Below are 72,089 nucleotides of genomic sequence, written 5' to 3'. Positions count from 1 at the left end.
TGATTCTTGCTTACTCATTACATGTCGTTAGAAGTTTTAAGGAGTAGGAGTTGGTATACATATTCAGGGTAGCGCAAGGACGGGTGGTATTTGTGATCTTTGTGGGCCGGTCTGGGCCAAAATGCCAGGGCCGATTTTTGGTCCCAGTCCACCCCTGGACCCACAGGAGCGTTTTCTGTCCTCATATCTAAACCAGAGAATGCAACGCTCGCGGTTTTAACATTCGTCAGTCACGTCGTTTAACATTGTCAAACAGTCGCAGTTTGGTTATGTTTAGGCACTAAAACTACTAAGTTAAGTTTAAAAAAACATTGTGGGTTAAAATCAGACTTTACTTCCAGTTACGCACGTGACTCCGTTTGTTCAATAAAGGGAACGGGACACAAACCCCGGTCTCCTGGGTGAAGTCCAGTGTTTGTTTGACCCATCCCCAAAGTACCCCCATATTAGCACAGTGGACCCAAAAGCAGACTCAGAGCAGAGGTTAAAAGGTAATAGAACTTTATTGTACAGAGTACAATCACAGGCAAAGGTAACAAAATCGGCATGCAAAAGACGTGGTCAAAATACAAGCTAGAGATCTACGACAACACTGGGAAGGTAACATGAGGGATAACGCTGGAGAGTGAAACACACAAGGTACTACAACAATCTGGCAAATGACAAAGGACACAAGGTGAGTATATATATCCTATGCCACTATAAACGTACAGATAAGTTGACAAAGAAAATAGGGGCCCACTCATAAAAAAACTACTCTATGGTGCTACTTGAGGACAACAATCCCCACAGGGTACAAAATATTGATTAGTGCAGCTTTAAGGTCTTCAATTTGAAGACCACTGGGCCTCTCTACAAGACAGGGTCACAAGATTATTTAGCAATGTGTGACCCACTTTACTTAGTATTGTACTTGAGTGGAGCAAATTCCCTTACAAATTATAAAAACCAATTGACATGCAATAAGATTTTAAGGGGCACTTAGTTATACTTTAATGGTCAACCGTTACATCAATTGATTGCAAAAAAAAAAAAAAAAGAAAAGAAAACAGATTTTAGAGTTGTAACTTTTAGGAACTGCATATTGTTCTGTATTTGTTTTTGAGTGACAGAACATAATGACTGAACTATAATAACTCAAACTTTATTCATACAGCACAAACAAAAACAAGCCCTTAGTGGCCTCACCAGTGATGATCTGCTACATTCAACACTTCATTCCTCACAATCCCTCTGGAATCCATTATGTTGGCTTCTATTGTTCTGTCAAGTTTGTGGGTAGAGAATTGAAAGGCTTCTTGCCCAGGCTAACAATAGAAAACACAAAAAAGTAATTAATTTGCTGTTCTGTATGCAGGTGAAAAACTCTGACAGCTGTGCTGTGGAAAAATATTGATTTGTTGTTGACAGGGTGCATTAATCAGGAGATGTTTACCAATGACCACCAAGATTTAAACTAGACCCAGAAATACACAGATACACACATTAGAATTGCTCAGATAAAATATAATGTACATCTCCTAGATTGTTTTAATAATAACACAGCCTAAAGTTCTGCAATGTTCCAATCAACAAACGCAATAACAAATCAGCACTTGCTTATCAGACATCACCTAATCATGGCTAATCGGCAGCGAGATTTAACTACACTGATTCCCCCGTAGCAGACGGTGTGTCATTGTACCAGTTAAGCTAATCTTCCCTCCTTATCAGAATCTTTTCATGCTGAATAGAGACATTTAATTTCCCTTGTTGTAAAAGATTAATTGCATATTAGTCTCATTTTATTTGAATTAAAACACATCTTTCTATGTCTCCACAGCAGACAGATTCTGTTTGAGCAGTGAACTGACCGCTGTCTGACAATATGGGCCGGATAACTGTTGGAACATAATAATACTCTTTGCATAAACAAACTAGGCAACAAACTAAACAGAAAAGCAATAAACAAAGAAGGGGGCACATTTGTTCAGACGTTGGAATAATCTGAGCGTCTGGTTCTGTGTGATATGGGGTGATCCAAGAGACTAGCATATTTGTTTGTGTTTGTCTTCTCATTTGCATGGAAATATGTGTTTTTGTCTCCCTAAAGAACATCTGAGGACATCATTAAATGTTGAAAGGCAGAAGCATGAATTAAACATTACCGTTTCATGTTGCCTCAGTTTGTTAACTTTCTGAGAGATTTCTTATCATATCCGCACATCTTAATTATACCCATGTACAAGCCACTCGGGTATGTCTTTTCTCCATGAGGACTGAACACAGAGAGGATGGAAGTGAAAGTCACACAAACGTTTGCCAAAACGTCATTTGATAACATTATGTGTGCACTGATAATGGAAAATGTATCAAGCGGCCTGATAACTTATTTATTGTTGATGGTGAAAAACAATCATCCTTGCATGCTTCTTCACTGCAAATCATGATGCTCACTCCATTCCAGGACATATTTTGTGGGAAAGTGCTGTTTTTTTTTGTCTTTAACCACTTTGCTCAGCAAGTTCACTGCATTGTTCATAATGGCTTTTAACAACAACCTCAAAAGAGAGACGTAGTGAACCAAGGTAAATAGAAAGTTGTTTTCTATTTCCCTTGTAGTGAAGCAGGGACTTAACAGGTTCTGTTCCAGAAGTAAGAAAACCTTATCAAAATCACATTTGTAATAATGCAAAAAAGACTCCAAGTGCATCCTTGAAACATAACCTTATCCAACAGTATGTTGGCCGGTCATTATTGCAAATTAGAACCCCGACAGGGTGATTTTTGTGTGAAATTTCAGACATTTCTCTCTCAGGGGGAGAGAACCGAACATATAGAAATGTTTTGGACAGCAGAGATTACAGCTAATACAGAAATTAAGTTACCATGACATAAGTACCTGGACTGCCTAGGTTGGTTTTTATGGTAGCTGCAGTTAATTGTTGTTTAGCTCTGTTAAAATCTCAAAGGATTCAACATTTAATGTCAAGTGTTGGTTTAAAGAAATGCCAATAATCCAGAGCCCGTTTTTCTCCCATCCCGGAATGCTGCGTGGAGTAGCCAGATCCTCCTCCGCTCCGCAGGGTGTGGATGATCTGGCAAAGCGAGACTACCGTTATGGTAGTCTATATCGACGACGTTTCATTTCCGGGATTGGTCCGGTGCCGCCGGAAATTCTGCCGGATGTCCCTCATTTCAGCCGGTTGTCCCTGACTTTCCGCTTTCTGGATTTATGAGGACTATGGTTAACTGCTCCTCAGATCTCTGAGAGCACGTTTTTCTCCCATCCCGTAATGCTGTGTGGACTAGCCAGACCTTCCTCCGCAGCGCTGTGGAGGAAGGTCTACCTTTATCGCAATCCAACCTGTGAAGTTCTGGTTACAGGATAATTGTTGCAAAAAATACTGTGTCCATGTGTGGGCTCTAGGGGCCTCCAGGGCTACTTGAGGCTGTTCCAGGAAGTTCCCAGAATAGTTCAGTTTATTAGAAGAAACCATGATGGGTAGAAAGTATAAAATGACAACTAATTCACAGCTGGAGTTCCTGTGGACAAATCTTATTCATATTTGTAAATAACGTTCTGCTGTTGCCATTTGAATACGTGAGAATCACTGAGGTGCCCAATTAGATATCCATCAAACTCACGGCTCTATTTATATCTATAATTTATACACTGTTGAAGGCCATATGCATAATACTATACCATCATCATGTGTTATCTTTTTCCTTATAGTGCAATGATCGTTGATCTCATCATTAGTAGATTGAGTTCACATTGCCAGGAAATAATCGCCAGGGGGTAATGTGTTAGTTTAGAAAATCACAAACATAAAGGGAAGGTGGGCTTCGGTGGAGTCAATGTTAATTTCTGCTTGTGCTCCGTTTTGACGTACCTTTATTCAGATGGTGCTGGTAAATGAGGAATCACATCTAATCCACTTGTTGGAATATTAACATAAAAAATCCCTTGGGAGATGACACAAAATCCAATTTCTTGTGCATGGCTCATCTGAATATAAATCAAAGGAAGGCATGTTTGTGTCTCCCTTCTTACGCATCATCCATTGTGCCATGGCAGTTGTTTAACCAAAATTCAACAAATCAATTTATTTGCCTAATGAGAATAATATATGGTCACAAACTCAACAACGCTCAACCCAAAACTGCCACAATTTGTCAATCAAAGCATTTACAGAAACCTTCGAAAATGCAAACCAGATGCACCTCACACATATTAACTATAATTTCCTTCCGGAAAATGTCAGGCTAGTTCATTGTCAGTGAAGGGCCAGTTATAGGGCTGAGGCGCAGACAGAGTATGACACCAACTCTGCAGCTCACAGTGTTTTTTCCACAGAGCTTTCCTGCCTGTTAGCCGCATGTCTGCTGGAGTCCTGACGCTGTGAGGACTTGACAGGCCCGCTGCAGAACCTCAAATTAACTTAATTTGGGCTTGGATGTCAATCCTCCACAAAACCGCCCCGGTTGTTGTTAGTCCTAACCTCTGACTACTTCTCTTGATGCCCGCTCGGTCTAGGAACATATAGCCTTTCTCCGAGCCTGGGAGGACTGCCGGCTTTAATGAGGGGGAGGATCGACCCAAGCAGTGGCTTTTTAATTAGCAGCAAGGCCAGTTTCCTGCTCAGTGATCTCCTCTATTTCTAAAGCAAGAAATTATTTACGGATGCTTTTGCTCTCTAATGTTAGGCTGCCCATTACTGTTTGGATGGCTCAAATGACGGGGCATAGTAATTGGCATGGTGCAATATTACCACAGAGGTCTAGAGTAATGGTGTGTTTGAGTACCATTTTTTGCCGCTACGGTCCTTCCTTTTTTAACACAATTTGAGATATTTTGCACAATGAGTGTATTCATACTTAGGCTCCGTTTTTAATGTCAGCAGGGAGTAACCATTTTAAAGGCACAGCAAAAAAGAACACAAATCTTCATTTTGCTCATTTAAGAAGAAAATAAGCTTCCCAGGAATATAGTGGTGCTTTGCATTCAATGTCAAAGTTTTACCTGACCACAGATGTAAATGAGCTGTATAGCTAACTCTGGTACAGGGCTTGAACTGTGCATGGTCCCTGACAAATAAACTAGCTTTATCTGATGGATTCTTTGTTTCTAAAATCAGCCCCACTGTGGGCTGATAATGAAAGACTTGTCTATATGTTCCACTGCCAGCATCAAGGGGCGAACCACTTCAGCCCCTTAGCATCTCCTGTATGAAAGTGACATTCCCTGTGTACAAAAACATTTGTGTGCAGGGACCAATTACACGCCAGAGCCAGGAGTCATTCTTTGACATTCACACACAAACATATGGATCATGAATACTTAAAGTGCTAATATAATGCTCATTTTCAGGTTCATAATTGTATTTAGAGGTTATATCAGAATAGGTTTACAAGGTTTAATTTTCAAAAAAACACCGTATTTTTGTCCCTCTTTTCACCCTGTGTGTTGAGCTCTCTGTTTTAGCTACAGAGTGAGGCATCTCACTTCTGTTCCATCTTTGTTGGGAGTCGCACATGCTCAGTACCTAGGTAAGGACTACTAGCTAATCAGAAGCAGTGCCACGCTAGCAGCTAGGCGAGCATTATAACGTGTGTTACAAAGTGACCACGTTTGTCTCTGAAGTAAAGGCTGGACTACAATAGAGCTGTTTGGAGCAGTTTGTGAACAGTGTTTTCTGTTGGAGATGGTAAGTCCCTTTGGGGTGTACTTTGGGCTTTTTCACTTTGGAAGCATATAACGTGCCAAAAAAGATATATAACACAATAAAGGAAAGCGAAAACGCAAAAAAGCATAATATGAGCACTTTAACAGAAAATTATAAGAATGGATTATCTTACACTTTTTTGTACACAGAGAACAATCTTGAGCAACAAAAAAGGCTTTAGCTTCAAGTGAACCTCTTTAAAATGTAAATCCAAAGGCAGTCTTTTATTGTGTCATAGGGGTATACAGTATATCCTCAAGTCTAAATACACCAGAATACTCACAGAGAGTGACCCCACCCTTAGGACTGGGTTTCTTTGAACATTTTCACATAATGGAGCTCATATTGATTTTTGTTTTGAGCTAGAGGGAAGAGTTTGAATAGGTAGTGCTAATATTTTAATCCTGCATTCCCAAGACGAAGAGACACTCAGCGAAGAGAAAAACACAAACAAACAGGATTTTGTTTCTTTCATGAGAAAAAAAAGTTGCAGAAAAGTTTTTCATACAAAATAGCAGATATATTTCCACAGAGAAAACGTGTTCATCTGCAGTGCAAGGAGTATAGTGGAGTAATTCTCTTGCACTTTATCCTGGAAATGCTCTCTCGCTCTGTTCAAGTCTTAATAGGTTGTTCTTGACTCTGACAAGTGATCAATTGTTCCACTCAGAGAAGTTTATGGAAAAGTCTGCCAAAAAAATCACCATCTTGTGATGAACCAGAAATTGAATGGAAGTTTGCAAACATGGACTCATATTGACTTTCACATGAAGAGTGAATTTATTTCTCCCGCATCTCGTGTAGTGTAGTGTAGTAATTTGATATGAAGTCATTTTCTTTCTGCACTCTAATTCATACAAGCAGCCAGAAACCCCTTTCTTATACAGAGAGCGATACCCTTTGCCACGGGCCACTCAAACTGTAATGCATTCTTTTAGATTAGCCTGTCAGGTACAATGTAATTGACTGGGGAGATTAAAAAGAAGATATCACAGTGCATTATTGATTCGCATGTGAAGAGGGTCACATGTACCTCAGTTTATCAGCAACTCGGCAGACAGCCTGGGAATGGGAGACTTTTTTTATAAAAACCCTCTGGGGACAAGGGGGATGGATTAAAGGGTTGCACGCAGTCAATTGTTTTCAAGTTGGCGACTTTGGCCTATTGCCATTCTCATACCTGATCCTGTTTTGAAAAAAGGATGTCTAACATAATACATCAGGCACTTCTCGACATAAATTTCAGCAGAGAGAAGATGCATTGGCCGTGGCCTCAAATTTACATAAGAGGGTTTGTGGGTGAAAGGTTACCAGCTCGAATGCTACTATCTATTATGATTTTAGTCAGCAAGGCACTCAGAGAAAAACTCTACTACAGCGATGCTAGCAGCTCTGATGGACTACTTAGGCACAGAAGTGCTTTGAGCCTTAATGATGTTAGCATATGCTCACAATGACATTACTAACATAGAAGAACTGAAGAACCGGCAGCGTCAAATGGCCACCCACCAAGAGTCAGGGTCTGTCCAATTTTTCTGCCTGTTAAAAGGAAGTTTATTTTCGCCTCTGTCGCACCAAATGCTTGCTCTTGGGGGGAATTGTTGGGTCTCTGTCAATTATAGATTGTGGTCTAGACTACCTGTAAAGTGTCCCGATATAAATTAAGCTTAGCGTTAGTTCATGTAGGACAAGGAAGTCTTACGCCCACTGATTGAATTATCATTCCTATCAGACACACACCAATCACAGACTGTGTTCACTCGGAAGGAATCACTTCACATGGGTAGGCACATGTAATGACATTTCGAACATGTTAAGAGGCTAGAAGCACGTTTAAAACTTGCCCGGTTTCAGCCTCCTGGGTGCTAAAGCTAGCAGGAGGATAACGCGATTGTTTTCATTTTTCTCGCTACTGACAGCACTCCAAATTTAAAAACAACAGAGCTACGTGTTGAAATCGACCGGAATTCTCCTTTAATACCCAGGGGATTTCTGCATGGTGCTCCCTGTTTCAGCTTAGCATGCTGCTTGGCTGGTCCATTATCAAGAGCATTATCAAGAGCGGAGCCATCAGCGCCAAACACTGTATTTCCATTTGTTGCAATAAACAGTTAAATCTATGACGAGAGTGTTCCTGACTGAACTTCTTTTATAATTTGACACTATAAATAAAATTGATTTGGAAATTGTTTTACAGGTAGAAGGACTTAGCATGCCAACATTTCCTAATTAGTACTAAACACATAGTGCAGCTGATGCTGATGGGAACATCACTAGTTTTGCAGGTATTAGTATTGGACAAATATGTATTTGACCTGATGATGATGCTAGTTTTTGAGGTTAAGGGATCAATAAGGTTAGTACACTTCATCCTCAGGGGGACATCAAATTGCATGGCCATCTGTCTAATAGTTGCCGAGACGGTGGCGCTATCGGTGAAGTCACAGGATAACCAAAATCATTAGGCTTCATGAATGTCGTTACAAAATTCCATAGCAATCTTTTCAGTAGTTGCTGAGATATTTCAGCCTGGACAAAAGTGGTGGACCGACCGACTAACCGTTTAACGGATCGACCGATGTTGCTATGCCTAGAGCCACGCAGCTAGCATGGCTAAAAAAAAGTACACCTTTAGGTCTTCTAATGTGAGGCATCATCAATCTGTGATCTTCACTGTTTCCCAGGAGGTATTTTTGGATGAGCTGCTTCAGTCTTACTTCTGTTCCAGTTAGCCATTTCCTATAGCCTAGAAATCTAGACGCACCCTAGTGGCAGCAAATTTAATTTACAGCCAGGGACGGTCTAGGCACTCTCCGTTGGCTTGCGAGCTGGAAAAACCAAACTCTAGTCAGGCCAATCACATCGTGTATAGAGTCGGTAGGCGGGCTTATGGCTGCTGCTGCTGGGAACAGCGGTCTTGAGGAAGACTTGGAGTTAAGCTTTTCTTTGAGAAAAGGACAAAGAACGGCACTGAAGTCATTCTTGAAAAAGGAAGATGGGTTCGGAGTTTTTCCGACCAGATACGGCAAAAGTTTAATCTATCAACTAGCTCTGCTACCTTCTTCGTTGCTCTGCCTGGTTGTAGCGCTATCCTATTGCGTGCAGAGGGAATTTGAGAAGACAATCGTTTATCCCGCCCCTCGGATTGAGCTCCGTCAATGGTGAGTTCCCAGACCCGACATCTTGATGTGGATCTGGCTTGTCAGGCTACATTTCCTAGACTACCTTTCAACAAATCTCAGGTATGTGGTGTGAAGTTGTGAAGGCAGTGGGAGATACCAGACCCAGAATCTTTTCCCAGTAAACAACACACAAGAGTCACTCAAAATAAATGTTAAATGCTTATAAGGGCTATTGAAGCAACTATTAGTCCTGCGAACTCCTTCAATATGATGAGTTTCTCCTTGTATGATGATTGAATGTCATTCAGAAAGGCGGATTCTTACTCCGGATTTCCACTGGATGCGGAACTTCTGCGTGCTCCGCCGTCCGTCAATACCCACTAGGTCCGGATTTGTTGCGGCACTGCTGCGGCCATGACTGACAGCTGTAGTCACGAGGACCCACAATATCTCGCGAATTCACGTAGAATAGAACCACAAAACCAACAACAGTTTGTTTCCATCCAGAGGAGTAGAGGGGAAAATACTCTGTGCTGTGCTTTCAAGGTGTAGTGCAGGGAAATATGATCCGCCGTGAGCACGGTGTATTTTATTTTGAAAATTAACCAGATTTTTATTTTGTTTCTGTGCTCGACTTCCTGTCCCGCACTAACTGCCGTGTGCTGAATTGCTGCGGAGCTCTCCGGCGTCCGGCAAAAATAGGAAATCTGCGTATCTGCTCACATTGATTTTTATGGAAACCTAATGACTCCGCCGACGTTCCGGAGCGGATCCGCAGCCGTTACGCATCCAGTGGAAATTGCCGGTTAGAAATCTGATGTTTACCTTACCATTTTCTGCAATTACCCTACATTTACCTGCTGGAAATATCTTATATTTTTGTTGTATGTGATTGGTCAGAGATCAGAATCATACACCACCAAACAATTAAATGAAATGTGCATCACCAGTATCTGTTTTGGTATGTTGAAATGATTTTGTGTGGATTTTTTTTTTCGTGCTGATCCTGGTGCCCATCGGCCAACAGTAGAAGACTTTGGCTGCACCAGTCATCTCTCAGGTGTGAATTTTGTATAAACGCAGAGCTTGTGGATCTGGAAAAAAAAACAGTGGACAGCATGCTGAGAGAAGCCTTCCATGGATAAATAGAGGTTCTGAGATGTGTGTGAAAGGTCACACACATCTCAGGGGAGAGCAAAGGAGTGTTTCATTCATTCTCTGAAGGTTATGGATGAATGCACATAGGAGTGGGTTAAAGGTGAACTTGGTATAAATAGCCAATGTGGGAAGGTACGAAGCATAACCTTGTCAAGATTTGTATGCTACTAAAAATAATTAAACTGCTCTGACCCAGGTTCAGATATTGCCAGTATTGCTAACATTTTATAATAACCATCGTTAATAAATAAATAAGGTAAATTGATATTAATTAAACTTAAGTTTAACTTATAGTTAAATAGTTATTTTGCTGTTAACTAACAACAAATTATAATAAATAATGTTTACAAATTATTAGTTATGCTATAACTTATGTTTTATTGTTGCTCACATCATAACATTTTATATATTTTATAAGGATGTGTTAATGATTAAGCAATTGTTAATTTCTTAATCATTAATACTCGTTCTAAACTCTGAGGACTATGGTTAACTGCTCCTCAGATCTCTGCAGGGTAAATCCAGACAGCTAGCTAGACTATCTGTCCAATCTGAGTTTTCTGTTGCATGACTAAAACTACTTTTGAACGAACACATGTTCCACTAAAACAAGTTCCTTCCCGAGGCTATTTTGCAGAGGCCCCGTGGCTCCTTAGCGCTTAGCCCATGACTATTGTGATTGGTTTAAATAAATGCCAATAAACCAGAGCACGTTTTTCTCCCATCCCGGAATGCTGTGTAGACTAGCCAGACTCTCCTCCGCAGCGCTGTGGAGGAAGGTCTAGCAATGCGAGACTAATAAGCCGTCAATAAACATTATTTGGATGGCTATTATAAAGGTGCATCTGATGAATACAATACCTTGTCAATAGTTATTTTAGACTTTGTAAAGCATCTATAAACGTTACTTAGATAGCTATTATCAATGCACAAATAATCAAATGATCATCTCTTTTATAGATCACCAAAAAAAAAGATTTAATAGGGCCAAATGAATGTTACATGATGCTTTATAAACCACTTCTTAATAACTGACTTTGACTTATAATATTATAAGCATTAGTTGCAACTTAATAATAGCCATCCAAAGAATGTTTATGGTTTACAAAACAATTATTAACCATTGACAAAGTATTAACTATCTATCTAAATTAATGAAGTAATTATTTTACATTACATTAAACTAATGATAAAATAATAAACATTACAATATTACTAATAATTACTAAACAGTATAAATCATTTTATTGTTAACAGTAAAATAACTATTAACTAATGTTGAATAAATTATCAATTAACCATTTATTAGTGATGGTTATTATAAAGTGTTACCACAGTAGTTTATCAGATGATTCCCACTGTTCAATGGCTTTCAGTAAACATCTCAGAAGATGTTTTGGTATACAGCTACAAGAAATGATGAAGGAATTACAACAAAATTCACAACTTCCTTTTCTGTGCAAAGAAAAAACTACGATGAGAGTTGTTTGTATTTCAATCTTCGCTCTCTAAAACTGTCAGACATTTCTCATCCCTCATTCACCTTTGCAGCGCAGACAGACCTGTTCACTCAAGCTGGTTTCCAACAAAAAACGGCAGCAAAAAAAACTCATGTGGCTGTCACCGAGCGATAAATGCGTCTTTGGAAAAGGTCACGCTGGTTGTTTTTTTAAGCATCAGCCCCCCTGACAGTACCTGGTTCTTTCAAAGGCTCCTTTTAAAACGCAAGTAAAAGCTGAGTTTGACGCTTAAGGTATGTGACAGCATTACTCAGCGTTTAGACTGAAGAGCTAACCCCATTTGTCTGCTTTGTCTTCTTAATCATTCACCTTTATTTGTGGCAGCAGAAACCTTTCTATAATGGCAGCAAATGTTTCTGGAGTAGAAAGTATAAAAGAATGATTGCTGCCACGCTTGTGCATAATGCATAAGCATACAGTGGAAAGATTACCACCTGGGTGGAAAATCAAACAGTACAGGGCAGAAACATCATGTTTTCTATGAGGTCAGTATCCCCATAGAGCAGTGATTCTCAACCTAGTTTCTGGGGGTCGGCAGATGGTTGGGGAGACAAAAATTAAACAACATATTTTAGATAGGGCAATGGTTTTTACATTACTGTGTGAGTTTGGTACATTTCATTTCACACCGTTAAAATCTAGTTTTTTTTGTCATACTAATGACACATACATTTGTTTGTGTGGAAAGCCCGATTTTATTAAGCAACTGTAGGAAGGCATTCGGAAATGTCAACAGATGAGCGCATCAGCGCACACGGGGCAACAAGCTCACGTTAACATAGGCGCGCACCTACATAAGAAGCTTTTTTAAATTTAAAATGTTCAATGCCTTATCGCACTGATGTGACCAAGCCCGACCCGAACCCGAACATCATTTCTAAACATCTGTCCGAGCCTGGCCCGTCCGAGCCTGGCCTGTCGGATCCCGACGGGCTCGGTTCGGGTATCCATCCTTTAGTCTGAAGGTGGGTCAGGGGGAGAGAAAAAGTCACAAACGCAGCAGAAATCCACAGAGCCTGGTGCACATTGGACAATGCTAGGGGCTAGCTGCTAAAACTAAACTAAGCTGAACTAAACTGTTTACATGTATTGATCAGAGAATTCAGAAACATCACTCAAAATCAGCAGGGAGAGGTGTGTAGAAACAACTGTTTACACCGGTTTGCAGCTCTTTCTCTCGTCATCGAGGGGTTTGGGGGGGTGGGGGGGGGGGGGGGGGGGGCCAAGACCCGAAAAGGTTGAGAACCACTGGTATAGAGCACCTACGTGACCTCAAAACAGTGCTTAAGCTTATCATCTCCCTCCTTTTGGTTTCCCATCCATGTTAAAGCTCAAAAAATACTTCCCATGTCCATGATATCTGCATACGAACTGTGCCGACGTTCGCATTTAGCTCACAAGTTGGACCGGACATTAAACAAACTTTACCCTGCCAGCTCTCTAGTAAAAAGTTTGTGTAATGTCCGATTGAGCGAATAGAGCAGCTCATTGTCCCGAGAAATCACAGCAAGTGAGTGGGCGTATTAATGACCTTTTATCATGTGGCTGGCTTAAAACAGGAAGAAAACAAACATATCAGGGTGAAGAAGAAGAGCCATTTAAACAAAGACGCCAATGGAAATGTCTAACTGGCGAAACGACGAGATTTGGGAACTTCTGTAGGTAAGGGCCGACGGCTATATCGCCAGATATATTCAAGGAACTGCAAGATAGACTTTATTATTAATCCCACACTGGGGAAATTCCTGTGCTACAGCGGCTCAAAAGAAAAGGATGTACACACATCAGAATAACACAAATACACATTAAGTAGACGTAGGAGAAAAAATATACATAAAGTATAAGAAATGGAAAAATAGAATTAGTTATAATAATAATAGTAATAAAACAAACATATTTACACAATAAAAACCCTTATATAAACAGACAGTATATAAACACAGATATACAGATGAGTAAGGTGCGGATCAGTATGACATATTGTACAGTTGGAGGTAGCAAAGAGTGATAAATAAATAAAAATGCATGGTGCAGAATATTGTCCAGTGATGGCTCATATTGCAGAAACATTATGATGTTGTATTAAAGAGTTTGACTGCTGCTGGAATGAAGGACCTGCGGCAGCGCCCCTTCTTGCACTGAGGGTGCAGCAGTCTGCTGCTGAAGGAGCTGCTCAGGGAACTCACAGACTCGTTTATGACCAAATTACGAAACGGCTACATGGCCGCGATGTAATCCACGCCATGCCCTGCCTCATGCATGCTCTACCCAGGCTCCACCCTTCGCCTAAACCAAACAGAGTATATCTAGTAGGTAAGAATGTGTCTGACACGGACAATCTCTTGTTGTGTGATTTGATGAAGTCTTAGAGCACCAACGTAGGACTTACTGCTCACCTTGGTTAACAAGTGTCATTTTGGACCGCAATTTCACTATTTTCTATTTGTTCAGTTGTCTAACAACTGAAACAGAAAACTATGTAAAAGCAAAGCTAAATCAATAAGTTTAGCTATATTAAAATGCTGCATAGGTGGTGATGGGGAGCGGGGACAGAGAGGATAAAGAGTGTATCAAGTGTTGTAGTACTCAAGATCGGTCTTGAGGTTACTTTTTGAAGGTCTCGGTCTTGCCTCGAAACTGGCCGCATTTTTACTCTGTCTTGTCTCGGTCTCAGATAAAGAGGACTCTGGATTTTATTTCAAGACCACACAAGTCCACAACTGCAGTGATACAGTGATTAACAGGATTACAGTGACATCATTACTGCGATTGGATGTCAGCCAAATCGTCTGCAATAAAATTGGCTCCCTAAACCATAAGGAGTTTTTGTTTTCTGTGGGTGTTTTTTAGGGGGAATGTGGCTCTTTCAGATCCATTTGAGGAGTGCCTATGGTTAGCATTTTCCACATGTTATCATGTCACGCATGCAGGACTCACACTGGTCTGGTCTTGGTCTTGGTCTGGACTCTCAACCCTCAAAGTCTTGGTCTTGTCTCAGTCTCGATACACTCTGGTCTCGGTGATGACTTGGTTTCGGTTTAGGTTGACTTCAACACTGATGAAGAGATTTAGCAGTTTTCCTATTGATGGGTGTTCCAGTGTGGACAGTGATTTTTATGACCTGAAAGTGTGGGTGTAGTCTCAGATAACTTGAGCCCCACCATTGTTTCATTTCCCCTGCAAGTTATCATCACAAAGCCGAGGCTTCTATCTCCAAACACTGCACACATATCAGTATAGATATAAAGGCAAGGTCCTCAGCTAATTAAATCTGTAATCACTTTGTACTATGAAAACATAAAAGGAAGGGGGTGGAGGCTGGTGCGAGGGGTTGGCTGGTGGTTTTATGAGGGCCAGTGGACTGTTATTTAATAAACACAGCTAACTGGGTCAGACATCTTTATCTTCATAAGGCAATAAGAAGGGTTACTGCAGACCTGCAAGATCAAAGTTTTCCTGAAGGAAGTCTGAAGAACAACAATGAAGAGAGAGAGATAAAAAGAGGTTAGCGAGAACAACATGATAGTGTTGTCAAGGGTACAGCACACATGTGTTTTATTTAGTCAGTGGGGGTTTAAAGTCAGTGGTTATGATATGTAATAGGATTCAGGAGAGATCCGGTCTGAGAGTGCATCCTAATGGAGGACGGAGCAACAGAGCAGCAGAAGTCTTCTGATGTCTTCCATCTCAGCTGGAGGGCTCATCCTGCCCTCTAGTGGAATATTAAATGAACTACGTACAATTCTCATTTCTGTCTCACACATCCCTGTCCTGCTATTTACTACTAGCAGGGGCGGATTGGCCATCTGGCAGCTCTGGCAAATGCCAGAGGGGCCGGACCATTTTTTTTTAATGTGGGTCATATTATTTTTTTTTTTTTTTATATACAAATAAATTGTCTTTACAGGCTGACAGCGCAGAGGACCTGTTTTTAATCGCTTGCACGATTTCAAGCATTTGGCCAGTCGGCAACGGCCGGCCTGGTCTCGAGATGGGCTGACCGACCCAATCAGAAGTTACTCAAATTGGGACATTCAGTCAAAATCAAGCACATCACCTTCAAACAGGATCTCCGTTTGCAGGGTTCAGGCTGCAGCGGACTCTCCCGGTGGTCATGCTGCTCTGGGGGATCGGCTGCAGCAGCGAGAAGCTGACGGGCAGAGAGCTTCTCCGGAGCTCTGACTGCTGTCTGTCCGCGTGGCCGTTTGACGGCATCAGTTTTAAATTGAGACAGTTTCGTTACCGGTTAAAAATGTCTCATTGTTGCGTTAAATAGTAGACTAATTCTGTGTTTTGGTACAGTTGGTTTTAACGCCTGATGCGAAGTGTAGGCCTATAGGAGTACACATGACAACCCTGAACAAGCAGCGTCGCTCTGCTCCGTCTTTCTGCTGTGCCCCATTCACGTAGTGTTTAGTTCTACACTATATAGGTTAAACTCTGCAATTAATCCGCAGTTCACATGTATGCATGAACTGTGGTGGTCCATTACACTGTAGTCTCAACATCACTGATCATTTTTGATCAATAGAATATAGAAAACATTGCATTACTTCACAATGTTTTGTATACATAACATGATTGTGTTATTGTACAATTTAGCAGTAAAAGCAGTAGCCTATGTAGGTCAATCCTACATTTTTCAACTTGGGAGCAAAACGTGCTCCTTGGGGGAAAAAAGTGACCATAAAGCCCTGTTCATGCTAATTAAACAACTGGACTTTGGGGTCAAGTGTTGTCATATCCGGCCCATGTTCCGGATGTGAAAGCCCACTTACTGGACTACTGAATATAATAATATTCCATTATATTTTGTATTTGAAATTGTTACCTGCCACCAGAATTTTGTGATTTCCTTGCCATAAATATAGACTTTTTACTATAAATTGGTGCCCAAAAATGGATCAGAATGCAGGAATTGAAGTCTTTTACCCTCAAAATTTCTTTGGGGAGACCATACCCCCCCTGCTTTATCTGTTTCCCCCAAAGGCCAATTCTGAGCAAGGAAAAACCCTGAAGTATAATCACAGACAGCCATAAAAACATTAAAATTGCAGAGTTAGGGACTGTTTATTATTATTATTTATTTAAGGGGCCACCGGAGGAGTTTTGAGACCTTTAGCCAAAAAAGACATGACCCTCCCCCAACAATTTATCAATACATTCTGTACTGGTCTGCTTTTGGCAAATATATACAGATTTCCATTGTTTGTTTTTTTTGACAGTTATGACACACAAGACTAAACCTCTACATTCTGATCTGACACATCACACTCCTCCACAATTCCTGCATTACTGCATTACTTCAAATACTAAGTTACTCCTCTAGTAAACTAGTATTCACATGAAATAAAACAATAAAATATTGAGACCATTCAGCAAGGCACTCTGGGTAATATTCAACACACAAACTGGTTGCTATGGACTCGTCACTAGGCTTTCTCCACTTCGCCGTTTAAACAAAGTGGAATAAACGTATAAAAGTCCAAATCTACACAAAACCCGCAATTAATTAATAAGCTGACATCAAATGTGGCATTTAGGAAACCTTTATTGCAACCTTGGCACGGTAAGATGTCCAGACATAGTACAACAGTCATTTTCGTTTTTTGCGTCCTGCTGCTCCCATCGTCAGCCAGGTAATTTTTTTTACCTAAGCAGTATATGAAATCTGATGTATTACCTACCACCATTTAGTTGTTTTGTGTTATTTAAGATATTTATAAAATATCTGATCATGCCAGAATTATTCCACTCATTTTTTAAACAATGCAATTATCCGTTTCAGCCACCAGGGGGGCAGCTCCTCCTGCCATATATGTCTATGCCCCGCCCCACAGCAAACTCATGGGTCAGACCCATCTGGTAGCAAAGGAGGGCAGAGACTGAGAGAGCTACATGGAGCTACATGGAAAAATATGCACCAAACAAGCCACTTTGAAATTTTGCTGTTTCATGAATACAAAAGTTGGGTGCCCCCCCTCTGGACTGAAAAATGTTGGATGACCCTCTACCTCAGCAAAGAATAAAAAGACACGACCCTCCCCTATTTTCCTCCGGTGGTCCATCCCATAAATACCGAACGGTCCCTTAGAGAGTTCAAACAGATGAAAAGATGGAGAACCAGACGGATGATATGTACAGTGTCAACAGAGAGAAACACGGACAATCAAACAGACAGACAGTGATAACAAAGACCAACATACTGTAGAGAATGACAGCAACAGCATACAAACGGCATAAACAGACAGACAGTATGTGTATATTTGTTATAAACGTGTGCGCTTTAAAAAGTAGTAAGCATCGTTTGCCAGTTACTTACATCAAATGTTTAAAAATCTGTTACATAAGGTACTACTTATATTATTTCACCATCTGTACGCAAATGTAATTAGTGAATGCACGTGTCCGTGGGTGGGGCTGCATGGGCGTGGTAATGTGGGCTGGTGTGACTACAGTGCCAGGGCTGAATTTTGGTCCCAGTCCGCCCCTGACTACTTGTACAGTTCTAAGCAAATTATGATCTATTGTATCCATTTATCTACATATATATGTAGAAATGAATATATGTATATACACACACGTGTGTGTGTGTGTGTGTGTGTGTGTGTGTGTGTGTGTGTGTGTGTGTGTGTGTGTGTGTAGGTTGTTTCCCCGCTGTCATTCTGGTTTTTCTTGTATGGTCTACCTGTTCCAAGGCAAAAGGCCTAGGCAGGTTGGGAAGCCGTGTGCATACTGTACCTGCAAGCACTGTATGATTTGTTGATTTTACAAACATTATGTTACAATTGAGTGCCACTACAGTTCTGGTATTCTGTCTGCATTCTTTTTTTTTTGTCACTGCCTATTGTAAATATTGTTATTGCTGTGTTTGGTCGCCCCACTTGTCCACTGTCACAAGTCACCTTTCTTTCACTCATGTTTTGCCATTACCTTCATCTCAGCATATTTGTTTTAGTGTTTTTCTCTCTCCACCCTTCCAGAACATAACTGCAGGGTTTCTTTCAAGCAATATGTTCCACCATCAGCTTATTTACACCAGCTTGTTTCACCTTGAACAAGAAGTGTGGGCGGGGCTGAAATCAGCTGCTGTAGGCCTACTGTTAAGTCAGAAGTGAAAACCTGCATACGCTCTTACACATAGGCATAGTGGGCATTAAGAGACAGCTATAGATTAGTAAGACGCCGATTAGTAGTAATATTTCATTTACATGTCAGCACAACACCACCTGCTGATTCAACTGATTCGTAGTGAAAGTAGCTGACGGAGCTTTTGGTACGCATATGAAATCCAGCGATTGTGTTTAATCAAATTTGCATTTAAATGGAATTTCCAAATAACTCACTACAGTGCTACACATGAAAAATATCTTCGAAGATTTTACACTAAATGACAGATAATTAAATTTCCAAGGATTAAAAATTACATTTTTATATATATATACTTTATTGCAATGTTCTTTCACCTCCTTCCAGACAACTGTTAACACTTCTGAGTCCATTGCACATTTCCCTTTCATACATTGTACAAAGAAATGAATAACTAATAAATAATAACCGCAAAACGCCAAAACAAAACCAGAATAAAAATAAATAATAAATAACAAAAGAAGGTAGGATAGAGTAGGAGAGTGGGTATTGGGGAGTACCTTATTACAAGTCTTGTATATTTTATTTTACAGATTTTTTCTTTGGGGTAGATCTTATTCCATTCATATGTGTGATCTCTGATTGTAAACGTTCATTCTTCCATGTCTAAAGTTTGCTCTATTGTTGACAGCCATGAATTTAATTTTGGTGGGTTTGACTGTTTCCATGTCCTTGTCACCTGCTTCATGGCAGTCACACGTAGTATGGTAAAAAGATGCAGGGTTTCTTAAAGTATAATTAGGAGGTTAATACCCAAAAGATTTTTCAATTTCCAGAGGTCCTTTTAAATCAAAAATATACTTTATATATATATAATAATAATAATAGGGTTTTCTCGACCTCTTCCCAAAAGGGTATTAATATTGGACATGTGAAGAATGTGTGTGTATAGTTTGCTACTTGTTCCCCACATCCTCTCCAGCAACAAGTCCCATGTAAGGGCTAACATTTCCCATACTTATGTGGCGTAATGAAGTATCTCATGCTCACTTTCCATGCAAACACCCTCCAGTATTTTGATTGTGATGTCTGAAAGTTTCTAGTTAGTGACTCTTTCCATTCTTCTGCTGATATGATCATTTCCAATTCTTTTTCCCATTTTTCTTTTACATTATTTTCTACAATAAGTAAGTAAGTCAAGTTTATTTGTATAGCACCTTTCACAGATAAAAATCACAAAGTGCTTCACAATAAAATGTAATACAAAACAAATTAAAATACAAGAACATTTAAATACAAATAGAAAACATAATAAACCATTAAACCCCTCGACTAACTAAAAGCCTGCTTGAATAACAGAGTCTTTGTCACGATTGAAGACTGGAGAGGAGGCTTTTCAAGTGCTCAAACCAATGTCACGATTGAAGACTGGAGAGGAGGCTTTTAAAATTCAAACTTTGTGTCTTTATTAACAAAAAAAATGACACCAAAATATACTCAAACCAAAATACAAAATGACAATATTAAACTGAGCCAAAATAACAACAAACAAACCGGCAACCTCACAGCAAGCTGCCAAGATTCCTCAAGCCTTCGTCTCCTGAAGCCCTTTTTAACTCAGCCGCCCCTAATTAGAACCTACCACCTGCACAGGTGATTATAGGGTGAGCTATTCTGAGCAAGCAACAGTAACACTTGAGTTTCTCAAAACATCATTACTATTGGATAGATCAGTTACTGCCGACAATACTATTTATACATATTGGTGCACCCACTACAATAGGCACCCCAACTATTATAAAAATGTCAGTTACTGCAGAACTATCTTACCTATTGTTCTTCACCTTAGGATTGCCCAGCCCCTCCCTACAGAAAGGACCTAATGAGGCAAACCTGCCTGGAGAGCAGCTGAGCTACCCCCCCTCCACATCACAGGAGAACCACAACAAAACTCTATGAACCCATAAAACCTGCCGAACAGGCATATGTCAAATAATAAAGTAACAAATACACTAAAACAATAACCTACAACATTAGTGATATTAAGAATTAAGCAGACACAAACAGTATTAATTTTGGGAACAGGGCCTAGTGAAAATGGAGAAAGGCAGCCTTTTCACAGTCTTCATTTGCTTTTTAAAAGAGTCGACAGAATTCACACAACGTAGAGAGGGAGCCAAGTCATTCCACAGCCTATAGGAGCCACTGCTTGGACTGATCAATCCCCTCTAGTTTTAAAACGAGTACGGGGAACCACCTAAGCCTCTGACTCAATGACCTCAGACTACGGGTGGGAGTAGGAAGCTGTATCAAGTCAGAGATGTAGGGAGGAACTTGACAATAGAGAGTCTTTGTAATATTTTGTAGATATTTGAAAGCTTTTCTTTCACTTTTCTATCAAATATTATATTAAGTAATTTTTTGGATTTATACTCTTCTAGATATTTCATTAGGTAACTTCTTACCTGTAAATACTTTGAAAAATGTGTTTGTTCTAAATGATATGGGGAGGCTATCATTTCATATGCATTTATTGAGTATTTTGTGAGTAGTTGAGAGTATGTTACTAGCCCTTTACTAGCCCAGTAATCTAAGATTTTATCAGTTCTGTTTGGAATAAAATCTGGGTCATGCACCATTTCTCTGAGGAGTATACATTCACTATTTATTTTTAGGCTTTTGCATATAACTTTCCAGTTTGTTACAGTATTTATGATACATTGGCTCTGTCCTAGTTTTTTCCATACTGCTTTTCCTATAAATGGTAATGTCCCAATTGATATCGTAGCCATTTCTATTTCTATATTGATCCATTTAGCTTCTGTATTCCCTTTCATTCCCTTCATTATTGTGTGAATTTGTGTTGCATGGAAATAATTCTGTAGATTTGGAACACCTCTTCTTTCGATTGTTGTCAGATTTTAAATTTGATTCTTAATAAAGTTATTCCAAATAAAGTTAGAAATCATTTTATTCCATATATCAATTTGCCATCCTGGTACTATTGGTAATGCTTGGAATAGGAATAAAAAATTATGGGAGGACCATCATTTTTATTGTTTCTACCCTGCTTAATATTTTGTCTGGTATTATTCTCCATCTGTTCAGATCCGGTCTTATACTTTCCAAGACACGGTAGATATTCTCATATAATTCATCTAGAGTCTTACTAATATTGATACCCAGATATTTTATTTCATTTGTATCCCATTTAAGTTTGTAGTCGTCTTTCAATGCGTGGCTAACTTGTTTTCCTATTGTTAAGGCTTCACATTTGTTGTTATTTAATTTGTATCCTGAGACATTTCCATATTCTTCATTTGTTTTCATCAGTTTATGCACCGATTCGAAATTTAGTATTGTGTTCCGATGATTCCACAAAAAAACATTTTATTTCTTGCTTCTTGTCCTTTTGTGGGAGCGGATGTTTTCTTGGCAACAGTGGAGCAGGAAAGATGAGGAGGTGGAGGGTTGATTAGCTGGTGCGAGGGGGCGTTTTGGGGTGCCTACGGTGATGGAGGTCCCCGATTATTTCCTTGGCTGCATGGAGAAGAGGAGGTCATGACCCATGCCCGCCTAGGCAGAATGAGTGATGTGCTGCACTTGCTCTTGGCCTAGACGGATGCAGCCCCAAACCTGGCAGTTGTGGATAAAATAAAAATAAAGTTGGTTATAACTGTCCAAGACTGGAGAGATTTTTCTTCAGCAGTTACGCCGACCCAGAGGTGGACGAGCTCCTAAACAGAAGGTCATGTGTTCAAGCTGCCTGATGACTGCTGCATCCATCAGAAATCATAAGCCCATTCGTAAGGAATTTGAATGTGTGTACTTTGATGTAAAAAAAGAAAAAAAAAGAAAAAGAAAATAAATTGCCTCAATGTGGCAACCTGAAACCTGAAACATACTTAATCTCTTTCTTCACATGATGTACTTGTATGCCATTTATTGATTTCTCGGAATTAAACATGAAATACGTTTAGGCCAATGTTTTTCTTTATGTGAATTAAAATCTACACCAGGGGTGAGATCATTTCGTATGTCCACGTTTCAAGAATTTTCACTAACATTTTTGTGATGCAATAATCTGTTCACTCATTTCCTGAAGATTCCTAAAAACAAGGGGAAATTGGGACCGGGAACAAGGAAAACGTGCATGACAAAAAAAAGAAGGATTTTGCAGCATACTCTAATCTGCTGCCCTGTAACAGACGAAAATGCATATGTTGTCTTCTGGAAGCATGAAGATATGGTAGACATTATGTTACTCACACAGTCTTTGTGTGGTTAACTATATTTTACTACCAATACTTCCTGCTCTAGACAAATAAAATATAAACTTTCCACCAAAGTTACTATGACCAACTCCAGTTGCCTTTTCTGAACTGATCTCTGCCCGAGCATGAACCCAAACACCAACAGTGATAAGCAATAGACTGATTTTTAACGTCACTTATTAACTTTATCCAAAAAGAACAGTCAGAGTGTGTTCTCCATACAGATGTGAAGTGAAATGCCTCTGTGCTATGACCAAATAAAGTATATACTGTGAACAAACAGGACTGACTGTCTTACCATTATTGAAACTTTTTGTCCTCCATGGCTTAAGTCTGTTATACTGTATCCTGTACTGTACAAAGTTGTTCCCCGGATGCTGTATGTATAGCTGTCCACTGCTTCTAATACTTGGATGGGTACTCGGATGGGTTAAAATGCAGTAATTGAATTTCACTACTTGTACTGTCAATTGTATGTGACAAATAACAATAAGAAAATCCTAAAATAACGAGACAATCAGATAATATGACGCAAACAACTGCTAAAGACAAAGGTAGTTATTAAATGGTATGTAATGCTTATTTTTATAGGTTTTATTTGCGACCCCTACAATGCATTTTTCCTAAAACAACTTAATGTCCTATGATAAATATAAGCAAGGATGTTTTTCTTTACATCCTCAATTCATTGTTATCCATTGTTCACACTTCTTCATTTAAAATGTGTCTATTATTTTAATAATTTGAAGAAACAAAATATATTGTACTTAGTAGTCATTTAATTACTTTATCTTACCTAATTTGAGGAAATAACCAATATTTTTTCTAGCCCTGCAGATTTTAAATTGTATGTCAATCAAATAAAAGAGGCGGCCTCTTTTGTTTCTCTTAGAAACAAAAGAGGCCTCTCATTGGATGAAATATGTTACTGAAACGCCTTAAAAACATATCTTTCTTGTGATTGGCCAGGATTGACATGGCAACAAAATACGTGACCAATGCAAATTGGTTACTCTTCTATCCCCATAAGGCAGCAGCAAGCTCTTGAGCTCTCTACCAGCTAGTAGCGGATTGATGTGTGTGCTTGTGCGGTCATTTTTCTGCTTTTAGCTCTTCTGAAATCCGTTGCATACCCCGTTTTTCCTTAACAACTGTATTGTTTCTTCTTTGGTAGTCCCACAACAATATAAAACTGAAGTTGCTTTTGTAAAGGTAAGGCAGATTTTTTCCCCCTTGCAAAACCTCAAAGCTCATCCAAAATGGCTTCTGCTAGCTAGAAGGCTAAGATACTAATGTCTACCCAGTGTCTTGTTCAAGCTAACCATAGAATATTAACGTTCGCTTACAAACCGGCAGATAGCCTAGCTTACCGATGGCTCAGCTGATTCAAGTAGAAAATGGCGTCGTCGCCTAGCTACTCAAACTAGCATTTACAGGAAAATAAACGTAGTAATGCATATTTTAAATGTCATGTAATATGACGAGTGTCCCATTAATTCACACGGGATTCAGACCCGGATCGCTTCAAAACTAGCCTTAAATCCTATGTTAAATCTCAGCCATGATGGAATGATGCAGTCGACTGGAAACATTAGCGGCTAACCACGCTGCCCTGCCCCAATTCACTGCATAATGGTGAAACGTTAGGTTTGCAGTCTATTCCTGTTTTCGATCTAAATAGCAAAACAACATGGGGCATCTCGGATTAGACCGTAACAACACAGGGCATGTCGGATTAAACAGTAACACTATTCCAATGTAACTGCAAACTATTATCTTCACTTAAGGTTACACACCCGACGAAACCATTTGCAAATTGCTTAAAAACAATTGTAATCAGACGTGGTAAACATCTGACCAATGTCGTAACGTAGGTTTTACCAAACCTAGCAAGCTAATTAGCTGTTAGCTGACGCACCTTTTGATTTGTTGCAGCACAGCAAAGAGGAGCACAGAAATACGTTTTGGGTTTTTTAAAACGCTTATAATTTAGGACAGATAAAAGTACAATAATAAAATGTGTATACATACACAAAACCGCAAAACGTAGGCCTTGAAAATATACATGTCTAATAATAAACTCCCATGTAAATAAAGTGCCGTGTGATGAACGTCAATTGTTGTCATTGTGCCAAGCACAGTCATCAATGCTCAACAACACTAATTTGTAGTGTGTGATGTATCTGTTTATAATTTACTTAAGTACGTGTGTTGCTTTGATAATTTGATTTGTCATGTGAGTGGCAAGGCCTATAACAAAGAACTGGCTACTGAACTGTTTATCAAGCTAAGTTGGCTAAATGACATCATGTTGGACAACTCATCCTGCCCTATTTAATAACGTAGCCTATGAATATGCGTTGTTTTCCCCAAGCAGTTACTAATTGTACTCCCCTTTTCTCTTCCTCAGCACCGTTTTCCCCATCCCCTCCTATTATTATTATTCTTTTGAGTATTCTTCATTGTCAAGCCGCCAAAGTGGAGAGTGCGATTGCAGAAGGGGGTGCTTCTCGTTTCAGGTAATAAACCAAAGCTTGAGCAGAAAATAACAACAATGACATATTTTTCTTTTTTCCCATGGTTAGCCCTTTGCTAGCTCTGCCTGTTGGGCAGGAAGTTCCGGCCTTTAGAACAAAACAGGATGTTGGAAAGCTCAAAATGGCTGTCAGACACTTATAATTGTGAGACCTTTTGAAAAGAGGGGCTGGGTAGACATACTGTACATGGGAGAATTTCTGTCCTGTTGGTTAAATATTGGTGGTGGCAGCACTGTCAACGGGATGTCTCGCACCCTGGATTAAGTCTTGAGATGTCCAGATTGAGGCTTCAAATGATTTGAGATACTGGATGTTAAATGTATAAATCAGCGGGGGAGATTTAAGGTTGCCATTTTATCGTGCACCTTCTAGTTTCACATGCTATTTGGCGGTTGGCAAATTGGTTGATCATTCAAATGAAATAAAATTTCGCTAGGCTTGCAGACACCCTGAATATACAAATCAGTCCCAGTCACCAGCCTATATGCTACATTGACTTGCAGTTCAACACACTGTCGTGGAAATGTGAGTATTAATAGACCATGATGTCTATAATCTAACAGCAGCAGCAGAGCAGTCAGTGTAAAGAACAACCTGTTCTGCTTTTCAACTGCACCTGAAACCATGCATGTCACCGTAGCTTTTGTGCATCACATAGTGTTTTGGTCATTGAAGTGACGTTATGTTTCATCCAATCCATTATCTAGAATCATGACAAATCTAATGATGATTTTCAATACTGATCACTGTTAGTTCATCTTCTGATAATTTAGGTTTACAGTGCATGCTTTCTGCTGATTGAAATTGACAATAGATGTATGTGTAAGCATTAAATCAGTAACTCTCAAACCAGGCAACATGTAGACTCTCCTCGGCTTTGCCCCACTCAGTTGACTGACTCGTGCATTAATGCACACGCCATCACCTTAGATGGGCTGCATTTGGCGTTGCTGTATGACTGTGTGCATTGCATCTCTGGCTCTCCCAACAGCTGATTGTGACAGTCACTTGAAAATGCATCATTCAATGTTTATTTATGAAGGTATTAGCCAGGCCAAGCAGTTATTCCTACATTCAATTTAAGTCAATGGTGTATTGGTTTTCTAACATCAGTTATAAAACCTAAAATATCTTCCTCAATACAAGTGCAAGGATACACCCAGTTAATAGTTCAGTCTATATACAACACATCTGAAGAAAAATAAATGTTATGTCTTTATGGCTGATTGGTATTGTATTCTTACAGAACAGTTTTCTAATTGTGTATTTTGGGCGGTTTTGAATTGTAAATTCAACTCATTTGTAAGCAGAGGCTGTTTTTCCTTAGTCTTTTGGGTGTGAATAATGGCTAAATGAATGCATAAGCAGAACAATTAATCTTCGAGCTTGTGCAGTGTTGCGTGTATCTAAAGTGTTCCCCTCCTTGTGTTTGCTTCTACAGTGCTTCTTCGGGGGGAGGAGGTGGTAGGGGCGCACCTCAGCACTATCCCAAGACTGTCGGCAACAGGTTTGTCATTTGGAATTTTTCTGGCGCATACTCTATGTATAGGGATTTAATTATTAGCACTACGGCACTAGTAGTGTCCCCCACCGCAAAAAAAGTGGACTGGACAACTCTGTTGATTAAAGGGCTCGAATTCCAGGAAACTTTGATTTGAATACTCAGAAGTCCTGTTACATGATGTCAGTCAACTGCAGATAGCACATGCATGTTTACCAACCGGGCAGTGTGGGATTATTTTTGCAACTAAGGGTAAAAAAGGAGGAACGTGTTTTAAAGGCCTTGCATTGGCAACGGAGTACTCCCACTTGTGTGAAGGGACAAATATTGTTTTGACGGCGCGTTATTATATCATTCAGCTAGGTCTGTCGGAACAAAGTAGTAGTGCCTCAGTGTAGTCGAATATAATTCAAATAATTTCTTTTTTTATAAATGTGTTGGCTAACATTTCTCGCCCTGGTCGACCCACATGTGAAAACGAAATGCTTTTCTCACGTCTGAACGATAAAGTTAGCGGGAGTGGGCAACACAAGGCATTGTGAGTAGGGCTGCAACTAACGATTGATTCCATTGTTGATGAATCTGCCGATTATTTTCTCGATTTTAAGAGATTAGTTCTATAAAGTGTCGGAAAAAAATGGGGAGGAAAAATGTCGCTCGGTGTTTTCCAAAGCCCAGGCTGCCGTTGTTATCATTAATTAGCTCGTTCTTGTTTCATGACTGCGTCGCAAATTATACGAGCTCAGCTGAGAGCCTAATGGAGAAAGCTAATGTTGACGTTAGCTAGCCCTTCAGTCGTCAGTCAGTTTCGACTTCATATATTAACTTCTATTATTCTACTTTGTTTAAGAATGCTTGATTCTGATTGGCTGGGAGGAGGGCATTAACCCGGGAGGAGGGCATTAACCCGGCAGGTTGCCCGCTGACTGAGCACAGCGTCATCAAATAGTAGATCAATACGCCGCTTGTATTTTTTTTTCTGTCACAGAAATTTCAAACATTGTAAAAATAAACCTTGTTTTAAAAAAAGTTTCTAAAATGTGTTGGAAATCTATCGGAGGGTCAGTCGATACATAGTTTCGCAAGTGAGATACAATGTAGCAACTACGTTATTAAACTAACGTGATCAGATGCAGCCTTGTGTGGTTGCTATATAAACTAATTAACGTTAGCTACAGTGGAGCTAACGTTATTGGCCGTAGTTCTAAACATTGCAGTGTTTTAAAAATGGACGAATTCATTGTCAATTTTAATATATTTGGAGGAGGGAAGACATTTGAGGACTGGTTAAAGAGCGACGAGGACGACGGAATGACAAAAGAAAAAGAGATCTGACAGATGAGGAGCTGCGTACAATTGAAGACGGGGCCCTTGAATCAAACACGAAAAAGGCAACTGCCTTTGCCATCAAGGTTTTCATCGAGTGGAAGAGCCAACAGAAGGATAGACTGACGGTGACAACTGACCCGGACTGTGGTTGCTATAGAAACTAATTAGCTACAGCTGAGCTAATGTTATTCACCGTAGTTCTAAAGGGGACTACTTTTTGAGGGAGATGAACTCAAACAGAGGATACATTTAATAAGCATGCTATACGAATAAGAAAAAGCATAATTATTAAAGTATTTGAATTGCTTTATTATGTTGGCAAGCAAGAAGTAGAATCAACGGGATAATCACCTCAAGGCAGGGCAATAAACAGTTTGATATGCCCGGCTTGTGGAAGGTTACCGCCCTCGACTTCGTCTCGGGGTAAGCCGTTTACAAGCCGGGCATATCAAACTGTTTATTGCCCTGCCTCTTGGTGATTATCCCTTACATAGCTATATTCACATTAACGTGACAATCTGCAAGAAACAGTTTGCCAATAAACGGCTAAAAATATTAAGTAAAAAGTAGTCACAGAGCTGTTTGGCAAGATAGCAATGCCGTTAGCATGGTGGCTAACACTAACGGTACATTTATGACATTTTGGCTGTACTTTCAAACATGCTGTCAGTGTGCTAACGGAGCACCGTTAGCCTTTACAACCCAGCCGCTTCACTACACTCGTTAGATAATGTTTAATTACAGGGTTCTCTGTTGATTTAGTTTTTTTTTTTTTTTTTGCTGTGTTCTCGTGGCTTAAAATGAATGTAAACAGATTGTTGTGCCAGAAATGCAATGTGCCATGTTGTATGGGCCCCTTTTTGAGGCTAAAGTTGGAATGCCCTCTAGTGGACAGAACGTATAACGACAACAACCACATGCTGATGTCGCTGGCCTGAGTAGTGCAGTAAGATTAATAATGGCCTCAATTTTAACGATAAGTATTATATATAATGAAATTCTAATGGTAATAGCATAGGGGACGATTACACCTGGGTTTTATTTGAAGAATTGCGGAGATGTGGTTCTTATTGTGGCCTTTCTGTGCAAGTTGGACACAAGTTGATAGATGGTGCACTACCTTGTAGTCTTGTAGTGCACCATTTGTATGAGTGTGCACTCACTTGTAAAATAAGTTGTCAATACATTGTGATTTACATATTTTTTTTATTTTTTATTATTCTGTCATTCTTACTATGTTTTCCTCCTGCACTGACGTTTCCTACATACCTTTTCTGCACATGCCTATATTCAGTCACAATGATGGAACGTTTAGAAAACTAAACAGAGGGGGCTTTTGGTGTTTTTCACAAAAACACCCCCCTTTATTCGCCAGGAGCAGCAGCGATAACGTTGGCTCTCTCATCCGCTGTGGAATTGATGCATTTGCATGATGTCTGTACAGCGCATTGCATGCCAATACTCACTCACATGTAGGGCTGAAACGATTCCTCGAATAATTCGATTACAAAAAATCCTCGAAGCAAAATTCTTTGCCTCGAAGCTTCGTTAAATCAGTGTAATTAAGGTTGTACGTCTCACTGTGTTTCCACACGGAGGATAATTACTAGCGCACACAACAGGTTGACGCTTCTGTGGACACAAGACCGCTTGTTTATAAACGGTCTGTGCACGAGACTGACGGCCCAGATTACAAATGAAGGAAGACGAAAATAGCGAGGGTCTAAGAGAAGAGACAGGCGAGAGAAAACGACAGAAAGTTTGGGATCATTTTAAGCTGCAAACATGCTGCTACTTCATCTAAGTAGAAAACATCCAGTCTACTCATCCATTCCACGGAGCGAACCCGACACAAGGTAGCTAACTGACGTCTGCGGCTCTCGTCCACCGCGCTGTTTTACACAACTAGCCTACAGCATGCTACTCTGCAAATAGCCATGTTTTACCAACAAGCTAAAACGAGAGCTGTCGGTTTGTAGTCTAACTGTTTACTAGTTTGCTACTAATCTTTGGAAACTTAGCTGCTGCCGGAGACAAACCGGCTCCTCCCCCCAGCATGGCCACTTAATATGCATGTGAATGACATCATCATGCCGGTGACATCTGCATTCTTTATTCTTTCTCCTCACTCAGTATTGGCCTTCTTAAAATGTGTCCCCCAGAACAGTGTAGTTGAGTAGCCCCGCTGTAAGCTTTGTACAGTCACATTTACCCTCTGGTTAGTGAACAGCTCTTTTGCATATCCAGTGCAAAGAGCCAGAGGCAAGAAGGGGAAGGGGGTGAAAAATATTAACATTTGGGCCACCAAAAATGTACTTGGAATTTGGCTATAAAAAATGTTGCTCTTTCAAAAGACAGGTTTTTTTTAGTAAACGGCAATAATAAATATTTACTATAGCTGTTTACTAAGTATTTCTTACTAAGTATTTCTTAACCGATTACTCGATTAATCGATGGAATAATCGGTAGAATACTCGATTACTAAAATAATCGATAGCTGCAGCCCTACTCGCATGCACTTTTCATCACAGAATAACACTTAGGCATGCAGGCCCACATTATTCCTTTCATATCTATAAAATTTCCGAAATGAAAGCAAAACTAATCACACTTTCTGTCTGACAAGTCCCGTGTGCACTAGACGCTATAGTATCAGGAATGTCATTTCTGTGACTCATTTGACCAAAACACTAACGTTTCTAAATTGTATTATTTTTTTTAGGTTGGTGTGGATGTGCGCGATCAGATGGCAAGTTGTGTGTTGACTGTTGAACTAAAAGACACACTGTCTAGGGAGAGATGGAGGGACAAATGTAATGCTCAAGGGGGACTTGGTGTCCTTTCGTTTGACAAAATGTGATAATGTAATCATTTGCACCATGATTTTTTTATTTATTTTTTTATAACCATTTAGTTTACTTGCCAAAAAAAAATGCTGAAATTGATTACACGGATCAGCATTTGTTTTATGCATTTAATGTTCAACGCTGCAGTTTATTTGCTGCTTACAACTCAAAAACAGCATCAGCTCGTGAAAAAACGATTTAGTTGCGGGAGTTGCTGACAGAAACCTGAAATTTAGTGTTGACTGGACTGAATGCACAGTGAAAATTTAACGTTTTTCTAAAATAGCAAACTGCTAAGTGTGCGCCAGTTTTGTGAGGTTTCAAGTTGTTAGATCTGGCTGTGACTAGTGTGTGGGGACTGCGTGTGTGCTTGCCGCTATAGGGATGACCCATCAGCGATAACGAAAGGATACAGAAGCTCTTGGGCCTCGGACTTGGCGGTTATAGTATCCCTAAAATTCCTGGCAGTGCTAGTGTTGAAGGATTTTGTGCTAGAACAATAACTGTATTTCAAAGGCAGTGTATTTTTATGTACCAGCCATGATGTCGCCACATTCTGCGATACTCAGTCTCTCTCTACCTCTCTCTACCTCTCTCTCTACCTCTACAGCGAGTTCCTGGGGAAAACCCCAGGGCAAAGCGTTCAGAGATGGGTTCCTTCACGAAGCACTAGACGAGATGTCAACTCCAGTAATGAAAAAGAGCGACACGATGCAATCTTCAGGAAAGTGAGGGGGTAAGGTTCAATCAAGCCTGTATGCGTATTTGAAGAGTTAATGGTCCATCCCCACTGACTAAAAGCATATATGTTTTTGCCACATCCTCCATGAATTTTCATCAAGACTAACCCAGATATAATAGTGTGCCAGAATTGTAATCGCTGAGTCCAATTCTTGCTAAAGTCACAAAACCCATCTGATTAACGGTTTGTGTGGTTTGGCTTGCCAAATTTCAGTTACACTTTTGAACAGTGTCTTGAACAAAGGTTACAGGATTCAGGCCAGGTTGACTTAAAGAAAATATCTAATTATTGTCAGAAAATTTATAAATCTAGATTCATAAAACCGTGCGTACGCACACCTGTAAGCAATGTTCCATTTATAAGTCGCAGATTACCCACAAGTGTGCGTATGGTAATCAGCCTCTTATCCCGCCCTGTACACACCCATTTTTAACCATAAATAGTCAATGCAAAGCACCTCATGAATGCTGATCTGTATGTTAATGGGAGTAATTAATTAGCTTCGATATACCAGACCTATATGATAAGATTTAACAGAACTATATTTTATATCCAAACAAGCCTTAGTGATAAAGTTCAAGATTATAAATAATATTTATATAAAACCCTTACTGTAGCTGTCTGCCATTTCCCTCTGGAAACAGCCGGTTGCCCCCAGAGTGGCGAGGACCTGTCTGAGGACCTGTATTTGGACCGGGATGGCACGGTTCCGGCGCGTTGCCCTCTCTACTGGACCCAATTCAGTACATATTTTAGATCCAAGAGCGCAGCTTTAGGGAATTTAAATTGGGGTATTAGCCAGTCATCGTCATGGTCCCTGAAGCCTCTTTCTCTCCTGATTCTTCCATTAGCGTAGTCCTCCTGCAGGGCCAGCAGTGCCATTATGCAGCATTACACACGGGTTCACTGCAGTATTTATATGTTTACAACAATTTGTGATCGTTAACACCTTGCCAAAATCACAGCATCAACTAATGGTACCCCCCACCCCGAGATACAATTCAAAGACGAAAGTGTAATAGGCAAACACACTTTTCTTCATGCAGGTTTTGTCACAAACAGTATTAAAGTTCGGACCGATAACGAGGACATTAAATGTAACGATTCGCGAGAGCTTAACAGCTGACAGATACATTAGTTATTTACACTGTGTTCTGCCGTTATCTAATGCTAGGGTATTTGATGCTATCCTGTATTCCATGCCGTCGGGCCATCTCCCTCCCCCTGTGCTCCGTAGCGGACAATGGGACGGCGAGACGAGCGCCCGATTTAAACATTAAGAACACATTTTTATTTAAGATTTGATTTGGATTTTACAAGGTGTTTTATGGAACAAGTATCACTCAGTACAAGCGCAAATGACACTGCTGGATTTAATCTTCAGGGTAACGTGGATGATATGGAGTGAAAAAAATGTGCGTGAGGCATCAACACTTGAAAATATTACGAGTAATTGTTATTCCCACATTTACTTTCTACAGTCTGACTTCAGTTCACCACCTCACCATCTGCGTCGCCCTAATTCCCATTGTCTCCAAAATGTGCGTACGCATGGGTCAGGAGTTTGCGTGGAGGATTGCACGTTCTCCCGTCAAGTTTGTTTTTTTATAAATCACAACCTTAGCGTGGGAAGTGCCGTACGCACATTTTCAGCCCCGTTTTGTGCGTACGCCACGTTTATAAATGAGACCCCAGGCGTTTAGAAAGTTAATCAATTGCATGATTTTCTGCTACTCGTGTATTGTTGCTGCTGCTGCTTCGTCACACACAGATGATTTTGTGAATCCAACGGTGACAGAGGGTTGAATTGCGTAGTTCTGCGGTCCCTGCAATGACATGTGCTTTGCTAACGGCACTCGAGCCATGTTCCCCCTCTGTGTCAGATGATGTTTACGAGTTAAAAAGATAAAGAGACGACAGAGTTTCTCCTTAGGAATTTAGACTAGCTGGTGGCCACCACAGGAGGCAGGTGTTAAACTACTGCCCATTAGATTGACGTACAGTCATTTAGCCACATTTAGATCAAATTGTTGTTTTATATACATAAATGAAAAAGTTAGCATCTGGATATCCCTCCACATCTTCCTGGGCATGATTCCTCTTGTTGCTAACATGCTTTTCTAAATTCCTGATTAGGACACCGATCCGACTTTTTCGGTACCAATACCTGGGCTTTGGGTATCGGTCGATACGAGTAAAGATCCGGATCAGTATCATAAATAAGCTGTATGCCTCTCTGTGTGGAAGTGACTAGAATCATTCTTTTGTGTATAAGGCAACATCAGGCCTGACTTAAACATGACTTACCTAACTTTGTAAAACAAAATGTAACAATATTATTCACGTTTGTGAAATGAGCTCCTGAGTTTTTCCTTATCATCTGGGATCATTCTTTTGTGTATAAGGCAACATCAGGCTTGACTTAAACATGGCTTACCTTACATTGTAAAATGATATGTAACAAATGAACACGGAGAGAAGTTAGCTACATTTTCTATATATATATATATATATATATATATATATATATATATATATATATATATATATATATATATATATATATATAAAATAAATCGTGCACCAGCACTTGGGAAAAAATCTTCAGAATTAAAAGGATATTCAATTGTAAACCTTTTTAAATGCAGAAACAAATTGGTCGAAATTAAACAGGAAATTAAAATTCCATTATATAGTATATAAACAGAATTGAATAGATGTGCCCCAATGGTACCGATACCCTGATCCAGTTTGAGTCGGTATCTGCCTGGTATCAGTATCGGTGCATCACTAGTCTGACATTATCTCACACTCTGCTCTCTGTAACAACCATCCCTGTAGAGGATGAGGAAGCCAATGTGGATAATGAGATTTAGTAAACAAAGCCTGTGGCTTTATAAACCATTATTAACTGCCGTCTGTTTCACTGTGTCACAGCAAATGAAGTGATGCTCCAGCTTTCTACAGAAGAGTGAGTGCTTAGGCGGTGAAGGGTTATAAGATGGTTCATGTGTCACAATTGAAGGAAGAGGGACTGATCAGACACCCAGTAGGGTGTCAAAACCTTGATAACATGTCGTGCTAACATCTTGATCTTGCATACTCCTCCTGACTTCCTCATCTTGCTGCCTCTCCCTTCCACTCTCTAGCATACTCAACAAACTCACGCCTGAGAAGTTTGACAAGCTATGCCTTGAGCTCCTGAACGTGGGCGTAGATTCAAAACTCGTCCTTAAAGGAATCATCTTGCTGGTAAGGGTACATTTTTATTCTTTAGTCCTTTGCTAAATGCAAATGTATTCATCCATTTTTTGGCTCCTACCTATACACCCTTTTAATGTCCGACTGGGCCCTCTCTGGTTTTCTCCCTTCTCTCCTCCCCCGCTGTGGTTTAGATTGTAGACAAAGCCCTAGAAGAGCCCAAGTATAGCTCGCTCTATGCTCAGCTATGTCTGCGCTTGGCAGAGGACGCACCAAACTTTGACGGCCCTTCATCTGAGATCCAAACATCCCAAAAGCAGAGCACAGTAAGTGTGGCTGTTCACCATTTTCTGCACAATGAAAGACATTTTTTTTATTTATTTTTTTAAGCCTTAAGCACATTTGTTCTCCGCCTTCTTATATTATATCGCTACTGCCATTTCTGTTCTGCTGAGCAGGCCGTAAAATAAATACCACTCTTCCCCTGATAAAAGCTGATGTTTTTTCTTAATGATTATATTATTGTTGTTATTAATACCTCCCTGCAACTCAATTGTGAAATGAATATTTGTCATTCATATGTATAACATTTCAGCAGTGAAAGCGAAACTCATCACACGTGCTGCCTGACTATAAAAGTTGTGTCCCGACACAAGATATTCTCCATATGTGCTTCTGTTGACAAGCTTTGCCTTGAGTTGCATAACCTATGGATGATGTTTTATTTTGCTATTATAGACCTTCAGAAGACTACTGATTTCCAAACTTCAAGATGAATTTGAAAACCGCACCAGAAATGTTGAAAGTGAGTGCATGTCATTGTGTGTACAGTATCTTTGAGCCCACTTCATCATAGCCTGTCCACTGCTTACGTCTGTTTCTTCTCTCCCTTCAGTCTATGACAAACATGACAACCCTCTTACTTCTGAGGAGGAGGAGCAGCGTTCCATTGCCAAGAGCAAGATGCTTGGCAACATTAAATTCATCGGGGAACTTGGTAAACTCGACCTCATCCACGAATCTATCCTTCATAAGTGCATCAAAACAGTACGTGCACTCTTTTTTATAGTTTTTGTTTGTTTTGAAGTTCCCTCCCTTTTTTTAAAAGACTGCACATCAAGAGTTGGACTCAAAAGAAATGCTGCATACCTTCACGAAGACCAGAGTACAGTACTTTGTATGACCCCTCTGCCTTCCCTCTCTCCTCAATCTTTTTCTGAAGCTTCTGGAAAAGAAGAAGAGAGTCCAGCTCAAGGATATGGGGGAGGATCTGGAGTGCCTCTGTCAGATAATGAGAACCGTGGGGCCGAGACTTGACCATGAGAAAGCAAAGGTAACCGTGCCAGCCTTTCATGGCACCAGAACCATCTGGAGAGGCTGTAAACCGTAGAACAGCCTCTCCAGATGAGAGTAACGTTGTGTGTCTGGCAAATGTCAAATTCAACAACACAGAGACCACAAACTTGCAAACACTTTTTTCATGGCCTTTTTTGTAATTGAGCGAGTTACTTATGATTTTGCATTGCAGAAGTAAAATCTTTACTTTAAAAAAAAAAAAGCTTTAGTAAAGAACTTACAGTTACTATAAAATGATCAGGGCGCTCAACGCAAACCAGACATTTAACGTTTTGGTTTTGGCTGGCTAGTTTTTTTTTATTTTTTTTTTTTTTTTTATATATATAAATACTCTGCCGGCCTCTTTTCTCTGTGCCTTTTGTGGTCCTGTCTGGGTCGACTGTCATGTCAGGGCCTTGCTAAGCTCACCGTCTGGCTGCACACAGCCTCACCTAAAGCCCCACTTGGCTCACAGCCAGTGCTAACCTAAATGCTGCTGCCATACTGTATGTACAAGGTCTGCCTGTCCTCACTCCCCTCTCTCCACCCTCTCCACCCTTTCTCCAGTCTTTAATGGATCAGTATTTTGGCCGTATGCGATCCTTAATGAACAACAAGGAGTTGCCCGCTAGGATCCGCTTCCTGCTGCAAGACACAGTGGAACTGCGAGAAAACAACTGGGTCCCCCGCAAGGCTTTCATTGACAACGGACCAAAGACGATTCACCAGATCCGTCAGGAGGCAGTGAAAGTGAGTCCAGCGAAATGATGGCGCTCCTTGTTCAGATTAATAGTTAATGTCCAACATCCGAAGCCGAGGTTGAGGCATGCCTGTGTTAACGGGTGCCATAAATAAACCTGTAACATTAAAACCCTCTCTCCCTTACAAAGAAGCAGTTTCTGCACATCAGCAAGCAGCCCATTGTGAGAAATGTGAGTCAGCAGGACATTGTCCTCACACAAAAATATGCACAGGATGTAATTTAAGTTTCCGGCTTGATAAGAAACATGTCGTTTAGTGTTGAATATGGAACGCCCTCGTGTTAATGTTGGAAAGAAACTTCTGGGTTGAACTTGTAATCATGTTTATTTGACAGTTTAAAGACATTATCTCTGTTCTGTGTGTTCCTGTAGGATTTGGGTGTTTTCATCCCTGCACCCATGTCTCAGGGGATGAGGATGGACTTCTTCCTGGAAAGCCCCTTCATGCCCAACAGAATGAAACTGGACAGGGAGACTCTCGGGGGATTGGCCGATATGTTTGGGCAGATGCCAGGTATAGGCTATGTTCCTCGGTGTCTCTGCCTTTTGTAGCTACACCTCGTCATGTTTTTATTTCCTTTTCATGTTGTCGATGTTAAAACTGGACTGACTTTTTATTCTTACAAGCATTATACAGCTGTTTATAAGTAAGTTACGTCAAGAATAATGCATTTTGAAGTTGTTGTGGTACACAAAATGATGAGCTTAAAGTGATACAACATGGTTTGATCTATTTTTATGATCACCTTTGGGTGGTCATTTCATATAATACTCCCAATGTGTCTTCTGCTTGGACCCACTCTTCCGTGTAAAATCTCTAATAACATCATCTCTGTACTTTGTGTACTCAGGCAGTGGGATTGGAACTGGCCCGGGTGTTATTCAGGATAGGTACTCGCCCACTATGGGACGCCATCGCACCAACCCGCTCTTCAACGGCCACATCGTCCCTCAACCACAGTCACAGTTTGACGCAGGGCCAAAGTCTTTTGTTAAGTCCAACCAGGTAATCCTGCTAACAGATTATTATTATTATTATTATTATTATTATTATTATTATTATTCTTCTTCTTCATGCAAACAGTGATTGGTGTTTCTTGAACGATTCAATTGAGGTAAAAGTTTGAAAGTTATCCACTGTGCTCATGTGACCTTCGACAGGTTCAGAACCAGCATTTCCTCAACCAGAACCAGAACCACATGGCCCAGCAGCAGGTCCAGTCCAAGGACATGCCTCCACGATTCAGCAAGAAAGGACAGCTCAATGCAGATGAGGTAACTGGAACTACTTCGTAGCTGTGATACAGGATATGGACAAAAGCGTAACAAATGTTTTGTCCTGAGGGGTACTAAACAATATATAGCTTATAATTGAATTTGAATAAAGTTGAAAGGCGCACCAAGCCGGATTTTTGTTGTTAAAGTACCGCTCAAGGTAAAACGTATATATCATACTGTCCTGCCTGCAGGTTGTTCAAGTCTCCATGCCCAGTGATTATAAAAAGACGCGTTATTCTGAGGAATACAACCTGCTACCAGTCTTTCTTCTACCATGTACTCTTTGATCTCCATCTTTCTTATCCTTCCTCCACTCCTTCTCCTCTTCTCTTCAAACTGGCAGCTGGTCCGCTGACTGCGATTATGAGATATGAGGGCATGGATGTAGCCAATGGGCAGATTAAGTTTGGTTTTTTTTTTCTTTTTTTTTAAAAGAGCATAACCAGTACTAATTTATGTTTTGTGTTCATGTGTTTCTGGTCCCCCAGATCAGCCTCCGGCCTGCTCAGTCATTCCTCCTCAACAAGAACCAGGTACCCAAACTCCAGCCCCAGATCCCCACCATGATGCCTCCCAGCGCCCAGCCCCCACGTACTCAAACCCCCCCTCTGGGACAGGTAAGAGACGGTCCCTTCTCACAGTTTGCCTCTTGGTTATTTTTAACTGTCATAAACATAGATGAGACAGTAGACACACAATGAAAGAATACTACAACAACAACAAAAGTGTGAAAGAAAATGTTTTGAGAGAAAACTTGTTACTTGTAACAAACAACATTTATATAGATCACAAACTTTTATTCGATGCACAGCTCGTGTCCACCATTTCCAACAGCAGAACAGATTACCACACCTAACCTGCACACACCGGGAAGCACCTTGTGCCGTACCGAACGGTGTAGAGGGGCAATAATATGTTAGCGAAAACAGTGAAAGGAAAAAAGAATCCTGGCCAAACCCAATCATCATCAAATGTTATGTTTTCTTGGTGGAACCATATCTGTAATAACGGCATGACCTTTTGCCCCAGCCTCCACAGCTTGGCCTGAAGACCAACCCTCCGCCCATCCAAGAGAAACCTCAGAAGATAAACAAGAAACCACCTCCTGCCAAGGAGGAACTGCTTAAAATGACGGTAGGCAAAAAACTGCTGCAATATATAAATAATGGAAAATTGTTCTACAAAAAAAGACTGCAAGGAGTGCAATAAAGAGGAGGAATCGGGAAGGCAAAACAGCCTATTGCCCCAACCTACATTTCCATACTGATGGCACCACTTGGTTAGACTACAAAATGTTGAACAAACCTTCCCAAACCCATCTTGAAGAAGGTAGTATGTACCAAAAAAGTTAAATAATATACCTAAAATAAGATTTAATTAGGAACTTTCCTTTTTTCTCCTTTCTGTAAAGACCACAAAGTTATTCAGATCATGAGACTTATCGGCTGCTTATCTTTTTAGAAGTAGCACTTTTGTGTTGTCATTGGTCCGCGACCGAGCAGCTGAGTTTTAATTTTTCACACATAGTGATCCAACTGGCCACAGCTCATTTCTGTGTGCTCTAATCTCCACTTCAGGAGGCAATGGTGACTGAGTACTTGAACAGTAAGAACCTGACCGAGGCTGTGAGCGGCGTGAGGGAGATGAAGGCTCCCAAGCACTTCCTGCCGGAGATGCTGAGTAAGATCATCGTGTGTTCCCTGGACCGTCCCGATGAGGACAAGGAGCACGCTAGCACTCTGATCCACACGCTCCGCACTGAGGGCCTCATCACTGGAGAGAACTTCATGCAGGTACAAACATCCAGCATTCCTTTTTATATCCGACTCAAACTAGTCTCGCATTGCCAGACCTTCCTCCACAGCACTGCGGAGGAAGGTCTGGCTAGTCCACACAGCATTCCAGGATAGGAGAAAAAAGTGCTCTGGTTTATTGGCATTTCTTTAAACGGAAGAAGCAGAAAGATATACAACAAAGCAAAGCAATGGAGTATAAAGTGAAAAAAAATAAATAAATAATTAGAACAGACACAACCGTTAAGAATAATAAAAGCAGTATTAAACTAGGAGGAAACAATAAGTAAAATTCATATGTTGACTTTACAAACTAGCAGAATAAATGTATTATCAATACTTTTAGTGCGTATATGTGTTGACAATTCAGTGTTTTAGCTGCATAGTAAAAGATGTATATGTGTTTAACTGATGTGGTTTGGGATTGAATTCCACTCTCTTGACCCTCTGATGGACCAGGCTGACTGACTAAAAGAACTTTTCCGCAGCGGATAGGAGGCCTGAGTTTGTAGTTATTTCGAGGGGAATGATTATGAAGTTGGTAACATCATGATTCATTCGGTGGCATTTCCTCTCCTGCAGGCTTTCCTCAACGTCCTGGACCAGTGTCCCAAGATCGAGCTGGACGTGCCCCTGGTGAAGTCCTACCTGGCCCAGTTTGCGGCTCGGGCCATCATCGCAGAGCTGGTGAGCGTGGCGGAGCTGGCTCACCCCCTGGAGAACGGCACACACTTCCCCCTCTTCCTGCTTTGCCTGCAACAGACGGCCAAGCTGAAGGACCGCGAGTGGCTCACCGATCTCTTCCAGCAGAGCAAGGTCAACATGCAGAAGATGCTCCCAGGTACTTAATGCTCCTGCCGCAGAAAGAAACATACCAACACAGCATCCAACCGATTTTTAAATCTTTACAGATATTTTATCATTATTCTTGGGGTGCTGTGGGTAGGGCTGCACGATTATGGCCAAAATGATAATCACAATTATTTTTGATCAATATTGAGATCACGATTATTTGTTGATTTTAACCAGAACAAATGTTATTGTCACATAGGCTAATTATAACTGCTTTCACATCCATATTGTGCTACATTCCTCCTTTGTTGAAGGATACTATGAAGGAGTATGCCATTTCAGCGGTTGTGCGACCGCTTTCCACACTTGCGCGTTTGCCGTGAAAAGATACAGGTAACGCAATTTTCTGTTCACGTTAACGGCGCATGTTAAAATCCCGGTATCTACCGGACGAAATAGCAACTCGGATTTCTGTGCCTCATTACGGTGCCACTTAAATGTCTGCGTTGCACTCTGATGCTCCAAAACAGACGTTAGAGGCAACAGAAACATCGCTGCATGTCACGCTAGTAAACACTAATAACATGTTACACAGCAGGTAACGTTAGCCTACCGTTAGCTGCAGTAGTAACTGGATTAAACACGGCTAAAATGCTGACAGCTAAACGGTGTAGTGTGACTGTATTTCACTCTAGAGGATTCCAACAGCGGGACGTACAACAGTCTGCCGCTAAAGCTATGAGCTAAAAGACTCAAACTAGCACTGGTCACTGCTGTTGTCTGAAAAACAACACAGACGGGACAAAATGTTGCGTTTACTGGTAAGCTGGTAAACCTCGTGACCGACTTACGACTATTCTCTTAATACATCCATGCTTATGACCGACTGCTATCTGTTTTGGAATTTTCCTGACGTTACTCTGTTCTCTGTGACTGTCTACATCTAAACTAAGCTGCGCGGTGCAGGGAACAACTCTGATTGGCTCATGGAGACACGTGATCAGAGAGTGGTTTACGGAGCGCTCTATGAACGGGATGACGCATTTTAAATATCGCTCGATCGCGTGAATTTCATCGTGGGAAGCCAAAATCGAGATCGTGATTAAAATTTGATTAATTGTGCAGCCCTAGCTGCGGGGTGGTGGTGTTGCTGAATAAATAAAAACATTGATTTACACATCACACAACTATTTAGAAACCGCCAAAAATGGGGACAAGGTTGCGCGACTTTGGCTACATTGAACGCGCAACGTATGCGGACCATTAGCGGAGCGCATGTGCTGCGGAATGTATGTTTTAACTGACTTCACCTGCTGCGCACACACGGCGTAGGATTGTGTCAGTCAAGGCGCGATGGAGAGCTTTTGCTTTGGGATTGTTGTGGTTTCTTCAGGTTTTGGGGCTGGCCCAGCGCTGTGAAAACGTCAATTTACTGTCAGCGGTTATCCGAGGACGCAGGTGAGGGGAAACAAGAAATAAAAACAGAAACTCTCAAAATGAAACTGCCAATCTGCTCATTCACAGTCATTAAGTCATTTCCTGTATATCGGCAGTTCATTTAAAAGAAATAGTGACACTTTATAACTAATTTCTGTGTAAAAGGGCCGCACCCACCTCGCGTAATAAGGGGAAACGCTGACATCCCACCGAGGGAACAGATGTTACCATTGTGTCCCCTTTTTAATTGGGCTGGCTATTGTTAAAAAAATGTTCCGTACCGATACCAATTCAGTGACTTTGATACGGGTTCCTGAACAATACATTTTAATACCAATTTTAACAAAACAAATGACAACATTACGGCACAAATCTTTTCTTCTTTTTTTTTTCATCTCCTACTACCTGAGCCCCGTCTGTGCGTAACGTAGGGCTTTTCCTGCGTGTCTCTACGATGTGTAACGTTAGGCAGCCAATCACAAGCATTGTTAGCTCTTGGTAGAAGCATGCTGCATGCTTATTGACTCACTGACGCTGATGAGATTTACTCCTTAGGTATTTGGTATTGAATGACGAGGCGTTTTTCAATACTCGATACTATGGAGGCAATTTGGTCGGTGCCTAAAAAAAAAAAACAGGGTTTCTGCTGGTTTCACCAAGTCAAATTTAAGACTTTTTAAGACCATTATGCATGAAATTTAAGACCTATATCACAACATCAAAGTCAGGTGTCAAGAGTCCGGAAACATCATCTGAAATAATTACCCTATTTCTTCATCGGCATTATAGGACTGGGGTCTAGATTGGCTGCAATATAAGTTGCATGTTTGTTTCCTTTGTAGTCTTAATACAGAAAATTATATTTGGACTAGCAACAGAACTGCAACACCACAGAATTAAAAAAAGAAATCATTCTAAAGCGCTGCGGGAGCATTTCAATGAGCATTTCTGTAGAGGGAGCGTTACATTGACATTGGAAAAAGACCTGTTTCAAATTATTTAAGACGCAACACTATACACCAGACTTTTTAACCCCGCGGAAACCCTGAAAAAGTATTGAATTCGGTACCCAGCCCTGCTTCTGAATAACTGACTTGTTCTTCCTGGCAGAAATCGATCAGAACAAGGACCGCATGCTGGAGATCCTGGAGGGGAAGGGCCTGAGCTTCCTGTTCCCGCTGCTGAAGCTGGAGAAGGAGCTGCTGAAACAGATAACGGCAGACCCCTCTCCACAGTCCATCTACAAGTGGATTAAAGACAACATCTCGCCCAAGCTTCACACTGACAAAGGCTTTGTCAACATCCTCATGACCAGGTAAATGTACAGCCGGTGTGTTTCAAGTTAATTTTGATGAACATTGAGGCCCAGTTTCAGTTGATCAATTAATGGATTTAACATTTAAGTGCAAGGCCAGTGAAAGGGGTCTGTCAGGCTTTTTTTGACCACTACATAATTTGCATCCCCACTGCCTAGGGCTGCAACTAGTGATTATTTCTGTTATCGGTTCATCCACCCATTATATTCTCCATTTATCGTTTGGTCGTATTGTTCAGGTGCCACCTGAAGTTCCGCTGGATGTCCCTCGTTTCGGCCCGATGTCCGTTACCTTCCGCTTCCTTTGTGTTGGCATTTTAAACTTGGGTTGATTTATGAAGACTAGGAATGGTTAACTGCTCCTCAGATCTCTGCAGGGTAAATCCAGACAGCTAGCTAGACTGTCTGTCCAATCTGAGTTTTCTGTTGCACGACTAAAACAACCTTTGAACGTACACGTTCCACCAAAACTAGTTCCTTCCCGAGGCTATTTTGCAGCGGCACCGTGGCTGCGTCCAGCGCTTAGCGCCACCCATGACTATTGTGATTGGTTTAACGAATTGCCAATAAACCAGAGCACGTTTTTCTCCCATCCCGGAATGCTGTGTGGACTAGCCAGACCCTCCTCCGCAGCGCTGTGGAGGAAGGTTCTGGCACTGCGAGACTTTAGCTTTAAAGTAATGGACCACTGTCTTCTGCTCTTGTCCCAGTTTCCTCCAGTACATCTCCCAGGAGCTGTGCATGGGCGAGGCCGACGAGCAGCTGGCCGCCCCTTCCAAAGAGCAGCTGGAGCAGGAGAAACAGCTGCTGCTGGCCTTCAAGCCCGTCATGCAGAAGTTCCTGCACGACCACACCGAGCTGCAGGTCAGCGCTCTCTACGCCTTGCAGGTGCACTGCAACAGCAGCGCCTTCCCTAAAGGTACAGTACTCCCAAGTCTTGGGCAATCCACTAGAGCTAGACCCATATAGCCGCTATGAACTTATTGCAAATATGTCGGTGTACATGTGAGACAATAGTAATTGCAGTACGTAAATGCCAATATAAGTTTGAGGTAGTTAAAAAAGTGTCTCCGTTACATAGTTTGTCCACCAGAGAGCGCTGACAACAGTGAATTGTCACGCTCTGTAATTAATTTGGTCATAATTCTTGGTCAAATATGTATTCATGGGGGCACCTTGATAGCTCACCTGCTAGAGCGTGCACCCCATGTACGAAGGTTTAGTCTTAACGTCAGCGGCCGACCTGCAGCCCTTTGCTGCTGATGTCATTTCCCCTCTCTCTTCCATTTCACATCTCAAGCTGTCCTGTCTAATAAAGGCCTAAAATGGCCAACAACAAAAAAATGTATTCATTAGGGCTGTCAATCGATAAAATTATTTAATCACACAATTATCCTAGTTAACTCACAATTAATCACACATTAATTTAATTGCACATTTTTTAACATCTGTTCTAAATGTACTTTTAAGAGATTTTTTTCAAGTTTTTAATGCTGAAGTGGTATTTGAGACTCAACTACCCCATTGGGAACTCGATTCACATCGACGGTACATGCAAAGACCTTTAGTCTTGTGGAGAGAACCATCTGGAAGGGCTTCAACACTGAACCTGCCATTCAAAAGACCCTTTTCTTCATCCATTTTTGTTCCGCTCAAGGAGCTGTGTTTCTGCTAGCCGTCCACTCCTGTTCATGGACGTATTATAAGATCCGACCCGCTCTCGTTCTGCCGTCTCGTCCCTGCCCCAGGAATTTGCGTTAACTCGTTATTGTCTTCATTATGACAGCCCGAGTATTCCTGTATAAGAATGGATATTGACTGGTTTCTGTTGAGATATGCTGTCTACAGTTACAAGTACAGCAGCACTGGTTAAAACTAACATTTTGTCACTAAAGCAACAAATCATACTTTTTATTTTGCTAGTAGAAACAAAATCACGTGTTTTTTTTTTTTATGTGAAGACCTTCATTAATGGCCTTTTTATTCTTTCCACTAAGGCATGCTGCTGCGCTACTTTGTCAACTTCTACGACATGGAGATCATTGAAGAAGAAGCCTTCCTTGCATGGAAAGAAGACATTAGCCAGGAATTCCCTGGAAAAGGAAAATCTTTATTCCAGGTACAGTAATGCCATCACAGTGGGAGTTTATTTTTCCCAAACATTTGCGGTAACGGGGATTGCGCTCATGAAATATACATTGCCACTTGATTTGTGTGACTGAATATCCTCAGCTATGTATACACTAGGGATGCACCGAATCCAGATTTTTGGGGTCCGGCCAAATACCGAATCCACTGGTTAAGATTCTGCTGAATCTGGAACCGAATACCAAATCCTACTCCCATCCTCAGTCCATTACCACAGTAAACACATTAATGAAGTAAACAAATGGTTAACACAAGTTTTTAGCTGTGACTGGCCTTCCTTTGCCGTACCTGAAGTTGCTGCATTCTGGCTGCTGTCTGTAGATTCCTTCATGCACAACTCGTATTCTTTCGGATGTCTCATACGCAAATGTTTTAACAGCGGCGATGTTGTGTATTGTTTAGGGTCCTCGCCACCACGGGACAAATCGGCATCGCTAATTGAACATGTAGCCGGACTTGAACGGCCTTCTTTTGACTGAAAGCACTGCCAAACGACACTTTTTCTGCTCACGAGTTCCATTTTCACTTTCTCCCAGCCTACTGCATTGAACGCTCCACCTACGTAAACGCCTTCCCGTAATCAACGGCGGCGTCATTACGTCGACCAGCGTAGCGCACTTAGTGCGAACTTAGGGTTCGATTAGGTGGAAAAAAAAATGTTAAGGTTCGGCAGAAACTGAACCCCGTCAAAAAACCCAATATTCAGCCGAATCCTGGATTCGGTTCATCCCTAGTATACACATCATGTACACACCTTTTTTGTACAAGACTGACAGTACTGTATATGTGAATTTTTTTTGTTTTCCCTCCGTCAGGTCAACCAGTGGCTCACCTGGCTGGAGACAGCGGAGGAGGAGGAGTCAGAGGAGGAAGCAGATTGAGAAACCGAGATGAAGCATCATGGTGTAGAAGATCGACCTTATCTTATTAGTACACTCGCCTTTTTCATTTTATTTAACTCCATTCTTAATGTAACCACTACCACATGGCACTTAGCTGCTTCTGTTATGCAAAATATAAACGGTAAGCTTGTACCTGTAGGGCCTCATGTGTTACCACCCGTTACCGTGACGACGGGCTGAGAAGCATCATTTGATCTGTTGCCTAACGGATGTTTGATTTTGGATCTTGTGTCCTGATCAGCTGCATGAATTCTAAAGTCTGGAGTGGCTCAACCATCTGTTTGGGTTTTTTTTGTCTTCTTTTTGAAATTTGTAACTTTTTTTCACTGTATTGTTTTTTTTTTTTTTTTTTTTTTTGATTTCCACTTAATTTTTACTGATTGGAACTTCCCCAGTGGGAAACTGCTTTATTTAAGAACGCGTAGGATTTCCCCCTAAATAAATCAAATGAGTGGTCATCTTCGCTAATGTTAAACGCATAAGACTATTACCAAAAGGTCTTGTCAGTGACGAGCTTAGTGATCCCATGTAAGGGCCCAGGCTGGATTCCCTTCCATCACACTCATGTGATCCTTCAAAACGGCAAAGGAGATTACAAATCAACAGACAGGCTGCAGATTGATCTATATAGTAAAAAAACAAAGACAATATGCGACATTCAGTATTTTGTTTCAGAAAGTATGATGGATGAAAAGGGGGGGGGGGCCCACTGAAGTCAGAGTGAAGCATAAGCTGGCAAAGCATTTCAAAATGAATTAATGTGTGTTTAGTCAACCTATGCTTACTAAAAAAAACACGTTTCCGCTTTTTAATTAAATAAAAGTGCTCTTGTAGTCGCTGATAATGAGCATCTTGCTTTCTTGGTGATATTCCCCCTTTCGTCATCTGTCCCTTTCTTGGATGAGTGGTTGCAATACTCACTCAACGATCCTCCTCATGTTACAATATTTCAAGAAGTTGTAATCATTGGTGTACCGCAGTAACGTTTCAAAGTTGCCTGTATTTCTACCTCTTAGTAAGATGGGCTTTTTGGTTTATTGTGCTGGGATAATGACATCTACTAAGAAGAACCTATTATAGCCCAAGCAGATGCTGAAGTTTTTTATTTAGTCCTGGCCTAATTGTACAATAAATGTATTGAAGCAGACTTTTCCTATGAAGCTTCACATGGTTTACAAGTATTAACTATTTGAGAACAAAAGAAAAGCTTGTTTTTATTAATTGGACACCTCAGCATCCTCTTTGACAAACCGATAAAAGGCTTTCAGAGTTTGGTCTCACCAAGAATTTGGAGTAACCGTGTGAAAGTGGCCTGTTTATTTTGAATGCTCCAATGTGGAAAATGGAACAAGTGCATTTTTAATGTTTTTCTTAAATTGGCAAAGTGAAAGCAAACCGTTAACATAGGTTGTAATTGACTCCCCCTCAAAACTAAAATGTCTAACTGCTAATTAAGTTTGACTTTTTGCCCAACAACTGTGCAGACAAGCCATGCTTATGTATAAGACAATGGATTCGGATCATATTGTAAGGTATTCAAAATTATTGTGAACCTCTATTGCTTTGTCAATAAAGTCCAGTACATGAGCACCAAAGCTAGTCTTCACTTTTATTTTCACTGCTTTTCTTCACATATTCAAACTCTGCATCAAAATCCTTCACACTGTAACACACTTTCACATCTGAGATGACCACAACCTCTGCTCGTCCGTGAACTATACGGTAACATTACTGTGTCGGATATCTATCGAAGATCTCAAGACATTTCTCATTTTTGTGTATTGCTTTTTTTTTTTTTTTTTTTGAATTTACCTTCTCTTCTTGACCACACACCCTGGCAAGTGAAAAACCAAGACATGATTGGACTATACATTTTACAAGCGATGTACAAAATGTTCAAAAAGGTTATAAAAACATGCCTTTGGCATTACATACAAGTCCTTGTGTGTCACCAAACCAAACACTGACGGTTATTTAAAGTACTTAAATTTGACATTAAAGTTTTACAAATCTAGTTAGAGTTGCACATTGAGTCAGCCACAGATACAAATATATACTGAACCTGTTCATTTTAAGCTTTTAGTTAACACGTTTACAGATGAGATGAATAGTAACATTTTGTTTTGGGATCAAAATAGGAACTATTCAGGCTGGTAAACATTAATTTGAAAAAAGGAAAGAGCAAGTATAAGTTGCCTTTTAATATGGGTTCCAGCTCAGTATAATAACTGAGAAATACACTCACCTAAAGGATTATTGGGAACACCGTACTAATACCGTGTTTGACCCCCTTTCACCTTCAGAACTGCCTTAATTCTTTGTGGCATTGATTCAACAAGGTGCTGGAAACATTCTTTAGAAATGTTGGGCCATATTGATAGGATAGCATCCCCCACACCATTACACCACCACCAGCCTGCACAGTGGTAACAAGGCAAGACGGATCCATGTTCTCATTCTGTTTACACCAAATTCTGACTCTACCATCTGAATGTCTCAACAGAAATTGAGACTCATCAGACCAGGCAACATTTTTCCAGTCTTCAATTTAGGTGAGCTCGTGCAAATTGTAGCCTTATTTTCCTATTTTTAGTGGAGATGAGTGGTACCCAGTGGGGTCTTCCGCTGGTGTAGCCCATCCGCCTCAAGGTTGTGCGTGTTGTGGCTTCACAAATGCGTACCTCGGTTGTAACGAGTGGTTATTTGAGTCAAAGTTTTTCTATCAGCTTGAATCACTCGGCCCATTCTCCTCTGACCTCTAGCATCAACAAGGCATTTTCGCCCAGAGGACTGCCACATACTGGATGTTTTTCCTTTTTTAGACCATTCTTTGTAAATCCTAGAAATGGTTGAGTGAAAATCCCAGTAACTGAGTAGATTGTGAAGTACTCAGACCAGCCCGTTTGGCACCAACAACCATGCCATGTTCAAAGTTGCTTAAATCACCTTTCTTTCCCATTCTGACATTCAGTTTGGAGTTCAGGAGATTGTCTTGACCAGGACCTCACCCCTAAATGCATTGAAGCAGCTGCCATCTGATTGGTTGATTAGATGAATGCATTAATGAGAATTTTAACAGGTGATCCTAATAATCCTTTAGGTGAGTGTATGTCTGACTATGGAGGCAGATTATTCAGGCTGTATGGTGATAAATTGCAGGCTGGCATGTTGCGAGAGTGGACCAGGGCCCAGAGGTTCATGTCATCTCAGCATTTTCCTCAACAACAATCATTTTGCTTCTCTGTAACTCATAAAAACTGAGTGAAAAATCTCCTCTGGCTGCAGTAGTGACCAAACAAAGCAGTTTTTCTATGACAAAACATACATTTTTTACTATTCTTGGTCTGTAGGGATCCAGAAGTATTCCACCACCTTCCTGCTTCTGCGTGAAGGGGCAGAGTCAGGCCGCTCTCCTCCAAAGGGGGGCAGCTCATCGAAGTGACTCGGGCCCAGATCCCTCCCCGTGTGTGGGGCAGAGACCCTGAACATGGTCCTTTGAAAAAAATTGTTATAAAAGGAGTGAGTTCATGTACATATAAAATGCAACTGATTCCTTATTCCTTTACCTTTCACAGTTTTGTGTGTTTGTCCACCAGGATTATTCCTATTTTTCAGTATTAGTATTTTGTATCAAAAAAGGCAATGCCACATCTGGTGGGTTTCATGCTCTTAAATAGTTTGAAGGCTGATATTGCCTTCATAATGAGTTGAGACCATTATTTACATATTGTATGCATTAAAAACCCTTTGGATAATAATGCCCAAAGTGTTCTGTCATTCAACTAAAACAAGATTTATTTGTTTTTTTTCTGAAATGTTGACATTTTTGGAGATGAAGAGGTTTCCACCTGAGAATATGTTTAGTGAAAATAGCTGTTTTTATGGCCCTCTTGTGGCCACAGTGTTACCTGGATGGAATTCTTTCAGGCTCTTCAGGACTGGACTCAGGGGTGGAGATGTACACAGGGTCTCCCTCCTGAGCAAAATTATATGACATGACAACTTATTTTTTTTCTTGTTTTACATTATTAGATAACATTCATTAACAGAGCTGTAGAGTCATCTCACCGTAAAATTTCTTGGTGTGCCGTCTTGATTTTTGAGAATTTTCACCCTCTGATCGCTTTCTGTCATGCAGAGGAAATAACTCTTGATGTTGGCTTGACACTGTTCCAAAACAAACATAAAATGTACCTTCAATTTGTATTAACCACACAGGCAAAAAAAAAGAATGGAAGAAATGTCCATTTCTACAGACCACACTCCTAATCTGCTGTTCTTTAATGGAAAATATGTCATTTTAACTCATGCTATGTGCTGACATGAAAACTATGGAAGTCAATTTCTGCCAATGTGATGAAAAAAAAGATCCTGTAAGTTATTATAATTAGAAATTCTAAAAAGAATGACTTAGTATCTCACGTAATGACTTAGTTTCCAAAAATAATGAGAAACCTTTTGGAATAATTTTTAATTTAAGTCCTACCTACATCAAATATACCAACATGTCTGCACTTGTTTTTAAAATGTGATTTTTTTGTTTTTTATTTCTTATTTCTTATTGCTGTCCATCCCTGTCTGTCTGTCCTCAACAAAAAACAAAAAGACATGACCCTCCCCTATTTTCCTCCGGTGGTCCATTCCATAAATACCGAACGGTCCCTAAAAGAGATTTTAATCTCAATGTGATTTTTTTCCCTGGTAAAATAAAGGTTAAAAAAAATAATAATAATGACTTAGTATCCTCAAATGAGTGACTTATTTTGAGTTACTAAGTCATTATTTTGAGAAAGTTTCTCATTGTAATGACTTACAGAATCAGTTTTGATCATATTTTTTTCATTTACAGGCAGAAATGGGCTTCCACATATATATATATATATATATATATATATATATATATACTATATATATATATATATATATATACTGTATATACTGTATATCACCATGTAATTGTGGAATGACAGACTTTAGTGTGAATGAGACTACAATTTAAAAACAACAGAGATAACCACTTGGATGCTGCCTATCTCATCTCCTTCAGAGAACATCAGTGCTGAGGTGTGATGAACAAGAATGGCTGTCATGGATGCTTTCTTACTGCTTTGTTCTGCCTCAGAGCCTTCAGGTCCTCCTGAGCTCTGAACCTGTCGGCTAACTCCTGGTGCTTCTCCCTCCAGCTGAGACACTCGGCCGTTCTCTCCTGCCTCTCCTTCTCAGCCAGACGCCTTTCGGCCTCTGCCTCCTGCTGAGCCTGGTTGGCCTTTTTGCCCTCCTCCTCCGACGCCATCGCTCTGCGCCTTGAATTCACCTCACTGTGAAAACAAGACTAAAATGACATCCAAAAATACCTCAATTTAACCACCCGACTGCAGAGAAATTGATTTCCATTCCATTTTCTACATTGTTTTCTATGACTCTGAGTTTGCATCAGCCATTCTCTATGGAGTGGTTGGCTGGGGCAGTGGCATTGCAGTGGCAGACAGGAAAAGACTGGACAGGCTGATTAAGAAGGCCAGCTCTGTTCTTGGTTGCCCCCTTGACGCCGTGGAGGTGGTGGGAGACAGGAGGATAGTGGCTAAATTATCCTCCATGATGGAGGACTCCTCCCACCCCATGCAGGACACTCTGTCAGCACTGAACAGCTACACAGTGACAGGCTGCTGCACCCACGCTGCGTCACAGAGAGATACCACAGGTCTTTCCTGCCTGCTGCTGTCAGACTCACAATCAGCACTGCTCCCAGTAGACCACATGGACATAACACACACACCAGGGCTGATAAAACATGCAATAAAACATGTGACTGTGCAATTACTGTAAATACATTTTACTATTTACTATTTACTATATACTCTCTTTAATTATTTTTATTACTGTGTGTTAACGTGTGTCTTCTACTTTTCAATTTTTCCTCTTATCCTTTGCTGCTGCAACAGTGTGAATTTCCCATTGTGGGATTAATAAAGGATTATTTTTTTTTTTTTTTATCTTATTTTTTGCTGTTTGGAGCTTATTATACTCCTTTTCCTATTTTAGTTCTCCTTTCTTCCAATCTTGTGACTTCTACTTTCTTAAGAACCTTAGTGCAAACTCCTCTTGTGTTTTTAAAGTACTGTTTGTATCATGACTACACTTGCTTGTCTGAAATCAGTCATTTAACCTTGTACACAGATACAAAAACATAAAAAATATTAGCCAGTAAATCAAAGCCACAAGCTATTTTAGATGACAATGTAAACCTCTTTAGCAGTAATGTAGCGTGTGCGGATTAATCTATAGTAGCTAAGCACATCTGGATAAAGGAATTATCCCTAATTTTTCTGTTCACTGACACTGCACAGAGACCACCTGTACGTATGTCCAAATGAAGGTGAAGAAATGTGTGATTTAGTTTCTACTTTTAAGGGAGTATTTGAAATCCTGCATTCATCTTGGGAAACTTGTCTTAGAATCAAACAGCCTTTCTCTTCTCTGACATTCATCTTTCTAAAAGATGATTAAAAAGAATAGTTTCTACTGTTTTCTCCTTCTCTGCTGCCCCCTTTAAATCCTCCTTTATTCTTCTTCACTTCCAGCTTCCCTTATCTCCTCTCAGCTTATCCATCCTCCAGTCATGCTCTTATTGTTCTTCTGCATTCCCATATAAAATATAGTGTATGTGACACTGAAAATGTTTTGCAAGCACTCTTAGACTGGGGCGAAGCCTTCATCATTCAAGCAGAAACATTTTTTTTAAATTTTCAATTATGTTTACAGTGTGTCTACAAACTAGGGCAATGAGAGGTCAAACATATTCACCTAGAACATACACAAAAATGCTGAAAAAACATGACAGGAAATCGCCTTCAAACAAAGGGCCAAGATCATAACTCTTTTAGCAACGTCATCTGCTTTGATGCTTCGGGTTTTGTAGCGAACACTGTTCAGATTGAATGTGCAGCATTTCATCTGATCTGATGTTCTTCCATTAATCTTACAATTTATGCTCCCAGTATTACACTCAGCAGGAGAAAATATGTCCTTTCTGGTTTTTGAAAATGTAGAGCTTAAATGGAGTTAAGTACTTATCCAGTTAATATATGATGCAGCTCTGGGTGGTCCCAACATTTTAGCACAAGATGTATTTTAACCAAATTGTATGAAAGACTTCAAAACATAAGAAATCACTTTGAGTAACATGATGCTGGACACTCCTCTGACTAAAATCCCATTTTGTAAATGTGATTTCTTTTTATGGTGATTTCCCATACGGTTACATAGTTTGCTGTTATGTGTGGAGTTATTGCTTCCTACAGGTGGAGTACATTCCCACTCTATTCTTTGTTAATAAGGGGTTACAATAAGGTTTGACATTCAACCTTGCTGTTTAGCATTTGTTTACTGTCGGTTCTCAACAGTCCACATTGTTGTGACTGTGTGTCTGATTAGTTTCGAAAAGACATTAACAAAAGACATTAAGACCATTATCACCTCCTCATTTGTATAGTAGTAAAACACTTAAACATCATTTTATTTGTAGACTTTTTGTATTTGTAGACACTGTAAGTAGTTCTAAGTTGCTCTTGACTTTTCTCCCTTTGTATTTTCTTTTAGGTAGATACATTGCTGTAGCTAAGAGTTTGGACACATATAATGAAACAGGTGCATAGAAGAGGGACAAGTAGGTTAAAAGAAACAAACTAAGGTCTAGCACTGAAACGTTGCTGATAAATGTACAGTGTGCATGAGTTTATTTGCAACTTTTGTAGCGAAAGAGTATGAAATCCTACATGCTCAGCTGAAATTTGGTGTACACCAGGGCTCTATCCTTGGTCCTATTTAGTTTTCCTATACAGCATATGCTGACCTTTCTGAAGTGTAGTCACTTATCATTGTTATGCAGATAACACACGGTTGTATCTTTCTTTCGAACCTCAGCTACCAATATTGGTCTGCCCCCTCTTGATAAATTTTTGTTATAATTGCAGCTTTAACATAAGCCTTCAACAGTTGACAGTTGATTTAGAAAAACCTATCAAGAAAACAAAATCTCTGCTAAAATCTGTTTTGTTCTTTTTTACTCTGCAAACAATACATTTATGTTTCACTTTCTGTATGTACTTTGGGTACACAGACAAGGTGCCCATGAAATATACCCACCTCTGTTTAATTTGGACAATTTCCTCTGTAATCTGTCTCAGCTTGTGTCGGAGGTCATCTCTGTCTCCCTCCAGGCTCCTGTTCTCCTGCAGCAGGGCCTGTTTCTCCCCAGACACCCGGTCCAGCTTCAGCTTGTTTTCAAAGTAACTCTTCTCTGCTTTTGCTAGTAAAAGCTGCAGATCAGTGTGCTACAGAAAAGAAAAGGCAGATGCCAAATTAATGTCATAATTGAGTCGATTCAGGCCCCTGATAATGTTGTATCCTGTTTATGCCCTGGCTGATTGAGGGATATTGATGCTGATAACAGAGAGAGAGAACTTTATCAGAAAACTGTGCTAAAAATATTCCACATCCAATCTGGTTTGGGACATGTCATCTGAAGTTCATTGCTCTGCTTATCAATACAAAATTATGGACATGATCATGACCATAATTTGTTAAATGTTTCCTCTCACCCCACGATCTGGAGAAAGTAATGGGTTTTTCACTGGCACCAAAAAAAGAGACCACACCACCCCTGTCCTGTCCCCTAACTGGCTTCAAGTGTGGAGTACGATCGATTTTAAAATCGTACTAGTTGTACTAAAGGTATTCAATGGGATGGCCATGTGTTACCTTTCAGACTTTCTAAACCCTCAGGTCTCATCGAGGTCTTTGAGGTCCTCCGACCTAAAGCTGTTGGCTGTTACACTTCTGATATGTAAAGGGTTTCCCTCGATTATGAACACTCTCCCACTTATTATGATGAATGCACACATAATCGGAACATTTTTATTTATTTATTTTTTAGCTTTAGGCACTTCACAATCAGTTATGTCCCTGTGTGGGTCTATATCTCTGTTGCTTGTTCTTACACATTGTAACTGCTTTGCATATTTTGGCTTTGTTGAATTTGTGTTGTTTTAAAGAATAAGGCTGGCAGTATTTTATATTTTTTTCATAGTCAACAAATCCCATGAAAAGACCAAAACCCAACAATGCGGTAGAAACTTTCAACAATGGAACTTGACACAGAGGAAGGTGTATCAGGCTGTGTACTCAGACAGTAGGATACTTGTTAGTGGGATCTATTAATTGTTGGTTTTGGACTTTTTATTGGATTTGTTGACATTAAGAAGAATATAGAATATAACCAGCATCAACCTTTATATGCACTTACTTACAGTTGCAATAAATTGACTTGAATTTTTATTATATAATTCAACACATAATTGATCAAAAGTTAATTACCCACAATTAAATCTAACATTTTATCATAAGATTCAAAAACACTTTTTAATCAACAATATTATCACTTATGACTTTTATTTTCAGTGAAGTATTTTTTCACACTATGAATGCACAGACACACATGCTGTCCTTGCAGTCGCTAAATTGGCATGTAACCCCCCCCCCCGAGCCTCTGTTCTACAACTACTGCATAATTTGGTTAAACAAAAATACTACCTGCTGAAATTGTAGGAGAATGGCTTGTTGTTGTACATTCAGTGTAACCCAAGGTGCATATACATTACATGTTGCACCATAGTTACGTTAGTTGCTGCCTCCAATTTTTTCTGTTCTGTTGCTAACAAGTTGTATAAAGTTGAGTGTGCAGACCACCTAACAATATCAGTGTATAACTGTGTACCTCTTTTTTAAGATGCTGCAGTTCCTCACTCATGCGGCTCCTGTCAGCCTCTGCTGCCCCCTTGTCCTGCTGATACCCAAGGGCCCGAGCCTCAGCTAGGGCCCTGCACTTCTCCGCCTCCGCTCTGGACTCCTCCGCCTCATCTGCAGCTCTTGAGCACAAGGTCGCCCTCTGCTGGCTCTGATACAGCTTCTGCTTCAGCTGATGTGGGTCACAGAGAGAGGTGGATGTATACTGTAATGACTTAGTCAGGAAACAGTAGAGGCCTGCCTTTTGTTTCTAGATGTAATACGACTCCAAACACAGTGAGCTACTACGTGGCATGAATGAATATAGTTTCATGGTACTACATAAAACTCCTTTATACATTTATGTAAGATCACTACCATCAGAGACTGTCCAAAAATCCAAAACTATCTTGATTTAACTCAAACGCTGCCTTCTTCTAGTATTAAAGGGTCACTCCATCCACTTATTTTACTAGGCATTTGCTACTCAGCCTGTGAAAGCAGTTGTTGCACGTCTTCTCTGGCTGCTGAGGAGCTTTGTCAAATCAAAGAAAGTAACTGCCCAAGCTGAGATCATCATCAGTGTTATCTCAGCTTGGTCAGGATGTCTCAGCCTCGGCTGCAGCGATTTTCTCCCTTTAATTCTAAATCTAATAAGTAAGTATTATTACTTTTAATTTAATACAATTCTTGGTGTTTTATGAAGACATATATCTTATTTTTATCAGTCCTCAAGAGTGGCAGACCTTTTTTTTATCTCTTGAGTGATGCATTGTTTAAAACTATGTCCAGTGTTTGGGTGTGTACCTCTTTGACTTGAGTCTGCAGCTCCTGGTTCAGATTCCTGAGGTTCCTCATGGTCAGTTCATTCTCTGTGCGCATCATAATCCGCTCCATGTGGATCTCATTAGACAAGTACTTGTTTTCTTTTCTGAGATCCTCGCATTCCTGAGGAAAATTTACATTGACACTGACTGGTGCCAGTAAGAAATTCATCATTCGAACAGGACCACATGGCCCTGGAAAGACTCGGCTGAATAAACAGTATGAAGCACCCTACACAGCCTAAAGGATATTTACAACAGTCTTCATTACTAAATGGAGTCTGTCCAGTTGTCATGAAATTGTGGGTTAAAGTATCCATTTTTTCTCTCCCTACTTTAAAGTGCTCATATTATGCTCATTTTCAGGTTCATACTTGTATTTGGAGGTTATATCAGAATAGGTTTACATGGTTTAATTTTCAGAAAACACCATATTTTTGTTGTGCTGCACATTGCTGCAGCTCCTATTTTCACCCTGTGTGTTGAGCTCTCCGTTTTAGCTACAGAGTGAGACCTCACACTTCTATTTTATCTTTGTTGGGAGTTGCACATGCACAGTACTTAGGTAAGGACTACTAGCCAGTCAGAAGCAGAGTATGAGGGCGTGCCATGCTAGCAGCCAGGTGAGCATTATAATGTGTGTTACAAAGTGACGCACGGTCGTCACGGAAGTAAAGGCTGGACTACAACAGAGCTGTTTGGAGCAGTTTGTGAACAGTGTTTTCTGTTGGAGATGGTAAGTGCCTTTGGGTTGGACGTTGGGCTTGTTCACTTTGTAAACCTATAACGTGCACAAAAAAGATATATAACACAATAAACGTAAGGGAAAAAGCCAAAAAGCATAATATGAGCACTTTAAGGACACTTAAAGGAGAATTCCGGTCAATTTCAACACGTAGCTCTGTTGTTTGTAAATTTGGAGTACTGGCAGTAGCAAAAAAAACTAAAACAATCGGTGCTGCCTACACCGTGTTATCCCCCTGCTTGCGTTAGCACCCAACAGGCTTAAACAGGGCAAGTTTTAAACATGTTTTAAGCCTCTAAACATGCTCGGAATGTCATTACAAGTGCCTACCCATGTGCAGTGATTCCTTCCGAGGGAACACAGCAAGTCTGACTGCAGTAGATGTGACAGAAAGGCATAAAAGTTGTGTTAATCCAGCCAGTGCACATACCTCTGTTTATTTCCTGTTTTCCGGTCAAGTCCACACTAGTCGATTGTCGAACTCCTACAATCCAATATTACAGTAATCACTGCACATGGGTAGGCACTTGTAATGACATTTCAAGCATGTTTAGAGGCTAAAAACACGTTTAAAACTTGCCGTGTTTAAGCCTGTTGGGTGCTAACGCTAGCAGGGGGATAACTCGGTGTAGGCAGCACTGATTGTTTTAGTTTTTCTTGCTACTGACAGCACTCCAAATTTACAAACAACAGAGCTACGTGTTGAAATTGACCGGAATTCTCCTTTCAATACAATTCAATGAAAAGTGGGCAAACTCCATTCGGTGGTGGAGATCATGTCATATGATTAAAAAGCCCCAGAATAAACTTTGTGGTGAGATTTGTTTTCTCAGCTACCTAAATGACTTCATTGACTTTATAGTTGCAAAGCACCATCAAGAAGTGACTTGCAACTCACTCTTTCACTGCAGGTTCTCCACAAGAGGGGGCTGTTAGCTGTTAAGTAGCTTTTCTTCACATCCATCATAGCAGTGAGGACAAGGCTATGAATGAAGCCTACACATTCAGGATATGTTTTTTAACATGTGTTTTTCATGAAAGGCTTCCATCACTTCATCTGTTGTACATGCACACAAGCACAGGTTTAATCCAAGAGTGGTGCTTCATGTCACTAACACTGGGCCAGATTTACTAGGAAACTAATGTGCAAATATGCGATGTCATGTTCATGGGAAAACAAAAAGTAGATGAAGTGATAAGACAAAACACATGGTTAATATATACACTGCATGTGTGGGACAGAATGTCAAATCTATGCCTGTAGCAAGCTAGCAGTTATTTGACAATCTGCATTGGTGCACATAAATCTATTCTACATTTACTGTCTGGATATGTTTCTAGCAACAGTGAGGTAGAGTAATCTCCTCACTGTTCTATGAATTCTTTAGCACTCACTCAGTCTCTTACACCTGGTTGTGGCAATGCTGAGTGATGTCAGAACTGTATCTGTGTACAGAAATTACTTTTTTGAATGCATTACTTCGGAGAATCATCATGTTATTATGAAGGAAATGATAATAATTCTGTGATTTAAGTCAGGATTGGGAAATTGAAATCAGAGTTTTGAGGGGGGTAAAATCTGAATTATTTAATCTCAGAATCCAGAGTTTGATCCCAGGATTTCTGAATTGTAACCCAAGCCTTTTTTCATGTGGCTCTTATCTCTTTCTGTATAATTCCTAACTTTCCTTATTTTCTCTTCTATGGGATCATTCTGTATTAAACCTCCTGGGTCTGTGGTGATGAATATTCCTGTGAGATCACATTGACATTCCTCTAACATTCCTAAAGGTAGAGTAGTTGTAATATCTACACAGTAACCTATCTCTCTAAAATGACTAATGACAAATACAATAATTTTCCTACAGATCGTTGGTTAAACTAAAGGTATCTATAAGGATGCTTGTACAGCCTGAGGACTAACCTCCACTCCCCCTCTCTACCTCCTTACCTTTCTCTTTCTGACCAGCTCTCCTTGCAGATGGTTGATCTGAAGGAAGGAGCCATTGGTGCTGATGGCGCTGACCGGCCTGACCGCCCGTACGGGCCTCCTGGGCGGTCTGGCGAGACCTTTGACCTCTTCCGCTGTCCCGTTCCTGAACCGGCTGCCTCTGTTAACGTTACTGCTGCTCATGGAGAAAGACTTGTACAAGCTGTCGTCTAGCGAGGAATACCCAGCCGTCTGCAGGTCGGTGTGGGATTTCGCTCTGAGTGACATTTTCAGAGCCAGATCAGCGCAGCTTTGTCAAAATGTCACTTCACCGTAATTGGGATGATGCTCTGACAGCAGACGGTGCTCCCAGTTTGTCTTGAGAATGTCATGTGTGATGTGAATGAAGTTCTCAGTTTCACATCGAGCTCACTGGGTGGACCCTATCGCCAGGCTGAGCATCATCCATTATTTATAGGGTAACATGATAGCAAGAACAAGCCTGCATGGGACAGAGGCACACAGTCTCTATGTTTTGGTATGAGGGCACCTTTTATCTTTTAAAACGTGAAATGCAATTGCATTTTGACATGAAATATTCACAGTTTCGTCATACTAATCAATATTGCTGACATTTTCCGCAGCCGGGGCAAAAAAGAAAAGGTAACACTTTACTTGAAGGTATCTACATAAGAATGACATGACACTGTCATGACACAGTAATGACACATGAACCTTAACCCTAACTCTAACTCTAACCCTAACTTGTCATGACAAAAATCGAATGACACTTACTGAAAGAAGCATTATGTCATAAACGTTTATGACTTGTTTATAATGTTTATGACACGTTCATGACAGTATCATGTCACTCTTATGTAGATACCCTCAAGTAAAGTGTAACCAAAGAAAAAAAGGCCACATCCCTGGACTTCACAGCCAATCTTCAGGTCTATAGAGCAGTCAGGGCATAGAGGGCCAGGGCAGGCCTAGTGGTGACTGAAACTCTGGAAAATGCAGTGAAAAAAAGTCTTGTTGTGTCTTTATGACACAATTGGCATCACTTTTCAGTCAGATAATAGATCCAGGCAATGTGTGAGGGACATTTCTTTCCAATAACTGCTTTGCATTTTGAAAAGTGCGGAAAGCAAAAGGTGTGATTATGCAGTTGTTTGACTTTGACATAGAGGACCACTGTTCGCATCCTGTCTCCCGTCAGATTGCTTTCTTTTAACCTTGACCACAATCTTTCCCAAAACTTAGCAAAGAAGTTTTTGTGCCTAAGCCTGAACAAATCCTAACCATAGCGGTGGCAGATCAGAGAAGGATAATATGAGTCAAATGATCTCGTCCTGTTGATACGAGCACCAGACCAGAAAAAAAAAATCTGATTTTGTTAAAATAAGAGAAGTTTTCTAATGATCCCAAAAAAAGTCCCAAACGATGCTATCATAATTATTGCATATTCATTGGAAATGACACACTGCTAAAAGAAAATCATTAAGTTCATTTTTCGTGATCACAAGGAAACAAAATATTAAAATAATTAGATAAATGGCCTTCACTTAATACAAAACTACCGCCTCCCCAGTCTGGTCTCTGATCTTCCCAGACTTGCTCATCCCTCATGCCACTGTTAAGGTGCCCAGGAGCAAGGCACTGCAGCCCAAACTGCTGCAGCTCAGCTGCTCAGAGTCCAACAGAGAAGACTGGTGTACTGAGTAGCTTTTAGGCATGAATGTAAGTATGGATTAGTAGAGGCATCCCTAAAGAGCATTCCTCATTGGGTCAGTAACAATAATAAACTTCATTTACTGAATATATGTATATTTTTTATAACATGTTAAGACTAAGAGAAAGAGTAAAAACAGACATTTAGCAAAAGTATATTATCTGACAGTTCTGTCTGAGGGAAAAATGCCTGTAATTGACTTTGGATCAGTGACCTCAGAAAAACAGTTTCAATTACAGCCTCCTCTTGTCCTCAAGGACTACTTTCTGTAATGATGCTGCATGAAGGAAACTGTTACACTTTTATCACTGGATTATGCTTTTGTCTCCCCGCGGCTGAATTGAGACTATTATACTCTTCCTGACCAGGGAAGTGTGACCAATTAGCTTCTCCTGCAGCTATCTGTGTTACAGCGCTGTACTGTATCCCTTACAGTCCTCCATGCTACAGCCTGAAGCAGAAGCAAAAGGAAGCTCCATAATTCATACCATATTCACTGGGACATGTTGAACTCCCGGCACCACGGTACAATAAAACATCCTCGCTGTCAGCATGTAACTGTAAATACACCGGACCAACAGAGAAGATCACTTCTCTATTGTGATATAGTGCTAACAGGCCTCTATCACGCCCAGGCTCAGGTTTCCTAATGCTGAGGGGTCCATAGCTTAGAGGAGCACGCAGGCTTTTGATCCCAAGGTTTCTGGAATATAATGTATAAATATTAAGCATTCACTGAGCTGATAATGAGGTTTGATCTTTGGGGAATGCTGTTTAGTGTCAACGCAGCTGTTAACATTTCTTAATTTCAGCCAACAAAAGCTTAAAAAGTCCATCAATATATGAATAACACAAATTCCAAAAAATGTATAGGAACCCCTCCAACACAGATTAAACATATAAGATATGCCATGTTAATTGGTGAGTTTTATGAATGCTTTATTTCGAACATGTAAAATAAAAACATTTTTAAAATATATATATAGCCTATCTACAATAAAAGGTAAAAGAACAAAAACACAATATTAACTTAGCATGTCAGAAAGGGAATATATATATATATATATATATATATATATATATATATATATATACACAGTGGGGCAAAAAAAGTATTTAGTCAGCCACCAATTGTGCAAGTTCTCCCACTTAACAAGATGAGAGAGGCCTGTAATTTTCATCATAGGTACACTTCAACTATGAGAGACAAAATGAGAAAATAAAATCCAGAAAATCACATTGTAGGATTTTTAATGAATTTATTTGCAAATTATGGTGGAAAATAAGTATTTGGTCAATAACAAAAGTTCATCTCAATACTTTGTTATATACCCTTTGTTGGCAATGACAGAGGTTAAACGTTTTCTGTAAGTCTTCACAAGGTTTTCACACACTGTTGCTGGTATTTTGGCCCATTCCTCCATGCAGATCTCCTCTAGAGCAGTGATGTTTTGGGGCTGTCGCTGGGCAACACGGACTTTTCAACTCCCTCCAAAGATTTTCTATGGGATTGAGATCTGGAGACTGGCTAGGTCACTCCAGGACCTTGAAATGCTTCTTACGAAGCCACTCCTTTGTTGCCCGGGCGGTGTGTTTGGGATTATTGTCATGCTGAAAGACCCAGCCACGTTTCATTTTCAATGCCCTTGCTGATGGAAGGAGATTTTCATTCAAAATCTCACAATACATGGCCGCATTCATTCTTTCCTTTACACGGATCAGTCGTCCTGGTCCCTTTGCAGAAAAACAGCCCCAAAGCATGATGTTTCCACCCCCATGCTTCACAGTAGGTATGGTGTTCTTTGGATGCAACTCAGCATTCTTTCCTTTCCAAACACGATGAGTTGAGTTTTTACCAAAAAGTTCTATTTTGGTTTCATCTGACCATATGACATTCTCCCAATCCTCTTCTGGATAATCCAAATGCTCTCTAGCAAACTCCAGACGGGCCTGGACATGTACTGGCTTAAGCATGGGGACATGTCTGGCACTGCAGGATTTGAGTCCCTGGCGGCGTAGTGTGTTACTGATGGTAGCCTTTGTTACTTTGGTCCCAGCTCTCTGCAGGTCATTCACTAGGTCCCCCCGTGTGGTTCTGGGATTTTTGCTCACCGTTCTTGTGATCATTTTGACCCCACGGGGTGAGATCTTGCGTGGAGCCCCGGATTGAGGGAGATTATTTGTGGTCTTGTATGTCTTCCATTTTCTTATAATTGCTCCCACAGTTGATTTCTTCACACCAAGCTGCTTACCTATTGCAGATTCAGTCTTCCCAGCCTGGTGCAGGTCTACAATTTTGTTTCTGGTGTCCTTTGACAGCTCTTTGGTCTTGGCCATAGTGGAGTTTGGAGTGTGACTGAGGTTGTGGATAGGTGTCTTTTATACTGATAACAAGTTCGAACAGGTGCCATTAGTACAGGTAACGAGTGGAGGACAGAGGAGCCTCTTAAAGAAGAAGTTACAGGTCTGTGAGAGCCAGAAATCTTGCTTGTTTGTAGGTGACCAAATACTTATTGTCCCGAGGAATTTGCAAATAAATTCATTAAAAATCCTACAATGTGATTTTCTGGATTTTTTCCCCTCATTTTGTCTCTCATAGTTGAAGTGTACCTATGATGAAAATTACAGGCCTCTCTCATCTTTTTAAGTGGGAGAACTTGCACAATTGGTGGCTGACTAAATACTTTTTTGCCCCACTATATATATATATATATATATATATATATATATATATATATATATATATATATATATATATATATATAAACACATGGTTAATATTTACACTGCATGTGTGGGACAGAATGTCAAATCTATGCCTGTAGCAAGCTGGCAGTTATTTGACAATCTGCATTGGTGCACATAAATCTTTAATCTACAATTTACTGTCTGGATATGTTTCTAGCAACAGTGAGGTAGAGTAATCTCCTCACTGTTCTATGAATTATTTAGCACTCACTCAGTCTCTTACACCTGGTTGTGGCAATGCTGAGTGATGTCAGAACTGTGTCCTGTGTACAGAAACGACTTTTTTGAATGCATTATTTCAGAGAAGCCTTTTTTTCACGTGGCCCTTATCTCTTTCTGTATAATTCCTAACTTTCCTTCTTTTCTCTTCTATAGGATCATTCTGTATTAAACCTCCTGGGTCTGTGGTGTTGAATATTCCTGTGAGATCACATTGACATTCCTCTAACATTCCTAAAGGTAGAGTAGTTGTAATATCTACACAGTAGCCTATCTCTCTAAAATGACTAATGACAAATACAATAATTTTCCTACAGATCGTTGGTTAAACTAAAGGTATCTATAAGGATGCTTGTACAGCCTGAGGACTAACCTCCACTCCCCCTCTCTATCTCCTTACCTTCCTCTTTCTGACCAGCTTATGCATAGCTCATACAACATATAAAACATGAAATATTCCCTTATTTAGTGTAATACAAACATTTTATGGTGATTTCGTCAACTTTTATCAAATGTGCAAGCTCATGCAAGCAAGTTTGTGGCAAAGATAAAGGCAATAACGTCCATACTTTTTCACGTATTGGAGGTTTGAACTCAAAGACAGTGTGCCATCGACTGCGTGTGGTTTCTGGTCCTTTCTTTGATGTGTGCAAAAGGAAGAGGATTGGACACTCTTCCTTTACGCCTGAGAACAATGTGGTGCAGCAGAAACATAACGGAATAATACCACAGTTTAACGGACCACAGGAAAGCTAGAAATGAAGAAAAAGAGTAAAAGTGAATAAAAAGAGAAACAGGGAAAGAAAACACAGAGAAACAATGTAGAGGAAGTTCCCTTTCCGACTTTTCCTGTCAGAGTCCTAGCTCTGGAAGATAGATGCTGTCAAAGCAGAATCACTTTCGACCACAAAACTATTTTCAAGTATATTTCTATATATCTATTTGTCACCAGTTTAAAAAACAAACAATACGACTGATCAGCTCTTTAATGTTGTCTCCTGATTATTATTTCACTCAAACACCAGTTAAATGCAAATGTTTTCTGTCATCCTGCTTTAATCTTTCCTGGAAATCCTCAATTAGTTTTTATATTGAACTAGTTCGGTGTTGAATATGCTGCATATGTCATATGTCTGGGATTTGATACCCAAACACAACAACATTTTGGATCAAACACACTGAGAGTCAAGCTCTTTCTCCCGTGGATGTGTGTGTTATCTGCATAAAGGGGCATCAAGCAGATTTGACCTCCGCTTCCTGTTTCCTCGTCTCATCCTCATCACATTTGTTCTGAGGCTTTTTTCCTGTGCATTCGCTTTATTTGGTTCTTCACCTTCAACCGCTTCAGTTTTCTTAAATTTGACAGAAAACATGGCAAGATTTTGGTTTTTTACTCCACTTTTACTTTTGTCTTTTGCAGCTTTTTCGCTGGCATCGAACTCCAATTTACTTAAAGGTACGTTGTTTGTTTCTGATGTAGGTGGGGCACCACATTTAGAGCACACACATACTGGAGCATTTATGTATTTCATTTTGCTGGTGTGAAATTAATTTGACTGCACTACACTTCTTTTCTTTTTTTTTAGTTCTTTCATGCATGACCTTTTATGGTGAAATGGATATTTTCAGGACGCTTTGGCTCTAAACTTCTGCACTCTTCTTGGTTGCTTTTCAGGTCACAATCAAAAATGTATTCTACGGTCACAGTCCGATAAAAGCACCAAATAAACATGAAAAATCATCATGAATCAATCATGAAATATTACAAGTTAAATGTAGAATATCTTAATTATTACCTTTACTTTAGAATATAGTACAGTATGTACTGTAGATTAACGTGATCTAACTATGAAATGACTAAATCAATGTGGTGCATCGTGGTGCTTCTAAAATGGACAGTATCAGGGCCCCTGGGTAGCTCACCTGGTAGAGCGTGTGCCCCATGTACAGAGGCTCATTCATCGCCGCAGCGGCCGTGGGTTCAGTTACAACCTTTGGCCCTTTGCTGCATGTCATCCCCCCTCTCTCTCCCCTTTCATGTCTAAGCTGTCCTATCAAAAAAGATGGACAGTAACACTTTATAAGATGTGATCCTTTAAATTTACATAGGTAAAGATACACTTTCGTCCCAAATTAATGTTGTTAGTGACAGAACTCTTGATAAGCTGACAGTCTGACATGTTTATGTTGCACACATGCTTTTTGAATGTGTGTCTGCAGTCCCTCAAAGTCACAGAGCTGCTGGAGTCTTCATGCTCTTAGGAGGAGGAGGAGAATACGCCTTCAACTTATCTGCTGCCAGAGCTGCCTGTTCGTTGCTGAACGTCACCTTAGCGACCAGAGCCCAGATGGAGCGAGCAGTACAGCATGGACTGGAGACATGCAAGTAGGCTGAACGCATGTGGCGACTGTTCTGGTGTGGTAGAATACCTGTTTAGGTATTGACTGATATGCAGTGTTGTTATAAATGTTTTTGAACCAAGTGCATCATATCACACAGTCCTACCAATACCAGCTGATATCTGAATTTGAAAAAAGAAACTTATAATGGTCTAGACTAAGTCTTGTTGTTCCATTAGGCAGGCAGTATTTTTAAATGTGTTTAAATTAAAGGGGAAATTCACAGATTTTTAAAAGTCAGGCATTTGTTCAGTCAATACTTGTGAACATCCACCTTAAAGTGTATCTCTCGCCAAAATGCAACCTAGGGTCTTTTTGTGAATATATCCGAGTCAAACTTTAGTTTAAAAGCATATTTAGGACAGAAGCGTCACTTTTAAGATTTACCGTATCTTCATTTTTCGGTCAAATGGCCTTTTGAATGGGAGTGCTAGTGGCACATCTATGATAGCATCAAAATCAACATTTTTAATACACTAAGAAGGCTTGACACAACATGAAACTTTGCTCGAAGTATCGCCAGGGGCTCTACACATGAACTCCAGCATTGACAACATTGTTTATGTACACAGAGTTTACTAAAAAGAAAGGTTTTGAACGACTTACTTTAGCAGTTGTTGTTGTTTCCGGGCACTACCATCTCTGAATGCAACGTAACAGGTAGGAGAGTAAAGATGGAAAGCTCCTAAAGTTTAGTTCCATATAAATGCACGGATAATTAGTTGTTTTGTCGTTAGTGAAAAACAATATTTGTGGTTGAAAAAGGAGCCTCATATAAGAATGACATTTCCTCCTATGGAGTCCGTTCATTCGCATTCGGAGATCGACACTTTTTGACTGGCGAGATGGTAGCACCCGGAAACAACAACTGCTAAAGTAAGTCGTTCAAAACCTTGTTCAAAACAATGTTCTCAATGCTGGAGTTCATGTGTAGAGCCCCTGATGATACTTCGAGCAAAGTTTCATGTTGTGTCGAGCCTTCTTAGTGTTTTAAAAATGTTGATTTTGATGCTATCAAGCTCTCCCATTCAAAAGGCCATTTGACCGAAAAATGAAGCTACGGTCAATCTTAAAAGTGGCTATTCCGTCCTAATTATGCTTTTAAACTAAAGTTTGACTCGGGTACGTTCACAAAAAGACCCTAGGTTGCATTTTGGCGAGAGTTACGCTTTAAGCTTGAGAAGTAACCTGTGATTTAAGATAAGCAAGCTGAGTTATTCTTAGCTTTGCCTGGCGCCTACATTACCCACAATGCAACTCGACCGTGAACAGTTTAGTTGGAGATTTGAGTGTGTTATGCTAGTAGCGGCTAATTTAGTTACAAAGGTCTGGTAATCTTGTTTCTTTCTAACCCCCCCCCAGCTTTCTTCATTTTTTTGTTGAATTTTCAAATTTGTAGTCTTCAGACCCAACTCATGCTGCCTCAAGTGAATTCAAGTGATTTGTACTGCTCCCTCTGAAGCCACAAAAGGCTTTATAAAACTACAGTAGTACTCCCCAATACCTGTAAACAGACTTTGATGTGTAAAATCAGTATTTTTCCCTTTAAAGTAATCCACATACAAATGCTAACTTTTGTCATCGATCCATTCATTTTATTATTTGCACTTTATGTATTATTTTAACAGATTTGGCTGGATAGCTGAACAGATTGCAGTCGTGCCACGACTCAGATCTGACACAAAATGTGGACAGGGCAATACTGGGGTGGTGACGTGGTCCGCAAAGGCAGATAAAAAGTTTGGTGTCTTCTGCTTCAATGCCTCAGGTGCTGTTCATTCACTGCACTGTGTACTGGATATTCCCATGTGACTGAATGACTGAAATTTAAATGTATAATTTGTGTTCCTCACTACTTGCAGATTTAGAGGAAACTCCAAACAGATCAACAGCCAGCCCACAAAGCACCACGCTCCCCACCACACTGACTGCACTGACCCGAACCCCAACACCTGCCACACCTCGGCTCAGATCAACAACCAAGTGTCCACCTTCAAGGAAGCCACAAACGACAAAAGCCTCTGAGCAGACATCTTTCACTTCAGCTTTCACCCTCCCGATCAAGACAACACATTCAACTAGGATTTCCTCCACCTTCACTACTCTCAAACCTTTCTCCACCCATATTCCTACTTCTCTTTCTCACCTTATCACCTTAAAACCCACCGTCGATAGTTTTGCCATTTCTACTTCTGCTCATGCCTCCAGTGTCTCTGTTTCCTCTGAGTCAGTGATGCCATGGCCGACGAGATCTGCAAAACCTTCTCTGGGAGGTACTTCCTTGTCTTCTTTAATTTTTTGAATTCACTTTTTAGTTGTGACGTTATCTTGTGACAGTTTACTCAAGACGTGGACAAATTCTCTGCTCCATTTTAGCTTATTTACTCCTTTCTGTTGTGAAATGAAATTCCAGGAACCAGTTTACAATTCAGATTATAACTCTTCTCAGAAAAGTTCTCAAAGTAAATGTATTTTATCAGATGTTCTTCCTATTGTACCATAATTAAAATCCATCCTCTACCTGAATGAAATGCAAACCTTAAAGCTGCATTAATCAAATGTTGGCCACTAGGGGGCAGAAAAACACCACAACAAGCTGATAGCGGCACATATTCAAGTGTACCTTTAAAATCGTTGAAATACTTGTGTAAAAATTGGATACAGGCCATTACTGAATTACGTCAAAAACACAAGTTATTAAATAATGTCAAAAACACTAATTATTTAATAATGTCAAAAAGACAAATTATTAAATGATGTTATATACACAAATTACCAATTGATGTTAAAAAATGCACCAAAATAAAACAAAATATATGTATGTATATATATATATATATATAAATATACATATATCAATATAAAGTGTCTTAATATGGTTTAAGACTATCATGATAGATTGATGATGAAGATAGAATTAGATTGTTGTAGGTAGTGGAATTGGTACCATGGTCAACTATCATTGTAACTATAGTTGTGCCATTTGTATATTTTTTTTATAGTCATCCAAATATTAATTGATTAAATGGAGAAATAAAATATATGATGATATGGGATGAATTTAGTTTATGAATTGGATTTGAAGTGGTTCATGTAGCTATATAATATAAATCAGATATAGTTTGTAGTAATCATTCATAAACTATTTATTCATTTCACAGATGTACCTACAGCACTCATCATTCTTGGCATCATCTTTGTGCTCCTAACTGCAGCAGGTGCCGTGTGGTACTACAAACTGTGAGTCGTGTTGTCAGATGTCCTGCGATACTTAAAACCCTGTCTGAAGCAGCTTTCCCCTCGATGAAACATGTACGATAACAATTTGGAAACAGAAAGGGCTACTTGAAGAAATAAAAGCAAAAAGATTGTTTCATTGTCATCCTGGAGGAGAGAAATAGTATGAAACCATGGCTCTACTGTCTCTGTAGAGCTTTATTGTCATCAATATCAACAGACTAGAGGCAACTGTTATGTACTATATACTATATTTGTGTTCTTTATATATTTGTAGCTGGAGGCAGTTTAACAAACTGCTACCAGCGAGGAACATTTTCTTATAACTTTTTTTTTACTGTATTTAATATGCTTTTATTAATCCATGTATATTGTGTTTCTAATATGCTTTACCCCCCCCCCCCCCTTTGAAAAAAGGAAAAGTTTCACCTTTTGGTCTCAGGGGCAGCAGAAGGACGACATAGAGACAGAGATGTGGAAGCACACCGACAGTGAGATGGCCCTGAACAGTCTACATGAAGGAGAAGAAGAAGAAGAAGAAGAAGAAGAATCAGACAGGAAGTACTCCAGTGATATCACGCTGTGTGTGCATCCAGACATCAAAAGTTTATAGCTTCATGATATTTCATATTTCTGTGGGGGTTTACTCAAGTCGATTTAATGACTTACAGCCACAGTGTTACCTGATAAATGTCAGTAAATGTTTCAAAATACATGTCTTTAAATGCTTTGACTTGTTAGCTGTACTTTTCAATATATTGTACTACAGTATATATGTGTGTGTGTGTGTGTGTGTGTGTGTGTGTGTGTGTGTGTGTGTGTGTGTGTAGGCTTGTTTAACTATATTCGTGGGGTCCAAAAACCAGGAGTCCAGTATACTTGTGGGGTCCTAACAATTTTGTGGGGCCAAAATGCTGGACTCCACAAGTTTAAAGGTCTGTTTGAGGGTTAAGACTTGGTTGTAGGATTAGGGTTAGAATTAGGTGATGGTTAGGGTGAGGGTAAGGGTTAAGGTTAGGCATTTAGTTGTGATGGTTAAGGTTAGGGTAAGAGGCTAGGGAATGCATTATGTCAATGACGGTCCCCACAAAGATAGTGCCACAAACTTGATATTTGTGTGTGTGTGTGTGTGTGTGTGTGTGTGTGTGTGTGTCTATTTTCCAGTGGCTAATTATCAGTGGTGGAAAGTAAGTACATTTACTAAGTACTGTGCTTAAATACAATTTTGAGGTACTTGTACTTGAGAAATTCCATTTTAAGTTACTTTATACTCCTACCCCACTACATTTCAGAGGCAAATCTTAAACTTTATAATTGACTATATTTATTTGACACATTTAGTTACTACTTAGTTAACATCTTCAGTTTGTTAATATATATTATCAACATATAACATATGATACATTATTACAGATTAAGCCACACAGCAGTATATCAAGTAGTAAAAATTTGCCCCAGCTTTACCAGCTTTAACATTGATTAAAGTGATGTACACATTAATGAATCAATTATAATCCAATAATATAATCTATATTATTATGAAATGTGCCTAATTCTGCATAATGAGTACTTTTGCTTTTGGTAGGCTATACCTATGCTTTTTTACTTAAGTAAACATGCAATGCTTGACTTTTACTTTTAACATTTTTATTTCACACTGGGGTAGCTCTACTTGTACTTCAA

At 40.1% G+C, this 72,089-nt stretch overlaps 3 protein-coding genes and 1 non-coding gene across 4 annotated transcripts; 3 read left to right on the top strand and 1 right to left on the bottom strand.

Moving 5' to 3' along the window:
- Nucleotides 1-25,285: 25,285 nt before the first annotated feature.
- Nucleotides 25,286-47,624, top strand: eif4g2b (eukaryotic translation initiation factor 4, gamma 2b). The gene is made up of 21 exons (XM_078256521.1): nucleotides 25,286-25,390; nucleotides 26,850-26,915; nucleotides 31,695-31,820; nucleotides 34,976-35,078; nucleotides 35,222-35,353; nucleotides 35,766-35,832; nucleotides 35,923-36,074; nucleotides 36,250-36,360; nucleotides 36,930-37,112; nucleotides 37,253-37,294; nucleotides 37,496-37,637; nucleotides 37,975-38,129; nucleotides 38,285-38,398; nucleotides 38,890-39,018; nucleotides 39,431-39,535; nucleotides 39,979-40,194; nucleotides 40,777-41,035; nucleotides 43,534-43,738; nucleotides 44,449-44,657; nucleotides 45,736-45,857; nucleotides 46,702-47,624. Exons 7-21 carry the CDS (start codon nucleotides 35,991-35,993, stop codon nucleotides 46,765-46,767), a joined length of 2,142 nt encoding a protein of 713 aa, XP_078112647.1. The 5' UTR covers nucleotides 25,286-25,390; nucleotides 26,850-26,915; nucleotides 31,695-31,820; nucleotides 34,976-35,078; nucleotides 35,222-35,353; nucleotides 35,766-35,832; nucleotides 35,923-35,990; the 3' UTR covers nucleotides 46,768-47,624.
- Nucleotides 38,608-38,781, top strand: LOC144522794 (small nucleolar RNA SNORD97). The gene has a single exon (XR_013502449.1). It is a non-coding gene; the product is annotated as a small nucleolar RNA SNORD97 (small nucleolar RNA).
- Nucleotides 47,625-50,847: 3,223 nt separating the features above from the next.
- Nucleotides 50,848-52,097, bottom strand: LOC144521657 (uncharacterized). The gene is made up of 2 exons (XM_078256214.1): nucleotides 51,893-52,097; nucleotides 50,848-50,955 (listed from the first exon to the last, which is right to left on the bottom strand). Exons 1-2 carry the CDS (start codon nucleotides 52,079-52,081, stop codon nucleotides 50,848-50,850), a joined length of 297 nt encoding a protein of 98 aa, XP_078112340.1. The 5' UTR covers nucleotides 52,082-52,097.
- Nucleotides 52,098-66,065: 13,968 nt separating this feature from the next.
- Nucleotides 66,066-71,509, top strand: lyve1b (lymphatic vessel endothelial hyaluronic receptor 1b). The gene is made up of 6 exons (XM_078256019.1): nucleotides 66,066-66,225; nucleotides 66,990-67,155; nucleotides 68,798-68,937; nucleotides 69,032-69,442; nucleotides 70,331-70,409; nucleotides 70,824-71,509. Exons 1-6 carry the CDS (start codon nucleotides 66,141-66,143, stop codon nucleotides 71,017-71,019), a joined length of 1,077 nt encoding a protein of 358 aa, XP_078112145.1. The 5' UTR covers nucleotides 66,066-66,140; the 3' UTR covers nucleotides 71,020-71,509.
- The last annotated feature ends 580 nt before the right edge of the window (nucleotides 71,510-72,089 follow it).

The sequence above is a fragment of the Sander vitreus genome, chromosome 8 (assembly GCF_031162955.1).
Source record: "Sander vitreus isolate 19-12246 chromosome 8, sanVit1, whole genome shotgun sequence".
Taxonomy (NCBI): Eukaryota; Metazoa; Chordata; class Actinopteri; order Perciformes; family Percidae; genus Sander; species Sander vitreus.
Note: the sequence above shows the minus strand (reverse complement) of the source record. Positions and strands in the feature narration are given on the sequence as shown.

Excerpts from the sequence above, each read along its gene's own strand:
- eif4g2b (XM_078256521.1), top strand. The coding sequence starts at position 35,991 with ATGCTTGGCAACATTAAATTCATCGGGGAACTTGGTAAACTCGACCTC. Across the intron at positions 37,295-37,495 it reads AGCAGCCCATTGTGAGAAAT|GATTTGGGTGTTTTCATCCC; the intron begins GTGAGTCAGCAG and ends GTGTTCCTGTAG. Across the intron at positions 45,858-46,701 it reads AAGGAAAATCTTTATTCCAG|GTCAACCAGTGGCTCACCTG; the intron begins GTACAGTAATGC and ends TCCCTCCGTCAG.
- LOC144521657 (XM_078256214.1), bottom strand. The coding sequence starts at position 52,081 with ATGGCGTCGGAGGAGGAGGGCAAAAAGGCCAACCAGGCTCAGCAGGAG. Across the intron at positions 50,956-51,892 it reads CTCTGAGGCAGAACAAAGCA|TGTCAAGCCAACATCAAGAG; the intron begins GTAAGAAAGCAT and ends GTTTTGGAACAG.
- lyve1b (XM_078256019.1), top strand. The coding sequence starts at position 66,141 with ATGGCAAGATTTTGGTTTTTTACTCCACTTTTACTTTTGTCTTTTGCA. Across the intron at positions 68,938-69,031 it reads CTTCTGCTTCAATGCCTCAG|ATTTAGAGGAAACTCCAAAC; the intron begins GTGCTGTTCATT and ends CACTACTTGCAG. Across the intron at positions 69,443-70,330 it reads TGCAAAACCTTCTCTGGGAG|ATGTACCTACAGCACTCATC; the intron begins GTACTTCCTTGT and ends TTCATTTCACAG.